The 60948-nt window shown below is 38.5% G+C and overlaps 1 protein-coding gene across 3 annotated transcripts; it reads left to right on the forward strand.

The window, feature by feature from the left end:
• The first annotated feature begins 17486 nt into the window (after positions 1-17486).
• On the forward strand, positions 17487-50088 carry LOC132128916 (uncharacterized). 3 transcript variants are annotated; one of them, XM_059540320.1, is made up of 9 exons: positions 17487-17737; positions 32226-32489; positions 32768-32869; positions 37328-37381; positions 37505-37558; positions 37745-37813; positions 40329-40397; positions 49167-49214; positions 49822-50088. In XM_059540320.1, the coding sequence occupies exons 1-9, from the start codon at positions 17566-17568 to the stop codon at positions 49827-49829; spliced, it is 840 nt and encodes a 279-aa protein (XP_059396303.1). In that variant the 5' UTR covers positions 17487-17565; the 3' UTR covers positions 49830-50088. The 3 variants fall into 3 exon arrangements, with proteins under 3 accessions (XP_059396303.1, XP_059396304.1, XP_059396305.1); XM_059540321.1 differs by lacking the exon at positions 37745-37813 and adding an exon at positions 39189-39257; XM_059540322.1 differs by lacking the exon at positions 37745-37813.
• The last annotated feature ends 10860 nt before the right edge of the window (positions 50089-60948 follow it).

The following is a 60948-nucleotide window of genomic DNA, read 5'->3' on the forward strand; positions in this document are numbered from 1 at the left end:
TCGTCGGCTGCACGATTGAGCCTGCCCGGAATGTGAATGGCACAAAGCGACCTCAGATGCTTGTGACTCCACAAGAGGAGATGGCAAGCGAGTTGCGACATGCGACCACCCTGACGGTTGATGTACGCTACGGTCGCAGTGTTGTCCGTGCGGACCAGAACGTGCTGGTCCTTCAGCAGGGCCCTGAAGCGGTGCAGAGCAAGACGTACTGCTAGCAACTCGAGGCAATTGACATGCCACTGAAGTCGGGGTCCTGTCCAGAAGCCCGACGCAGCATGCCCGTTGCACATGACACCCCAGCCCGTGGCAGAGGCATCTGTTGACACAACAACATGTCTGGACACCGGTTCTATGGGCACGTCGGCCTGTAGAAATGAGGGGTCCAACCACGGGGTGAAGTTTCGGCGGCAGGCCGGAGTGATGGTAACTCGGAGCGTGCCCTGTTGCCATGCCCATCTCGGGACTCGGTCGTGAAGCCAGTGCTGAAGCGGTCTCATATGGAGTAACCCGAGCGGTATGACCGCCGCTGCGGATGCCATATGCCCCAGGAGCCTCTGAAAGACTTCAGGCTTCAGTGGAACCGCTCTCTTGCCCTCGAATTGTCGATTCAGCAGTGACTGCGTGCGCTCATTCGTAAGCCGCGCGAACATGGCGACCGAGTCTATTTCCATACCGAGAAAAGAGATCTTCTGCACAGGGGAGAGCTTGCTCTTTTCCCAGTTGACCTGAAGACCCAGTCGGGCGAGGTGTCTGAGCACCAGATCCCTGTGCTTGCACAACCGCTCTCGAGAGTGAGCTAGGATCAGCCAGTCGTCGAGGTAGTTGAGGATACGGACACCTTGTTTCCTGAGAGGAGCCAGGGCTCCCTCCGTGACCTTCGTAAAGACGCGGGGAGACAGGGCCAACCCGAATGGGAGAACCTTGTACTGACATGCCTGCCCCTCGAAAGCAAACCGAAGAAACGGTCTGTGTCGAGGAAGAATGGAGACATGAAAGTACGCGTCTTTCAGGTAGATCGCTGCAAACCAATCCATCGGACGAATGCATTCAAAAATGCGCTTGGGCGTTAGCATCTTGAACGGGAGTCTGTGCAGAGCTCGGTTCAAGGCACGCAAGTCCAGGCCGTAACCCATCTGTCTTCTTGGGTACTTTGAAGTAAGGGCTGTTAAAGCCGGACTTCTTGTTGGCTGGAGGGACCGGTTCTATCGCGCCCTTTGCCAGCAGGGTCGCGACCTCCGCGCGCATGACAGGGGCATCTTTGCTCACCATCGTTGCGTGGACACCCCGAAACCTGGGGGGACGCCGGGCGAACTGAATCGCATAGCCGAGCTGGTGCGTCCGGATGAGCCAGCGGGAAGGCCTGGGGAACTCTAGCCAGGCTCCCAGGAACCGAACCAGCGGGGTCAAGGGGACTACAGGCGTACCCACAGTGGGGCAGCGTGGTGGAGCAGACAGCCCCGGCATGGGAGGCATAGCGTCCCTTAGCGGGGGCGGAGTGCGGGCACTCGTCTGACTCCAAGTAGCAAAGAGGACATGAGAAGGCGAAGCGTTCTTAAGCCGTCTTTGCATGGAAACTGGCAAGGGGAGAGGAGAACGAGAGCGGCGAGGAAGCACGTCGCCAACTGTCGTTCGTGGCCTCTTGGGACCCGGAGGTGGAGAAAACAGCTCTTTTAGTGAAGGTTTGGGTACCACCGGCCGCAGGGCCAGTGGCGGAACAAAAAGAAAACGAGAACAAAGGATTCTCCCCCGGCCCTCCTCCGAGGGAAGGAGTGGTCCTGCTACTATCTCCTGATGAGCTGACGTCTCCAACTCCGGGTCGCCCGTCTCATGAACGCTGCTTGGCCTGGGGTTTGGCAGGTTTAGGGGCAGAGATGGGTTGCGCCGCCCTTCTGCAGCCATCTCCTCGCTGCGGCCGGGGTGAAGGCTGCTGCTGTGGCCGAGCGGGAGGGGAGGAGGCCGCAGGGGGCGCCCTCGGCGACGAGCAGGCTGAGGCGGTTGCGCCGGCGGCGGGGTGGAAGCAGCAGTGGGTCCGCCGGGGCAGGACGTGTCTGATGGCCTCAGACTGCTTCTGGGCAACAGAGAACTGCTGGGCAAAGCTCTCTACCGCGTCGCCGAAGAGGCCATCCTGGGAGACCGGGGAGTTGAGGAGCTGAGCCCGATCAGACTCCCTCATGTCTGCCAGGTTCAGCCATAGGTGGCGCTCCTGGACCACCAAAGTGGACATCACCTGAACCAAGGAGCGCGCAGTGACCTTCATCGCCCGGAGAGCGAGGTCGGTAGCAGTGCGCGCCTCCTGCAAAACCCCTGGGTCAGCCCTGCCCTCGTGCAGCTTGGCCTGATGCTCTCCGCTGTCCGCTGCCCGGGAAAGCACTGCCGTCAGCTCGGGATCAGACTCGGACAACGCTGGCACTCCCGAGGGAGGCAACGCAGCCGAACCCTCATCTCCCGAGGACTCAAGCCCGCCTTGTGATGCGGCGATCATCGCGAGCCCCGAATGAGATGTCAGGAGCCTGAGAGGGTCCAGCAAACTCATCCGGGAACTCAACAGGCTGCGGCGTATGTGAGGGGGGTGTGGCCCGAGGAGGTTCGCTTGTAGTAGCCCTCTTACGAGAAGAAGAGCTAGAACGGGGTGTGGCAGAGGGGACTCTATACCTTTTAAGGTAATCGAGTCTCGATCTCAACGCCGAGATGGTCATGTCCCCGCAATGAGAACATGAGCCATCCACGAACGCAGCCTCAGCGTGCTGGAAGCCCAGACACGTGACACAGCGATCGTGACCGTCACGAGGAGCGATATATCGACCGCACCCAGAAAACACACTGGCGAAATGACATCTTTAAAAATACGCAAATCGGCCCGTATCTCTTTTGTGAGAGAAATTGCTCTTTTAGGGGTGTTGAAGCGCTCAGGGGAACGCGGGAGCTGTCGCTGGAAACCCAGACGAACCGCTGAATCGCGCCGTCACACCAACACCAGCTCTTGCTCGTAACACTATGGTGATTGCAGCAAGCGATGTGCTCGGCTCCGAAGCGAAAGCTTGAATGCGAGTTGCTCGCGCTGCTCCTTATATACCCGCTCTGCGGGGCAGAGCTCGCGATGCAAATTCCGCAGACCAAGGTACTTTGTGTACCATTGGCTCGTTTTGTACCACTCGAAGGTGATTGGGCTCTCGGGCGAGATCCCATTCGTAACGTCGAACGTGACCGACTGAAAGGGAACTAAAAATTCACTTGAATAAGACCATAAAACACATACAGAACATTGGTTCCCGGGACTTTTGAGAGCTGGATCTTGTCGCCTAGAATTTTTCTTTCTAAATTATGTGAAAATCATCTTGTTTCCTCACTCACAGAAAACAAGATATTAATTTAAATTTTCTAAGAAACCTTTTGTGTAGGAAGGGTCTAAGTGAGAGGGCGTGAACTATCGTGCATTATGTTGTGATTTACACCTGAGAAGACAAAGGCCCGCCTAATGAGCTGCATAATGAGCTGTTCAGTCAGGTTTCTGACTGAGAGGGAAGAGTTACAAGAAAAAAATTTGAGGACAAAATAAATGTATATATTTTTATGTTTGTAGTTTATTGAGAATATATTTAATTTTCCAACGAAATTATTTAATATTCACTTGCGAGTGCAGTTAAACAGTTTATCACGAACAATCAAAGCTGACTTTCAAAGCTGTTCAATGTTGAAAAGAGCTGAGAAAATCTTTTTCAGGTTTTTTTTTTTTTAAATTAAAAGAACAGCATTGTTTGTTACGTTTGTTACATTTCCATTTATTTGTTACATTTATATTATTTACATCAAGCTTTTGAATGATATAGTGTGCATTGTTATTGAAACTTGAATAAAAAAGTCTAACAAGTAAAATGTTTACACATTATGTGAAACCAAGTATATAAATAAATAAAAAGAGACTTACTAATGTTTATGATCTCTGCTGAATAAAGCACTTCATTCTTTTTTTCTGAGGAAATCCAAAACTCAAATCTTGAGGTAATCCTCATCACATCTTCTTGAGGTGAATTATGTCTTATTCCTCTCAGCACAAAGCAAACAGTGAAACAATAAAAAGAAAAACACGAAGAACAGTCTTGCTGCTTTGTTTTCTGTATGGGCATTTACAAGCTGTAAGCTTCACATGAAACATTATAATCTCAATAGCGTGTTCAGCGCGTGGGCGTGGTCACATTAGATATAATGAAGGGTGATGTGAAAGACGGACGTTGCGTTGTTTTCATATGGATTACTTTAGTTTCTGTATGATCTATCTGACCACATTCACCCTCCATGTTGTTCTCTTCTTTTAGAACCACCTGAACCACATATTCAGTCTGATTTCACAGAAGCGTTTCCTGGTGAAAAAGTGTCTTTGCAGTGTGTGATTCAAAATGTTTCTGAAAACTGGAATTATATGTGGTTCAATAACTCAAGCAAAATCGTCTCCAGTGCTGAAACAAACATAAAAGGGAACACTCTCACACTGTCAGTAATGTCCAGTCATCACGGGGCCTATGAGTGCCAAGCTGAGCTGCAGGGCAGAAAGGTGTCTACTGCAAGAAGCACACAACATTTGTTAACAGTCCATGGTAAGAATCTAATTTTGTTTAGCTTAAAGAACATGTCATGGTTAAATTATAATATGTTGCATTGTGAAATACAGCCATTTTTTAAGTTTCATATATTTTATAAGTTAATTGTGTTTTGCGTAAATCATTACCTTATGCTTATTTATTAACTCTATCAAAAAATTTTGTCAACATTGTATGTTTTGTAATTATTCAATTTTGAGTTTTGTGCTGTTTATAAACCTCAATTCAGGCAAAATTTCATTGAAATTTACATTTTAATAAATACATTAAAACAAATAAGTATTTTTTTTGTCTTTAAACTATTTTAAAATGATATGAAGGACCATTATAAAATATAACATACATCTTCAATACAAAACACTGTATGCATAAATGATCATATTTTATGTAATTATAAAGGATCACAGGATCTCTCTCTCTCTCTCTCTCTCTCTCTCTCTCTCTCGCCTTCTCACCCTCTTGCCTCCCTGGCTGAGCTGCCGCCCTAGGCAGCTGTCTAGTTCGCCTATAGGCACGCGCCGGCCCTGCCTCTATGCGAACACTCTTGACCGAAAAAGTGTGAATTTCCGTGATATTAAAAGTGGGGGGGACACGTCCCCCGTGTAATCTACGCCCCTGTGTATACGCGCATTGTCTGAAATGCGGTTCTCTCTGTGTTTTTAATGATTGCGCGCAAGCTCCGAATGCAATCAACTGTGATCAGTTTCACGCCTACAAGCGAGTGAACAACGCAAATCAAGTTAGGAATTTTACATCACTATTAAAAATAGCCCGTCGGGCAGGGGGGTGATACATTTTGGACCCCGGCTGGAAAACACAATAGCCCTAGGATGTCGGGCTTGCGATATTGCGAGCCCTGCACCTCAGATCTATCCAGTTTGTGAACCATTGGTTTCCACACTGGTTTTGTTAAACAAAATAAATAATTATTTTAAAAGATTGACTCAAAAGAATCAAATAGCTCTGATTCAGATATCTATTCACGAATTGGATCATGAGCTTGCATTACTAAGCCAAAGATGATCTATTATTGAACATTTCGAATAAATAAAGACTTAAAGTTCATCTGTAAAGCACATAAAGCTATCGTTTGAGTTTATACACTTATTTCATTTATGATTCATATGGATCTGTTAACTGAATGCAAAGTGTGAATTCTAGGAGAAAGTTTGTCGTGATGATGAGCATGTATTCACGCTCACAAGACTTGCTAAATTAACAGGATGCATGCAGTTTTTTTTTGTTTCAACAGAGAATCAGTTGCCGCATTGGTTAAAATCCCCAAACTGTTTACTCAAATATTAAATTAAGAAATGACATTAAAATTGAAAGTAATCACTTTGGTAATCTAAAATACTTTTAAGATGTAACTGTAATCTGATTGCCCCTTATTTAAAATGTAATTATAATGGAATACAGTTACTCATATTTTGTATTTTAAATACGTAACACTGTTACATGTATTTTGTTACTCCCAAGCCCTGATAATAAATAATAAAAAGCACATGCAATTCAAGAGAGTTTTTGTTTAAAGGTGGTTCACTGTTTCAAATTTTTAACATCTGTTGCTCCTAGACATCAAACCAAAACCAACCATCCCAAAACATGTGTGGTTTGAGTTGTTCTACACTGGGGAGCGAGTCCAGCTTAAATGTAATATGCCAGGAGTAGGTTGGGAATACCACTGGTATAAAGGCTCAACCCTTCGGATCACACATCCAGAATTGACCATAGATGCAGTATCTCTGACTGACAATGGTAATTATCACTGTAAAGCACAGAGAGGAAACTTCTCAGTGGACAGTGAGACTCTACAAGTGCAAGTTCAGAGTGAGTCCATAATTGACCTCTTTATAATTTTCAATTATGTAATGTTATTCCCATTGTGCATTAATTTAATTTACGATGCCTCAGTAAAATTCCCAGGAATTGCATGAACATCTTAGCATTAGTTTCTGTATGATCTATCTGACCACATTCACCCTCCATTTTGTTCTCTTCTTTTAGAACCACCTGAACCACATATTCAGTCTGATTGGACAGAAGCATTTCCTGGTGAAAAAGTGTCTTTGCAGTGTGTGATTCAAAATGTTTCTGAAAACTGGAATTATACGTGGTTCAAGAACTCAAGCAAAATCATCTCCAATGCTGAAAAAAACATAAAAGGGAACACTCTCACACTCTCAGTAAAGTCAAGTCATCACGGGGCCTATGAGTGCCAAGCTGAGCTGCAGGGCAGAAAGGTGTCGACTGCAAGAAGCAAACAACACTTGTTAACAGTCCATGGTAAGAATCTATTATTGTTTAGCTTAAAGAACAGGTCATAGTTAAATTATAATATGTTGCTTTGAGAAATGCAACCATTTTTAAAGTTTCAATATATTTTAGAAGACATTTAATTGGATTTTGCATAAATCATTACCTCATGCTTATTAAAAATAAGTAAATAAGTGACATGACATTCAGCCAAGTATGGTGACCCATACTCAGAATACATGCTCTGCATTTAACCCATCCAAAGTGCACACAAAGAGCAGTGAACACACACACACACTGTGAACACACACCCAGAGCAGTGGGCAGACATTTATGCAGCGGCACCCGGGGAGCAGTTGGGGGTTCGATGCCTTGCTCAAGGGCACCTCAGTCGTGGTATTGAGGGTGGAGAGAGAACTGTACATGCACTCCCCCCCACCTGCAATTCCTGCCGGCCCGAGACTCGAACTCACAACCCTTAGATTGCGAGTCCGACTCTCGACTAGTCTTTAAACTATTTTACATTTGTACATTGTCAAGATAAAACATTTTATAAATAACTGATCATATTTTATGTAATTATAAAGGATCACAGCCAACAATCCTTCTGCAGCAAGTTCCATCACACCCAGAGATCTACACTGGAGAACAAGTCAACCTCACTTGTAGCATTCAAGAGAAGACTTCAAAATGGCAATATTTTTGGCAAAAAGATTCACAGCAAGTGAACACTGTCAACAACCACATTTACATTATTCAAAATGCTACATTCTCTCAAAAAGGGAACTACATTTGCCAAGTAAGAAGGGGAGAGATGACATATGAAAACTCTACAATATTGACAATAAGAGGTAGGACACATATTTTGATGCAGTTTTATATATCCAGAAACATTTATTTTCTACAAAAAATCAGTGTTGTTATAATTATTAATGTAGAAAAGAGCTGAGAAAATCATTTTCATCGTTTTTTTTTTTTTTTGATAAATTGAAAGAACAGCATTGTTTGTTACATTTGTTACATATTTTGATGAAGTTTTAAATATCCAGAAACAATGTTAGAAGAATTTAATTTCTGTTATGCTGTTTATCTGTGCAGAGCCACCTAAACCAAATCTGTCAATAGAGTCTCAATGGAATATGTTTTACCCAACTGAGAAAGTAACTCTGAAGTGTTCAGTTGATGAAGAGTCAAATAAATGGGGCTATGAATGGTTTAAAAGTGGAGGTTCGCTTAAAAAGGTTGAGGACATTTCCTTTTCTAGAAACACACTCTCCATCAGCTCAGCAAAAGCGGGTCATTCAGGACAGTACACCTGCAGAGGAAAACATCTGACGAGAACATTGGTGACTACAAGAGAAACTGAAGCTGTGCAACTTCATATTAAAGGCAAGTAAAACTGCTTTTGACATGATATTCTATGATTGATACATATGAACAATGCCTAAAACTTGATATTACAAGCACTTCCTTTGTCTGTTTGCCTCTTTAAAGGAAAACGCCACAGTTTTTCCATATTCCACTATGTTCTTCCCTCAATGTAGACGAGTTGATACGTATCTCTCCCGTCTCAGTGTGTGCACTCATTCCGTAGCACGCGGCGCCAATATGATAGCGGTTTGCTTCGCACAATTTATTCCTTACGATCCAAACAGGGATGAATTTAGAAGCCACCAAACACTTCCAAGTTTTCCCTAATGCTGAGGTCAAAGTACCGGAAGTGCTCTTCCGCCAGACATTCTAGTTATAATTTTTTATCTACTTAGAAAATTGCCACGTTTTATTTTGTCACCATACTTACTCTTGTAACTCCTCATGTAAACTTATTTAAATGGGGAAAACATGGAAGTGTTTGGTGGCTTCTAAATTAATCCCTGTTTGGATCCTAAGGAATGAATAATGCTAAGCTAAACGCTAGCATAGTGGCACCACATGCTACAATGATTGAGTGCATGCACTGAGACGGGAGAGATACGTATCAACTCGTCTAAGATAAGGGAAGAACATAGTGGAATATGGAAAAACGGTGGCGTTTTTATTTAAGAAGAATCACTTTATGTATTCAATTTATTACATATAAACCATTCAATAAAGCATACATTTTAACTAATTAATCATGATATCAAAGCTATCCATATTCAAAACATCCTTGTACTATTGAGGGAACGAATTAGTAAATCATGCACACGATTTAGCCTACTATTTTTTTTTTTGCATGTTATGTGCAGGGCTCCATATATTTGTGTAATATTTAAAAGGAATTAAAATAAATAGATATTGAAAATACACTCACCTAAAGGATTATTAGGAACACCTGTTCAATTTCTCATTAATGCAATTATCTAATCAACCAATCACATAGCAGTTGCTTCAATGCATTTAGGGGTGTGGAGCTGGTCAAGAAAATCTCCTGAACTCCAAACTAAATGTCAGAATGGGAAAGAAAGGTGATTTAAGCAATTTTGAGCGTAGCATAGTTGTTGGTGCCAGACGGGCCGGTCTGAGTATTTTTCACAGTCTGCTCAGTTACTGGGATTTTCACGCACAACTATGTCTAGGGTTTACAAAAAATGGTATGAAAAGGGAAAACATCCAGTATGCGGCAGTCCTGTGGAAGAAAATGCCTTGTTGATGCTAGAGGTCAGAGGAGAATGGGCCGACTGATTCAAGCTGATAGACGAGCAACTTTGACTGAAATAACCACTCGTTACAACCGAGGTATGCAGCAAAGCATTTGTGAAGCCACAACATGCACAACCTCGAGATGGATGGGCTACAACAGCAGAAGACCCCACCGGGTACCACTCATCTCCACTACAAATAGGAAAAAGAGGCAACAATTTGCACGAGCCCACCAAAATTGGACAGTTGAAGACTGGCAAAATGTTGCCTGGTCTGATGAGTCTCGATTTCTGTTGAGACATTCAGATGGTAGAGTCAGAATTTGGCGTAAACAGAATGAGAACATGGATCCATCATGCCTTGTTACCACTGTGCAGGCTGGTGGTAGTGGTGTAATGGTGTGGAGGATGTTTTCTTGGCACACTTTAGGCCCCTTAGTGCCAATTGGGCATTGTTTAAATGTCAACCCCTTTATGACCGCCATGTAACCATCTTCTGATGGCTACTTACAGCAGGATAATGCACCATGTCACAAAGCTCAAATAATTTCAAACTGGTTTCTTGAACTTGACAATGAGTTCACTGTACTAAAATGGCCCCCACAGTCACCAGATCTCAACCCAATAGAGCATCTTTGGGATGTGGTGGAACAGAGCTTCGTGCCCTGGATGTGCATCCCACAAATCTCCATCAACTGCAACATGCTATCCTATCAATATTGGCCAACATTTCTAAAGAATGCTTTCAGCACCTTGTTGAATCAATGCCATGCTGAATTAAGGCAGTTCTGAAGGCGAAAGGGGGTCAAACACAGTATTAGTATGGTGTTCCTAATAATCCTTTAGGTGAGTGTATAACTATTAATAAAAATAGATGCAAATAGTTATGAACTATGTCATTATGTTCTTAAGTTTAGCTGGTTTAGCTTCTGTACTGTTGCACTGATATTTGTATTAGAAAGTGGAAAACTGTCAGTGTTTGCAGCTTTCTAGTTATGTTGAAAAGGATTTTCACTAAGCAAGTCAGGTCATTCAGTAGTAACAGATTACCTAGAACATCAAGCATCTTCAAATTAAGTATTTGTTTGAAGGTGGTCCACTTTTTCTAATTTTAACCTCTTTTGCTCCTAGATATCACATTAAAACCAATCATTAAAAAACATGAGTGGTTTGAGTTGTTCTACACTGAGGAGCGAGTCCAGCTTAAATGTAATATGCCAGGAGTAGGTTGGAAATACCACTGGTATAAAGGCTCAACCCTTCGGATCACACATTCAGAATTGACCATAGATGCAGTATCTCTGACTGACAATGGTAATTATCACTGTAAAGCACAGAGAGGAAACTTCTCAGTGGACAGTGAGACTTTACAAGTGCGAGTTCAGAGTGAGTCCATAATTTACCTCTTTATAATTTTCAATTATGTAATATTATTCCCATTGTGCATCAATTAAGTTGGCTTGAGAAAGCCAACTTACTGAAATTCTTCTTCTTCTTCTTCTTCTTCTTCTTCTTCTTCTTCTTCTTCTTCTTCTTCTTCTTATTTTTCTGGCCGCAAAATTTTTGGACACTAACTCCTCCTAGACCATTCAAGCTACATACTCCAAACTCGGGTCAGACCTTCATACTGTTCTGACTCGGTGTGCTATATCTTTTCAGACTGGTTTGAGTTAAGGTTTTCTTAAAAATTAATATTAAAAATCATAAAAATGCCCATAGACTTTTATTGACAGGATGTTCAGATGACCCAAGCTCCAAATCCCATTAGACTCAATCAAGCTTTGATGCTAATCAATTTAAACTCATTCAAACTCATCTAATCTATCTATCTATCTATCTATCTATCTATCTATCTATCTATCTATCTATCTATCTATCTATCTTCAAACCTTATTTATCTATCTATCTATCTATCTATCTATCTATCTATCTATCTATCTATCTATCTATCTATCTATCTATCTTCAAACCTTATCTATCTATCTATCTATCTATCTATCTATCTATCTATCTATCTATCTATCTATCTATCTTCAAACCTTATCTATCTATCTATCTATCTATCTATCTATCTATCTATCTATCTTCAAACCTTATCTATCTATCTATCTATCTATCTATCTATCTATCTATCTATCTATCTATCTATCTATCTATCTATCTATCTATCTATCCTAATAATATGCTAATCATGCTAAAATCATGCTAGCAACATGCTTGCCCCAATGCTAATCATGCTAAAAACATGATAGCAACATGCTATTCGCATGCTAGTCATGCTAGAAACATGCTAGCAACATGTTAGTCATATGTTAATCATGCTAGAAACATGCTGAAAAACGTGCTAGCAACATGCTAATCATGCTAAAATCATGCTAGCAAACATGTTAGAAACATGCTAGCAACATGCTAGTCGTATGCTAGTCATGCTAGAAACATGCTAACAACATGTTAATCATGCTAGAAACATGCTAGCAACATGCTAATCATACTAAAATCATGCTACCAACATGCTAGTCGCATGCTAGTCATGCTAAAAACATGTTAACAACATGTTAATCATGCTAAAATCATGCTAGCAACATGCTAACAACATGCTAGTCGCATGCTAGTCATGATAGAAACATGCTAGCAACATGCTAATCATGCTAGAAACATGCTAGTCGCATGCTAATCATGCTAGAAAAATGCTAGCAACATGCTAATCATGCTAAAATCATGCTAGCAATATGCTAGCAACATGCTAATCATGCTTAAATCATGCTAGCAACATGTTAGTCACATGCTAATCATGCTAGAAACATGCTAGCGACATGCTAGCAACATGCTAATCATGCTAGGGACATGCTAGTGACATGCTAATAACATGCTAATCATGCTAAAATCATGCTAGCAACATGCTAATCATGCTAGAAACATGCTAGCAACATGCTAGTCGCATGCTAATAACGCTAGAAAAATGCTAGAAACATGCTAGCATCATGCTTATCATGCTTAAATCATGCTAGCAACATGCTATTCACATGCTAGAAACATCCTAGCAACATGCTAATCATGTTAGCAACATGGTAGTTGCTTGTTAGTCATGCTAGAAACATGCTACCAACATGCTAATCATGCTAGAAACATGCTAGCAACATGCGAATCATACTAAAATCATGCTAGCAACATGCTAGTCGCGCGCTAGTCATGCTAGAAACATGCTAACAACATGTTAATCATGCTAAAATCATGCTAGCAACATGCTAATCAAACTAGCAACTTGCTAGTCGCATGCTATTCATGCTAGAAACAAGCTAACAACATGCTAGCAACATGCTAATCATGGTAAAATCATGCTAGCAACATGCTAGTCGCATGCTAATCATGCTAGAAAAATGCTAGCAACATGCTAATCATGGTAGAAACATGCTAGTCGCATGCTTATCATGCTAGAACGTGCTAGCTACATGCTAGTCATGCTAGAAACATGCTAGCAACATGCTTATCATGCTAGAAACATGCTAGCACATGCTAGCAACATGTTAATAATGCTAGAGACATGCTATTGACATGCTAATCATGTTAAAATCATGTTAACAACATGCTAGGTGCATGCTAATCATGTTAGAAACATGCTAATCATGCTAGAAACATGTTAGCAACGTGCTAGTCAAATGCTAATCATGCTAGAAATATACTAGCAACATGTTAGTCATGATAACAATATGCTAGCAACATGCTATTAACATGCTAATCATGCTAGCAACATGCTAGTCGCATGCTAGTCATGCTAGAAAAATGCTAGCAACATGCTAGTCATACTAACAACATGCTAGTATCTTGCTAATCATGCTAGAAACATGCTAGCAACATGCTAGCAGCATGTTAATCATGCTAGAAACATGGTAGCGACATGCTAGTCATGCTAACAACATGCTATTCGCATGTTAATCATGCTAGAAACATGTTAGCAACATGGTAGTCATGCTAGAAACATGGTAATGACATGCTAGTCATGCTAACAACATGCTAGTAACTAGCTAATCATGCTAGAAACATGTTTGTCGCATGCATTCTTTTCTGTCAAAGTAATCTATCTATCATTCTTTCTTTAGAACTAATCTATATCATTCTTTCTAACTAATCTATCTTTCATTCTTTCTAACTAATATATCTTTCTTTCAACTAATCCATCAATCTAACTTTAAACTATAAACTTCTAACTTCTTTAAACTTCTTCAAACTTTCTGGTCAGGCTTTCTCAAGCCAACTTAAAGTTTGTCTTGACAAACTTTTTTTCTAGTTTAATTTACAATGCCTCAGTAAAATTCCCAGGAATTGCATGAACATCTAAGCATTAGTTTCTGTATGATCTATCTGACCACATTCACCCTCCATTTTAATCTCTTCTTTTAGAACCACCTGAACCACATATTCAGTCTGATTGGACAGAAGCGTTTCCTGGTGAAAAAGTGTCTTTGCAGTGTGTGATTCAAAATGTTTCTGAAAACTGGAATTATACGTGGTTCAAGAACTCAAGCAAAATCATCTCTAATGCTGAAACAAACATAAAAGTGAACACTCTCACACTCTCAGTAAAGTCAAGTCATCACGGGGCCTATGAGTGCCAAGCTGAGCTGCAGGGCAGAAAGGTGTCGACTGCAAGAAGCAAACAACACTTGTTAACAGTCCATGGTAAGAATCTATTATTGTTTAGCTTAAAGAACATGTCATAGTTAAATTATAATATGTTGCTTTGAGAAATGCAACCATTTTTAAAGTTTCAATATATATTAGAAGACATTTAATTGGATTTTGCATAAATCATTACCTCATGCTTATTAAAAATAATAAGTGACATGAGATTCAGCCAAGTATGGTGACCCATACTCAGAATTCGTGCTCTGCATTTAACCCATCCAAAGTGCACACAAAGAGCAGTGATGACACACCCAGAGCAGTGGGCAGCCATTTATGCTGCGGCACCCGGGGAGCAGTTGGGGGTTCGATGCCTTGCTCAAGGGCACCCTTAGATTGCGAGTCCGACTCTCTAACCATTAGGCCACGACTTCCCCATTATTTATTAACTCTTTGTTATTTAATTTTTTGCAAACATTGCATGTTTTGTAACTATTCAATATTGAGTTTTGTGCTGTTTATAAACCTCAGGCAAATTTTTTTTGAAATTTACATTTTAATAAATGCATTAATATATATATATATAGTCTTTAAACTATTTTACATTTGTACATTGTCAAGATAAAACATTTTATAAATAACTGATCATATTTTATGTAATTATAAAGGATCACAGCCAACAATCCTTCTGCAGCAAGTTCCATCACACCCAGAGATCTACACTGGAGAACAAGTCAACCTCACTTGTAGCATTCAAGAGAAGACTTCAAAATGGCAATATTTTTGGCAAAAAGATTCACAGCAAGTGAACACTGTCAACAACCACATTTACATTATTCAAAATGCTACATTCTCTCAAAAAGGGAACTACATTTGCCAAGTAAGAAGGGGAGAGATGACATATGCAAACTCTACAATATTGACAATAAGAGGTAGGACACATATTTTGATGCAGTTTTATATATCCAGAAACATTTATTTTCTACAAAAAATCAGTGTTGTTATAATTATTAATGGAGAAAAGAGCTGAGAAAATCATTTTCATCGGTTTTTGGTTTTGATAAATTGAAAGAACAGCATTGTTTGTTACATTTGTTACATATTTTGATGCAGTTTTATATATCCAGAAACAATGTTAGAAGAATTGAATTTCTGTTATGCTGTTTATCTGTGCAGAGCCACCTAAACCAAATCTGTCAATAGAGTCTCAATGGAATATGTTTTACCCAACTGAGAAAGTAACTCTGAAGTGTTCAGTTGATGAAGAGTCAAATAAATGGGGCTATGAATGGTTTAAAAATGGAGGTTCGCTTAAAAAGGTTGAGGACATTTCCTTTTCTAGAAACACACTCTCCATCAGCTCAGCAAAAGCGGGTCATTCAGGACAGTACACCTGCAGAGGAAAACATCTGACGAGAACATTGGTGACTACAAGAGAAACTGAAGCTGTGCAACTTCATATTAAAGGCAAGTAAAACTGCTTTTGACATGATATTCTATGATTGATACATATGAACAATGCCTAAAACTTGATATTACAAGCACTTCCTTTGTCTGTTTGCCTCTTTAAAGGAAAACGCCACAGTTTTTCCATATTCCACTATGTTCTTCCCTCAATGTAGACGAGTTGATACGTATCTCTCCCATCTCAGTGTGTGCACTCATTCCGTAGCACGCGGCGCCAATATGATAGCGGTTTGCTTCGCACAATTTATTCCTTAGGATCCAAACAGGGATGAATTTAGAAGCCACCAAACACTTCAAAGTTTTCGAATTAGTAAATCATGCACACGATTTAGCCTACTATTTTTTTTTATGCATGTTATGTGCAGGGCTCCATATATTTGTGTTATATTTAAAAGGAATTAAAATAAATACATATTGAAAATACACTCACCTAAAGGATTATTAGGAACACCTGTTCAATTTCTCATTAATGCAATTATCTAATCAACCAATCACATGGCAGCTGCTTCAATGCATTTAGGGGTGTGGACCTGGTCAAGACAATCTCCTGAACTCCAAACTGAATGTCAGAATGGGAAAGAAAGGTGATTTAAGCAATTTTGAGCGTGGCATAGTTGTTGGTGCCAGACGGGCCGGTCTGAGTATTTTTCACAGTCTGCTCAGTTACTGGGATTTTCACGCACAACTATGTCTAGAGTTTACAAAGAATGGTGTGAAAAGGGCAAACATCCAGTATGCGGCAGTCCTGTGGAAGAAAATGCCTTGTTGATGCTAGAGGTCAGAGGAGAATGGGCCGACTGATTCAAGCTGATAGACGAGCAACTTTGACTGAAATAACCACTCGTTACAACCGAGGTATGCAGCAAAGCATTTATGAAGCCACAACACGCACAACCTCGAGATGGATGGTCTACAACAGCAGAAGACCCCACCTGGTACCACTCATCTACACTACAAATAGGAAAAAGAGGCTACAATTTGCACGAGCTCACCAAAATTGGACAGTTGAAGACTGGAAAAATGTTGCCTGGTCTGATGAGTCTGGATTTCTGTTGAGACATTCAGATGGTAGAGTCAGAATTTGGCGTAAACAGAATGAGAACATGGATCCATCATGCCTTGTTACCACTGTGCAGGCTGGTGGTGGTGGTGTAATGGTGTGGAGGATGTTTTCGTGGCACACTTTAGGCCCCTTAGTGCCAATTGGGCATTGTTTAAATGCCACGGCCTACCTGAGAATTGTTTCTGACCATGTCCACCCCTTTATGACCGCCATGTAACCATCTTCTGATGGCTAATTACAGCAGGATAATGCACCATGTCACAAAGCTCAAATCATTTCAAACTGGTTTCTTGAACATGACAATGAGTTCACTGTACTAAAATGGCCCCCAGAGTCACCAGATCTCAACCCAATAGAGCATCTTTGGGATGTGGTGGAATGGGACCTTTGTGCCCTGGATGTGCATCCCACAAATCTCCATCAACTGCAACATGCTATCCTATCAATATGGGCCAACATTTTTAAAGAATGCTTTCAGCACCTTGTTGAATCAATGCCATGTTGAATTAAGGCAGTTCTGAAGGCGAAAGGGGGTCAAACACAGTATTAGTATGGTGTTCCTAATAATCCTTTAGGTGAGTGTATAACTATTAATAAAAATAGATGCAAATAGTTATGAACTATGTCATTATGTTCTTGAGTTTAGCTGGTTTAGCTTCTGTACTGTTGCACTGATATTTGTATTATAAAGTGGAAAACTGTCAGTGCTTGCAGCTTTCTAGTTATGTTGAAAAGGATTTTCACTGAGCAAGTCAGGTCATTCAGTAGTAACAGATTACCTAGAACATCAAGCATCTTCAAATTAAGTATTTGTTTGAAGGTGTTCCACTTTTTCTAATTTTAACCTCTTTTGCTCCTAGATATCACATTAAAACCAATCATTAAAAAACATGAGTGGTTTGAGTTGTTCTACACTGAGGAGCGAGTCAAGTTTGATTGTAAAATGTCAGGAGTAGGTTGGGAATACCGTTGGCATAAAGACTCAAAGCCTCTGATCGCAAATTCAGAATTGACCATTGACGCAGTATCTCTGACTGACACTGGTGACTATCACTGCAAAGCACAGAGAGGAGACTTCTCAGTGGACAGTGAGACTCTACAAGTGCGAGTTCAAGGTGAGTTAGACTCTTCTGAACATATAAACTACCTCTGCGACATATATATATATATATATATATATATATATATATATATATATATATATATATATATATATATATTTCATATATAGGATATAACCAATCAACAATCAAAAATTTAAAATGAATAGTTAACATGATAAATGGAAGGTTTCACCCAAAATGACATGACAATTCTGTCATAATTTCACACTTTCCATGTTGTTTCCAACATGTATTACTTTCCACTTCTGTGGAACACTAAATATATATTGTGATAAAACTATTTTTTGTCCATTTTAAAGTCATTGGGGTCTTATGTGGTTTTGAACCCCATTGACTTTCATAATGTATTTATCGAAGGTAGGCGAGAGAGGGTAAAGTATGGCTTGTCTCAAATAATTTGATTGATGAGGGTCATAAAAGCCATCTGTTCTGGACACCTGTTTGTACACCCCCCTCCCCTTCCTGTACAGCCAGTGACCTAAATATGAACTTATGAACCCAAGGAGGAATTTCGGTGGGAGGGAGAAGTATTGGGAAGCTATGTGCTTTTTTTAAACTCTGAAAAGGGCGAAATCATGAAAATGGTGTAAGGGAAGATTTTATTAAGGTTTTAAATACACAGTGCATTTCAAGAAAAAGGTTATAAACGCATAGCAGCAATGGAAACAATGTAATGAACGTTTTTGTAGTTGGAAAAGTGTAACAACGTTGTTAAAGTTGTTACAAATGAAATAAAAATAAAACTAGGTTACTGGTTATTTATCTGAAACAACTAAACAAGTCAAAACTATCAGATATGTTTTCGTTAAGCAATACGTGAAAAAGATGTGAGAGCTTGTAGCATTACAATTTAAAAATGGTGTTTTGTTACCAGCTAGAAAATAAAGAAAACTAGGTAATAGAGTTTTAGCATTTGTACCTTACCTCAAACTGAAAAAAAGAAACGAATGTAAAGCTGCGATACAAACCAGAAAAGTAGGAGTTTTGTCACGATGTTAGAGAAAAGTTAAAACAAAAGAAAAAAGATGGTAGGCATTTACGCTGATCTCAAAGAAAATACATTGGACCCTGTCTTTAAAACACCAGCACAAGATACTTGTCAAAACTATGTTGTACTTTACCACTAACTAAAATTTTACTGAAAGAGTTAAACAAAAGAAAAAAAAAACGACGACGTCTCTGGTAACGTTAGCTCGACTCAAACTAAAAAAAAGAAGCTAACGTAAAGCAATGTTATAAACCAAGAAAGTAGGCGTTTGTCACGTCGGGTGAAAAGTTAAAACAAAAGAAAAAAAAAAGGTAACTTAGGCATTTACGCTGATCTCAAAGAAAATACATCGGACCCGTCTTTAAAACACCAGCACAAGATACTTGTCAAAACTATGCTGTACTTTACCACTAACTACAATTTTTAAAATCTAGACTGTTAAACAATAGAAAAAAACGATCCTCCGGCAGAGTTGCGAAGCGTCCGTAAAACAACCTCACAGCACGAAGACACACTCAGAATGAGGTTCGGGAATGCTCCGGAAATAAACCACGCCTCCAGCGCTAGAGAGGGCCAGGCTGTAGGTGTGATAGCAGCATCAAATAGATTTAAATGTTACAATAATTAAACTAAGTAGTTTTTAATAAATAGACATCAGTCCTTAATTAGTGAAAACTTTATATCCGTTTAAACATGTGGTCAATTTTTACTTTTTAAATGATGTAGGCCTATATGATTTTTATTTACTTTTAGGCTAGTCTTAAAAAATAAAAAATAAATAAAAAAAAACATGGTTGAAAAAGCGTTATTTGTTTTTAATGTGTTAAGTTAATTACTTTAATCTACGCCTAGTCTAAATCTAGACTATCTCCGTCGATAGATCTTTTATTTTTGTCAAGCTTAATTTCTCAAGCTATGTCAATTAACACACACACACACACACACACACTTTCCTTCTGTCAAGCTTGTGTCGCGTTATCTAGTAAATAAACCAGACGTCATCTCAAGCACCAAAACGCGAATGTGTCCGCTGTCTGTGTGATTCCTGGTGCGTGCATATCAGTTAGACATCAAGGGGTTGTAAAAACATCTAACGGGTTTTGAAATGCTTGTAACTGGCTTGTGAAACTAACTAATTTCAAAGGGGGTTTTATATATATATAGGATTTTTATTTTAATTACATTTATCATTTTTATTCACAAGGTGATTTTTTAAACACAAATGCACACAGGTCATACAAACAAGTGTAGTCTACGTTGTTTTTTTCAAGTCTCAATACACACACACACACACACACACACACACACATACTTTCCTTCTCCCATGCTTATTCTGTGAAACATTTCAATAGCCACATCTTTATTTTACAAAATCTAAAATGAGATCTGATTTATTGCTATATTAAATGCTTCTGTAAGTTGTAATCTTTCGTTGTCATATATTTTACATTTTATTAAAATAGGTTCAACTGTTTCACAATATCACATTCAACACAAAGTCCAGACACATGTATTTCATCTTATAAATAATGACTGATTAAGTGCAATGTGTCCAATTCTATGGCGAGATCTTCCCTTCTATTCCCAAAAATTCTCCTTTCATTTCCAACTGTTCTTTGAATATTATATAAATGCTGGCCTTTATTCTAACCAACCCATTTAATTTGACACGTATCTTTTTATTTTTATTTATTTTTTAATTAGACCTTTTCTTTCTAATTTACTCATTGGAGTATTAAATAAGATGTCTTACTTTCATTACCTTCATTACCTATATGTGTGGGTATCCATACAAAATAAATCTTTGTTTTTGCTTGTATTCTGAACAAACTCTGTAAAATGCCTGACAAAATGTCTTGTCTAGTAGAAGCTTCACCACTCTTTAAACTTGATAGTACTGAAAATGAGTCTGAACATATGACTACTTTAGGTATATTAATGTGTTCAACCCCACTGAAGAGCCAAAAATATGACAATAATTTCTGTAGTATAAACAGACGGATGATTAGATGTTCTTTCTGGTATTCTATGCTCTTTATTTTTAATCTAAACAAAAGACCTTGATGTTTTATTTTATTTTAATAAGCCACTCACACTTACTTTAGTAGCCTTTATCATTGAATATGTCTTTTATTTTGTTAATATTAACTTCTGGCACGAAATTCTACATTCATAAATGTATGTTTTTCAATATTCCCCCACGTTTAGTGGCGTTTAAAGAGGAATTTGTGATGTATTTGGTGACGTTAAAAGGAATGAAAAGTCCCAAAGCAAGATTTTTGTATTCTTCATTAGAGGATTTTGGTTTCTTAATGTGAAAATCTGTTACTCCCCCCCTACATTTTCTTTATCATTATATATATATTTTTTTTCTTAAGTGTTGTTTTATTATTTTACATTTATTTTGTTTTATGATGTACAGAGTGTGAACAAACATTTAGTGTAATCTCAGACCGTATTTGTAAATCTACCAGTAATGTACGTCTTTATGTTTTTAATGTTTAAAGCATCGAATAAAAAATAAAAAAAACACACACTAACACTCCCCCAACTCCCTAATAACGTTGGTCCCAAACGCGGTTTTCACACACATTCCTCACAAAACTGCCAACAAAGACCTTAAGTTTTTGTTTTAACGTTTAGCTCTAACTGAGACCTTGGGGGAATTATTTTACGCACAGTTTTGGGGAGGTTACTATGAACTTTGCAATAGGTTATAGATCACAAATGACCCCATTTAAAATCTAAAAGGTTGTGCAACTATATCAATTTCTTTAAAAAAGTAATGTAACTGATTACATTTGATTACATGTTTATGACTTGTAATGTTTTTAACCGTTAATCTTTTGAAACGTGTAAACAGGACGGGGTTAACAGTGCTCAACAACTAATGACCGTCAGACTTTTCAAAATCCTTCATCACTTAAATTAGGATTGTGATTGTGATTTCATTTTAAAGCATAACCACCACGAAATCAGATTTGCTTGGCGATTAAATACATAGAGTAGTTAGAGTAGTTAAGGTGGTTTATGAAATATATCAATTAAATCTGTACGTGTGTGAAAAAATATTCAGATGTAACATTTTCATAATTAACCGCAATTTAATTATTTTTTCTGTGACTGTAACTGATTACATTTTATTTTTGTAATCAAATGATATAATTTAGCTATATGTAACTAGTTGACCCCTAACACTGATTATGCATTCTGACAATAATAGATTGTGAAAGTGTTCATTATCCTCTTTAACTTTAAAAATGCGGACAGTGTCGCTTAACACTAGTTTGGCAAACAAGGGTTTGCTCTTAAAACAACCCCAAGACCCCCGACTTAAAAGCACCGTGACAAGTATAGCCATTGCAGAAATTTATTATAGAGATGCAGTAAGATAAACTCTGGAGGCACGATTGACCGACTTATGACATGTTTACCATATTATTACAAGGCCATGCTTACCTAGTTTTATGATGAAATGTGTCTGTAAAAATAAACAAACATACACACAATCTCCAGAACGGGGTCTGATGATGGGGGTTCATCATTTCCTACATTTCCCCGTCTGATGATGGGGGTTCAATTTAATACATTTAACTAATACCTCATTCAAGCTATGTAGATCTACAGGTCAGGGAACTACAATACCCATCATTCACCTTTGCAAAGATTTCTACACTATTTGTGAAGTATACGCTCCTTCCATGTTGTGATGTTACAAATCTCTTTTTTATGATCTGTTTTAGCGATGCAAAGTCCGATTCACTTCTGAAAAATGATTCATTTGGACAGTTTGGTTCAATGATCCGATTCATAGAGCCCTTAAGTCATTTTCGCAGTTATGTCAGTACACATTTTTCTCTTCTAACAACTCAAGAGTCATTTTATTTCCGTGAATCATCTAAATAAATTTATTGTGTGAACACATATTGGTGTTTATTATCATCTGTTCATTTAAGTTAATGCTGAATCATCTAAATAAAGTTAACTGTGTGAACACATATTGGTGGTTATTGTCTTTTGTTCATTTAAGTTAGTGATGTTTGTGTTCGCAGTTTTAGGCACAGTGCCTCTGTCGTTTGTTTAGCTTAAACATCAGTTTTTAGTCAGTTACAAAGGTGTCAGGCATTAAGTTTTTGTATTTTTAACTAACCTTATTATGACAGAGTTACAGGTTTTGGGTGTTTTTTGTGAGTGTAAGTGGTGAAAACCTAAATGTGACCGTCGAGTAACGTTAGCTACTCAAACGAAGACAAATTGTGTAAGTGTTCGTTAAGATGCCGAAATGAAAATAAGCATACAAATATCCATAATGACAATAAGTGCAATATACCCTAAAGACACAATAGCCCCTGCTAAGTACACCTAAAATTTGCTAGAGTGGTGAGATATTTACGTTTACATTTATTCATTTAGCAGACGCTTTTATCCAAAGCGACTTACAGATGAGGACGGTGGAAGCAATCAAAACAACAAAAAGAGCAATGATATATAAGTGATATAACAAGTCTCAGTTAGGTTAACACAGTACACGAAGCATGGGCTTTTAAATAATATAATAAATAAAAAGAAAACAGATTGAATAAAAAAGAATAGAGCAAGTTAGAGAACTTTACACACACACATATACATAGATATAAACCGCAATGTTTTTCATAGCGTTACACTTTGAAACCAGAACGATATGTTTCCATGATTTTGTTAGCTCTTTTTGTTTGAATCTGTTTACCGTAGTTTTCACCATCCTAATTGCAATGGTTTGGTCTTACGCTTAGGGCCTTATACGACTCGTTTTCCCAGTTTTTTGGTCTCGTGTAAGTGGGTCTCTTTGATTGTAAGTTACATGTTCATGTTTTCTGTATGTTTACATTTTTGTGTGTGTGTGTGTGTTTATGATTGTATGTTTGTGTGTGTGTGTGTGTGTACTTGTTTGCATTATCAGTACGTCTATGTTGAGGTTGAAAGGTCTAGGGGTTAATAAAAATTATAAATGTAACTAAAATAAACTAAATTAATTCGAATTAAACTACATTTTTCTATGGTCTGACTTGTTAAAAGATTTCACATCCTTTTGACCAGTAAATGAACTTTCAGCTAAAAAAAAGATCTAAGCCATAAAGTTGAAATTGTCACCCTTTGATCACTGAATACACAAACATTTTTTTTTGTTTTTTGTTTTTTACTTTAGCTGACCTGCAGAACACCATTTACAACACCAGAACCCCGGAAAACTAATTAGATTACAATTGAGTTGCAAACCCCCAAAAACCTTTAGATGTTTTACAGTCTTCGCTGACATGGTCGTAAAAGTAAACACAAAGACACCAGACGCTTTTCTACGCACTACTAGAGATGACATATTTAGCCTTTCCTGTAATGTTGTAAAAGTTTATTTGGCAAGAAAAGCCCATCTTGACATATCACATTCATTCCTGTTTAATATTTGTGTTTGCCTAAACGTATGTTTTAATTGATATAGCAATGATATAGCAATGATAGAAGTTAATATTGACAACATAAAAGACGTATTCAAGGGTTTAGACTACTAAAGTAAGTGACTTATTAAAATTAAATAAAACAACACTTTTTTCCAACAAGGAATTTTGTTGAGATGAAAAAATTAAATCGTATAGGTAAACCTAATTTTAAAGTAAAAACATCGGTCTAATATTAAAACCAGGTAGAATGTTTTCATCGAATGAGAACTGATGTGTTGTCATTAAAAACATTACTTTGTTTAATTCTTTTAACATACATTTAAACCTTTGGGACCAACGTTATTAGGGAGTTGGGGGAGTGTTAGTGTGTGTTTTTTTATTTTTTATTCGATGCTTTAAACATTAAAAACATAAAGACGTACATTACTGGTAGATTTACAAATACGGTCTGAGATTACACTAAATGTTTGTTCACACTCTGTACATCATAAAACAAAATAAATGTAAAATAATAAAACAACACTTAAGAAAAAAAATATATATAATGATAAAGAAAATGTAGGGGGGGAGTAACAGATTTTCACATTAAGAAACCAAAATCCTCTAATGAAGAATACAAAAATCTTGCTTTGGGACTTTTCATTCCTTTTAACGTCACCAAATACATCACAAATTCCTCTTTAAACGCCACTAAACGTGGGGGAATATTGAAAAACATACATTTATGAATGTAGAATTTCGTGCCAGAAGTTAATATTAACAAAATAAAAGACATATTCAATGATTAAGGCTACTAAAGTAAGTGTGAGTGGCTTATTAAAATAAAATAAAACATCAAGGTCTTTTGTTTAGATTAAAAATAAAGAGCATAGAATACCAGAAAGAACATCTAATCATCCGTCTGTTTATACTACAGAAATTATTGTCATATTTTTGGCTCTTCAGTGGGGTTGAACACATTAATATACCTAAAGTAGTCATATGTTCAGACTCATTTTCAGTACTATCAAGTTTAAAGAGTGGTGAAGCTTCTACTAGACAAGACATTTTGTCAGGCATTTTACAGAGTTTGTTCAGAATACAAGCAAAAACAAAGATTTATTTTGTATGGATACCCACACATATAGGTAATGAAGGTAATGAAAGTAAGACATCTTATTTAATACTCCAATGAGTAAATTAGAAAGAAAAGGTCTAATTAAAAAATAAGTAAAAATAAAAAGATACGTGTCAAATTAAATGTGTTGGTTAGAATAAAGGCCAGCATTTATATAATATTCAAAGAACAGTTGGAAATGAAAGGAGAATTTTTGGGAATAGAAGGGAAGATCTCGCCATAGAATTGGACACATTGCACTTAATCAGTCATTATTTATAAGATGAAATACATGTGTCTGGACTTTGTGTTGAATGTGATATTGTGAAACAGTTGAACCTATTTTAATAAAATGTAAAAGATATGACAACGGAAGATTACAACTTACAGAAGCATTTAATATAGCAATAAATCAGATCTCATTTTAGATTTTGTTAAATAAAAATGTGGCTATTGAAATGTTTCACAGAATAAGCATGGGAGAAGGAAAGTACGTGTGTGTGTGTGTGTGTGTGTGTGTGTGTATTGAGGCTTGAAAAAAACAACGTAGACTACACTTGTTTGTATGACCTGTGTGCATTTGTGTTTAAAAAATCACCTTGTGAATAAAAATGATAAATGTAATTAAAATAAAAATCCTATATATATATAAAACCCCCTTTGAAATTAGTTAGTTTCACAAGCCAGTTACAAGCATTTCAAAACCCGTTAGATGTTTTTACAACCCCTTGATGTCTAACTGATATGCACGCACCAGGAATCACACAGACAGCGGACACATTCGCGTTTTGGTGCTTGAGATGACGTCTGGTTTATTTACTAGATAACGCGACACAAGCTTGACAGAAGGAAATTGTGTGTGTGTGTGTGTGTGTGTGTGTGTGTGTGTTAATTGACATAGCTTGAGAAATTAAGCTTGACAAAAATAAAAGATTTATCGACGGAGATAGTCTAGATTTAGACTAGTCGTAGATTAAAGTAATTAACTTAACACATTAAAAACAAATAACGCTTTTTCAACCATGTTTTTTTTTTATTTATTTTTTATTTTTTAAGACTAGCCTAAAAGTAAATAAAAATCATATAGGCCTACATCATTTAAAAAGTAAAAATTGACCACATGTTTAAACGGATATAAAGTTTTCACTTATTAAGGACTGATGTCTATTTATTAAAAACTACTTAGTTTAATTATTGTAACATTTAAATCTATTTGATGCTGCTATCACACCTACAGCCTGGCCCTCTCTAGCGCTGGAGGCGTGGTTTATTTCCGGAGCATTCCCGAACCTCATTCTGAGTGTGTCTTCGTGCTGTGAGGTTGTTTTACGGACGCTTCGCAACTCTGCCGGAGGATCGTTTTTTTCTATTGTTTAACAGTCTAGATTTTAAAAATTGTAGTTAGTGGTAAAGTACAGCATAGTTTTGACAAGTATCTTGTGCTGGTGTTTTAAAGACGTGTCCGATGTATTTTCTTTGAGATCAGCCTAAATGCCTAAGTTACCTTTTTTTTTTCTTTTGTTTTAACTTTTCACCCGACGTGACAAACGCCTACTTTCTCGGTTTATAACATTGCTTTACGTTAGCTTCTTTTTTTTTGTTTGAGTCGAGCTAACGTTACCGGAGACGTCGTAACACTTTGCTGTGAGATCTTTTTTTTTTTTTTTTTTTTTTTCTTTTGTTTAACTCTTTCAGTAAAATTTTAGTTAGTGGTAAAGTACAACATAGTTTTGACAAGTATCTTGTGCTGGTGTTTTAAAGACAGGGTCCGATGTATTTTCTTTGAGATCAGCGTAAATGCCTACCATCTTTTTTCTTTTGTTTTAACTTTTCTCTAACATCGTGACAAAACTCCTACTTTTCTGGTTTGTATCGCAGCTTTACATTCGTTTCTTTTTTTCAGTTTGAGGTAAGGTACAAATGCTAAAACTATTACCTAGTTTTCTTTATTTTCTAGCTGGTAACAAAACACCATTTTTAAATTGTAATGCTACAAGCTCTCACATCTTTTTCACGTATTGCTTAACGAAAACATATCTGATAGTTTTGACTTGTTTAGTTGTTTCAGATAAATAACCAGTAACCTAGTTTTATTTTTATTTCATTTGTAACAACTTTAACAACGTTGTTACACTTTTCCAAATATGAAAACGATCATTACATTGTTTCCATTGCTGCTATGCGTTTATAACCTTTTTCTTGAAATGCACTGTGTATTTAAAACCTTAATAAAATCTTCCCTTACACCATTTTCATGATTTCGCCCTTTTCAGAGTTTAAAAAAAGCACATAGCTTCCCAACACTTCTCCCTCCCACCGAAATTCCTCCTTGGGTTCATAAGTTCATATTTAGGTCACTGGCTGTACAGGGAGGGGAGGGGGGTGTACAAACAGGTGTCCAGAACAGATGGCTTTTATGACCCTCATCAATCAAATTTTTTGAGACAAGCCATACTTTACCCTCTCTTAGGCGATTTCGGAAGGCTTGCAATAGCAAGCTAGTTTTGAAAGCATAAGATTCCACCCTGCCTGCAAATAACTCTACAAAGCCACACCTCCTTCAAAACACATGAATGCTCACAGGCAATGAATTGTGCACTGTCAGTTAACACCATGAAAAAGAAAAAGAAAAAGAAAATAAATAATAATACATGTTTGGAATGATATGAGGTTGAGAAAATGATGACAGTGTAAGGGAAACAGGTCAATTTAGATCAAAGGGAATCATTTAAGACTTTAAAGGGAATTTGAACAGAATCACTGTTTCACGGCTGATCACTGAGACGCCCTGTGATTCACTGAACGAGCCGTTTAAGATAAAATCTGCACTGGATATTAATATCCAAAGTATAGTGAAAACACTATAAATTAGCACAGTAACAAGATCGGCATCAATCAGATGTGTGTAGGATGCACCATATATAAACTATTAAGTTTGCTTATTAAAGCGTTTAAACTAAACTCTCAGAAGTTTGGAGACACGCGATCACGTGGACATTACGCTAATTACATGCAAGGGCCGGAGAACGGGGGCGTAGGCCCCGCCCAAGAGAATATCTGATTGGCTGTCGCACTAAGAAGAACGGGTCAGATGGACACGCTTATAACCCAATGACAGGCTTTTTGCCTCAGCTTTTTTTGCCTCACTTTTTGCCCTGCTTGCAGTGACTTGGGCTCTTGCCTATGGTTTGTGCTGACCTTTCCATCGTCCCGCGTGTACTCTTCAAACCATCAAGAGCTCACTCAAAACTCATCAACTCTTCCGTAAGATCCTTCGCTGAACTTCGTCAACCCTCTCAGAGTCGCTCCAGACTTAGTGGAAACTCCGTTGCATAGCAACACGCAATCCAAGAAGTCTCGCAAACGAAGCGCCACCCGGCAAAGCCAACCAACCAATCACCATCGATTGCTGTCCCTCAGAACGCATCATTGACAGACTGCCAGCCAATCAGCGCCAGAGAATTTCTCTCCAACAACTTCGTTACAAGTTACTGCCTTAAACTGTAGATTCTGTTACCTTGCTCATAATCAGTTATCAAATTTTATGATATTATTACCATAGGCCACAGGATGATATTTTGTCCAGAATTGATAAAATACACTAATCTCAATTTATCGGTGGACGAATAATTGATAAAGTGTTAAATATTAATTCTGAATAATTTGCATACTAATTTGGTTCTTATTCACTGTAATTCAATCCCCTTTGAGTTATATTGATCTTAATTCCCTTATTAATCTTACAAGACAATAACTTGTAAGCACAAAACACAAGATACTTCTCTTTTCAATATGAATAAGGATTTATTAGATAAATCTAAGACATATAAACTAATCTAACACATAAGCACACGCACTCAGACATTCATATAAGTTGCAGGAATATACAAAGGTAGGGAAGAATGAGTTTAAGAGAATGAAAATGTGAAGTCCCAAGTTTACAGCAATATGTGAAATTGCATAGACATGAACAGCCATCAATCACTTAATTAACCCTCGCATTGAGTTCCTCAATGAGGTTAAAATTATATTAGATACACCAGTACAAATGTCTGAAGGTACTACTTGCGTCTCCTGTGTAAAGGGGGTTCCATTTGTTGTCATTGAAAGGGGGTTTCCCGATGTCGCTGATTGGCTGGAAGTTCAGTAGTTGCTGAAGTGACGTCTTGGGAAGCCTGTGGTTGGGAGCTGGCTGAAGATGCGGAGTTGTGTGGGCTGGTTGAAGTTGAACGGGCACTCGAGGTCAGACTCGGGGACACGGCATTACAAAACTTATCTCAGAACACAAAACTCTCAACGGAAAAGAAAAGAAACGAAAGTAAAAGTACAGAAGTAAAGTTTAATGAGACTAGGTGGTTTCTTCTCATCGTGGCGAAGTAGCAGCAGGCGTGCAGGCCGAAGCACGCTGGAACCGCGCTCAAATAACAGTGATGACTAAAAGTATCGCTAGAAGCAAAATCTAGGAAGCAAAGCTACAAGCTAAAAGTATACTAAAAGCAGGCATGACTAATAGCAGAAGCAAAGCTGAAAGCTAAAAGAAATAATGTTATGGTGTCCTGAGTATTTAAACTGGCCTGTTGGCCACACCTCAAATGTTGTCTTGACCAATTAGATATCGTCTTTGCTCGAGGTATCATAAATCATATGTTATCTTATCAAGCATGTGTTCCGAATTTCCCTGCTCTTGCAGGGTCTAATTTTGGACATGATTCCTATAACAAGAATATGATACATTTGACAAATAACTGATGGTCAGGACTGTTTCAAGCTAAGAAATTCAAGCACAAACATACTAAACATGAATATGAATCCTTAAGCTATCCCATAGTTATTAAAAGACATACACAATAAGTGATTATAAACATGATAGTCAAATGTGTAGGTTACATATAAATGAATATGGAGTCAAGCGATGGACTGATATTCATTTCTTTTTGAGTTCATTAAAAGACAGTTTCTGTGCCATTCTCTGACATAAGGAATTTCAGTCTAGTTCTGCTAGGTGGGGGGAAGTCAATCCAAGGATCTTGTTTATTAGTCTCATGGGTTTACATGTCCTGGCCGGCGTTGCATCTTGATAACTTGCCCCAAATTTGACAATCTCTTCTCCAAATTGAAATTGTCAATAATTGTTTTAGTGGTGTTAATGTTGAAAGCTGTTCTGTGAAAGAGTTGGTTGGTTGGTTATCTTGCTTCTGACTCTGTGGCACGGAATGATTTACAACCTGTTGTTGCCTTTCTGAGGAATTCAGCTCGTGTTTCAACCATAGTCCTGATCGACTCTTTAATTTGTCTGATTCGGGTCAGATACGCTACAACAGAATCACTTTAAAAGTGTAGTTTACTGCATAATATGCTTTGAACATATGTGACCATGGATCCCAAAACCAGTCTCAAAGGGTTAGTTCACCCAAAAATCTAAATGATGTCATTAATAACTCACCCTCATGTCGTTCCAAACCCGTGAGACCTCCGTTCATCTTTGGAAAACAGTTTAAGATATTTAGTCCGAGAGCTCTCAGTCCCTCCATTGAAACTGTGTGTACGGTATACTGTCCATGTCCAGAAAGGTAAGAAAAACATCATCAAAGTAGTCCATGTGACATCAGACGGTCAGTTAGAATTTGTTGAAGCATCGAAAAATACATTTTGGTCCAAAAATAGCAAAAACTACGACTTTATTCAGCATTGTCTTCTCTTCCGGGTCTGTTGTAAGCATGTTATGAGCGCGGGTAAACCGAGGGCTTGAATGAAGGCCAATCATCACCAATGACGTCATTACAGTGCAAAAGAACCGGTGAACCGATTTCTTCAACCGGTTTATTGAATCGAACTGTCCGATAGAACTACTGGTGATCCGAAAACCGATGCAACCGGTTCTTGACTCGAGAACGGCTCGGTGTTCATCTTCAGTTCTCTCTTCACAGCAGTTCAGTCAGTGTACTGTTTGAGTAAATGAATTACTCCGGGATATTGGTTTATTTTAACTCAGAGGGAGTGTCAGCCACGTTAAAAAAGTTAACAGCTTAAGTCATTTGTGGATTAATGCTTATTGGAGACGCGAACCGTTTCAAACGATTCAGTTCGATTTGGTGAACTGGTTCAAAAAGATCCGGTTACATCGAGTGATTCTTTGTGAACTGGATATCACTACACTTCAGTGTTTTGAAATCTCACAACAGACACGGAAGAGAAGACAATGCTGAATAAAGTCGTAGTTTTTGTTATTTTTGGACCAAAATGTATTTTCGATGCTTCAACAAATTCTAACTGACCCTCTGATGTCACATGGACTACTTTGATGATGTTTTTCTTACCTTTCTGGACATGGACCGTATACCGTAAACACAGTTTCAATGAAGGGACTGAGACCTCTTGGACTAAATATAAAATATCTTAAACTGTGTTCCGAAGATAAACGGAGATCTCAAGGGTTTAGAACGACATGAGGGTAAGTCATTTATGACATAATTTAGATTTTTGGGTGAACTAACCCAAAGTGTCAATTTTGTGAAATGTATACATAATCTGAAAGCTGAATAAATAAGCTTCCCATTGATGTATGTAAATACTGAGAAAACTGCCTTTGAAGTTGTCCAAATGAATTCTTAGCAATGCATATTACTCATCAGAAATTAAGTTTTGATATATTTATGATAGGAAATTTACTAAATATCTTCATGGAACATGATCTTTAGTTAATATCCTAATGATTTTTGGCATAAAAGAAAAATAGGTAACTTTGACCCGTACAAGGTTTTTTTTTTTTTTTTTTTTTTTTTTTTTGCTATTGATAAATATATTCCCCAGCGATTTGGTGATTTCAAGTAAACATTTTGAATAGTTACTAAAACTGGTAAAAGGAAAAGCACTAAAGGCTATACTGATTAGATGGCTCACTGTGAATTATATTTTATTTTAAAAAAACGATAAAGTAACACAGTATTACTTTGCTCTAAGCTTGTCCACCAGCATTTCTGAGTCTGAAGACTGAACTGAGTGACATCATGACCGGGGATGTGACTCTCAGGTGTAACGTCTCAGACGGCAGACAGTGGAACTACACCTGGTTCATGAACGGACAGCAGCTCAATGGATCCTCAGATGTACTCAAAGTGACAGGAAATGAAGAAACTATCAAAAGTGAATTCAAGTGCAAGGGAATAAACACAGAGAGACCGCTGTACTCTGCTCTGAGTGACGGCTTCGTAGCCAATTATATTTGTGAGTAATGGGAATTATTAAACCTGTTTCATATAGTGTATAGATGTGAATAACTTGTGCATTAGAGTGCACTTGTGCGTCAGAATCCTTTAAAAAAAAAAAATAGTTTATAGATTTTATTTTCAATGAGATTATATATATTTTGTCAACATTACAGACAAAACAGACAAAAAAAAAAAAAGAAAACTCTTATAAATATATTATATAATGCAATGTTCGGAGGAAATGTTGATTTAACTCACTTTATCTAAATGTGTGCATTTCCCTCATTATTACAGTATTTAAAAGGAATATACTGCTGGCCATCTCAGGATGTCTTGTCTGTTGTATTGTTATCCTGATCATTGGATGCATCATTCTAAAAATCACCCATAAACCAGGTACAATCAGCCATTAATACATATACTTCTGAAATTAAGCTTCTTTATGCTGTTGGTCTTGCATGCAGTGTTATTCATACCAAGCACCAGTAACGAGCCTTGTGTAACCAATTGCTCAGACTACAAATACTGTAGAATCACTTCTGTTTACATTTAGTTTGAATCTCTCAATATATGCACATTAGTGTAAACAGGGTTTTATTTACTGATATTTACAGTTGGTCTATAATTTACACTCAGCGTAAACACCATTTACACTCTAGTACTGTCACGATCATTAGATGGAGTGCCCATGAACTTCAGTAGAGAGCACTCCAATCAGGACCATTTCACATCAACCACCAGATGTCACTCAGACTCTAGCACCTCTCATCTGTTGCACCACACCCGAACTACATTCCTCATGAGTCACTGCATCACAATCACCCTGCCACACCTGCACATCATTCATCAGCCAATTTCCTTGCCACACCTGCACCTCATTTACACACACATAAAAGCAGCACACGCACTCCCACTCTCTGCGAAGTCTTGTTTAGCCAGTCTGACATTTCTGAGCGTTTTCCCTGTGTTTGTTATTCCTGTGTTTTGACCTTTGGACTGTTTATTCCGACTCTGATTCTCCACTGCCTGTCCCGATCTCTGCTTGTTTCTGGTTACGATTCTGGTTATCCCTGACACACCTGACGCCATTCCTGATCTCTGGCTGTATGACCATTCTGTTTAATAAATGCTGCATATGGATCCGAACGCCTCCGACTCCTTGTTACAGAAGACTTCGCCAAACCAGGATCCAGCAGCTTTAAGGAGTAAATCCAGGTCAGCCATGAATCCAGTAAGCCAACTTATGCGTTTACGTCAGGGAATTAGGCCCATCGAGGACTATGTCCTATGGACCATTTATCTATCATGGACGAGATGTGCCTGATGATATTTTTTTGTGGTGGCCTATCTGAGCCGCTTGGCTCACTCATGCCTTTGCATGATCCTCACTGGACTCTGCAGTATTATATTGATCTGGCACTCCAACTGAGCAGCTCTGCATATACTGTGGGTGTTGTGGAGGAGGAACACAGCACTTTTGCAGTATCCACCACTCCTGAGCCTTGTCCTGTTATGGCCGCCAGCCCAGCTCCTCTGCACAAGATGGCCGCCAGCCCAGAGCCTCTGCACAAGATGGCCGCCAGCCCAGCGCTACTGCACAAGATGGCCGACAGCCCAGCGCCACTGCACAAGATGGCCGCCAGCCCAGCGACACTGCACAAGATGGCCGCCAGCCCAGCGACACTGCACAAGATGGCCGCCAGCCCAGCGACACTGCACAAGATGGCCGCCAGCCCAGCGACACTGCACAAGATGGCCACCAACCCAGCAACACTGCACAAGATGGCTCCAGCCCCGTCGACTTTCCAGAGTCAAGTCAGGTCCCCGTCGACTTTCCAGAGTCAGGTCAAGTCACTACTAACACCCAAAAGTCAAGTAAAACAACAGTTAAATTTCATGAGTCGAGTCAGGTTCCAGTGAGCTCTCCAGAGTCGAGTCAGGTTCCAGTGAGCTCTCCAGAGTCGAGTCAGGTTCCAGTGAGCTCTCCAGAGTCGAGTCAGGTTCCATTGAGCTCTCCAGAGTCGAGTCAGGTTCCAGTGAGCTCTCCAGAGTCGAGTCAGGTTCCAGTGAGCTCTCCAGAGTCGAGTCAGGTTCCAGTTGACCCTCCAGAGTCTAGTCAGGTTCCAGTTGACCCTCCAGAGTCTAGTCAGGTGCTCGTGGACCCTCCGGAGTCAGGGCTAGTCACCGTTGACCTTCCGGAGTCCGGGTTAGTCACCGTTGACCTTCCGGAGTCCGGGTTAGTCACCGTTGACCTTCCGGAATCAGGGCTAGTCAACGTTGACCTTCCAGAGTCAGGACTAGTCAACGTTGACCTTCCAGACTCAGGACTAGTTACCATGGACTTTCCAGAGCCAAGGCTAGTCACCGTTGACCTTTCAGAGTCAAGTCAAGTCACCGGTGGCCTTCAAGGACAGAGTCAAGTCACCGGTGGCCTTCAAGGACAGAGTCAAGTCACCGGTGGCCTTCAAGGACAGAGTCTAGTCACAGTCGTTCTTCATGAGCAAAGTCAAGTCATCAACGATCTTCATGAGCAAAGTCAAGTCATCAACGATCTTCATGAGCAAAGTCAAGTCATCAACGATCTTCATGAGCAAAGTCAAGTCATTAACGATCTTCATGAGCAAAGTCAAGTCATCAACGATCTTCATGAGCAAAGTCAAGTCATCAACGATCTTCATGAGCAAAGTCAAGTCACCAACGATCTTCATGAGCAAAGTCAAGTCACCATTAACCTCCGTGAACAAAGTCAAGTCACAGCTGATCCTCAGGAACCAAGTCAGATCACCAACGATCTTCATGAGCAAAGTCAAGTCACCAATGATCTTCATGAGCAAAGTCAAGTCACCATTGATCTTCATGAGCAAAGTCAAGTCACCATTAACCTCTGTGAACAAAGTCAAGTCACAGTTGATCTTCATGAGCACAGTCAAGTCACCAGTGATCTTCATGAGCACAGTCAAGTCACAGCTGATCTTCATGAACCCAATCAAATCACCACAGATCTACCAGAGCCTCGTCACATCTCAGCCGCACTTCCAGAGCTCTCGTCCTATTCTGTCACGGCCATGGAGGCCGTCTATGAGCTCTCATTCATTCTGGTCATGGTTACGGAGGTCCTCCATGAACTCACCGCCTGCCCTGTCACGGCCATGGAGGCCAGCTACCATCTCATCACGGCCACGGAGGCCGCTATTAACCTGTTATTGTTCCCTGTTTCAGTCCCACCTGACCATACTTGCTTTCCTGTGCCATCAACTCCACTGTGGTGGTCCTCTGCTCCGCCCTGGTGGGCCTCTGTCATGTCTGCTCAACTATGGTGGTCCTCTGCTCCACCCTGGTGGGCTTCTGTCCCCTCTTCTCAGCTGTGGTGGTCGTCTGCTCCGCCCTGGAGGGCTTTTGTCTCCTCTTCTCAGCTGTGGTGGTCGTCTGCCCCACCCTGGTGGGCTCCAACGCCACCTGCTCTGCCTTGGTGGACCCCTGTTCCCAAGTTAGGCCCATGGCGGGTTCCTGTTCCCGAATTAAGCCCATGGCGGGTCCCTGTTTCCCCTGTCAGGCCCAGGAAGGGCCCTTGTTTCCCATGTCAGGTCCAGGAGAGGCTCCTGATCTCCATGTTAGGCCTAGTTCTGCCTGCTCTGCCCCGGTCCTCGACCACTGCACTTCGTCATGGACCTGGCCCCTCCGTCCCTCCCCCTGTTCCGCCTCCGCTCCACCGCCCTCCTAGAGTGTTTTGAGCATCTGGAAGCCGCTCCTTTGGGGGGGGGGGCTATGTCACGATCATTAGATGGAGTGCCCATGAACTTCAGTAGAGAGCACTCCAATCAGGACCATTTCACATCAACCACCAGATGTCACTCGGACTCTAGCACCTCTCATCTGTTGCACCACACCCGAACTACATTCCCCATGAGTCACTGCATCACAATCACCCTGCCACACCTGCACATCATTCATCAGCCAATTTCCTTGCCACACGTGCACCTCATTTACACACACATAAAAGCAGCACACTCACTCCCACTCTCTGCGAAGTCTTGTTTAGCCAGTCTGACATTTCCGAGCGTTTTCCCTGTGTTTGTTATTCCTGTGTTTTGACCTTTGGACTGTTTATTCCGACTCTGATTCTCCACTGCCTGTCCCGATTTCTGCTTGTTTCTGGTTACGATTCTGGTTATCCCTGACACACCTGACGCCATTCCTGATCTCTGCCTGTATGACCATTCTGTTTAATAAATGCTGCATATGGATCCGAATGCCTACGACTCCTTGTTACAAGTACACTTAAATCGCTGCTTGAATTAAAATATAAAATTGCTTTTAAACACTTTGACACCCATTTGATGTAGATTCAGGCATCTTGAATTTGTTGTCATAGACTACCATTCAAAAGTCTCTTCTACTCACCAAGGCTGCATTTTTAAGGATTATTCAATAAATAGAAAGTTAAAAGAACAGCATTTATTTGAAATAGAAAACATTTTGTAACATTATAAAAGTCTTTACTGTCAATTTTGATAAATTTAGTGCAACACTTAGTGAACCCAATCTTTGAAACAGTAACTAGAAATGCAATAGCACATACAGTACAGTAAAGAGGACAATCAGTTATTATTGTTGCGATTGTCTAACATGGTCACATTTTACACTCAGCATTATCTTGAAGTGGGGGGAAGTCAATCCAAGGATCTTGTTTATAAGTCTCATGGGTTTACATGTCCTGGCCGGCGTTGCATCTTGATAACTTGCCCGAAATTTGACAATCTCTTCTCCGAATTGAAATTGTCAATAATTGTTTTAGTGGTGTGTTTTTAGTTACATTTTACATAATGTACAAATATTTTAATTTCTAATCATCAGAGGTAAAAGAAACTCCAGAGGATTTGTTTTTCTCAATGACAGACTCCAAGAACCGTAAGTGTTGCTGTATGTGTGTGTGTGTGTGTGTGTGTGTGTGTGTGTGTGTGTGTGTGTGTGTGTTTGTGTCTGTGTGAAGAATTTCTCTGTAATTTATATGGGTTTTTGATTACTTTTCAGAAATTATTTCACCCATGAAAGAGTACATGAACAACAGACAAACAGAGCTGGAGGGTATGTGCTTTTACTAACATTACAATAAAATGATTTACTAATATACTATTTCCCAAACATTATACTTCGTAAAAAATATTAAGTGATTCCAAGTGAACAAGTTTTGGCTCTTATTACAAGCCAAAAGTATGATTTTGTAAAAAGTACTGTAAAAGTAATTTCCACACTCTCTCTGTATTCATCCAGAATCTCAGGAAAAAGCAGAACTAATCTCTGACTGTGCGTCAGCTGTTCACGAGGACAGTGTGATTAAAGGTAAGAGACCTAACAAATGGGTCCCCTATCGATGCTTCACTTGTACTGCGTCTTGCTAGATGCTATGGGTCAAAAGTAATTTTATAATTACGCAGTGAAACTGTACACCAATTGGTTCTTGCAGTATGTTTTAAAAATGAACCAATGACTTGGCAGTGGTGCTGCACCAACCTATAGCCGCGAAGCCCGCCAGAATGAGCGGAGTCATCTGGCTATATAAGCAGCTGCTTCACCATAGGATTCAGATTTCTTCTCCTTTATCGACAACAACGTTTTATGCAATCTCCGCAGGGAGATTAAGACCTTCCCATGGTGGAATATGCACTCATTGAGACGAATTGCTCCCACTGAGATAGCATAAGTCTTGCCTCTCTGAGCTCGCAGATATTATTATTTGCTAATTAAACGACGTGGTGCTGGACGGGAAAATGCGAACGGCACCGGACTGAAACTAGCAAACACACTCACGCTGTGCCTTGCATCGCATTACGCCGGTTGTATGATAGGGCCCATTGCATGAAGCCATGGATGTGCAGTTTAGCTACATGACTGAAAAAGGCTTCAGTTGAGGAGAAAAATGACTTTTCCCCCAAAGCATCTAGCAAGATGCAGTACTCATTCCCGTATCTCAGGGAACCGGGTTACATTTGTAACCAAGTACGTTTCTACCAATCATAATATCATAACAGAATTCAGTCATTTTGCTCATGTACTGTACATTAATTACATGATTATGAATGTTTCTGAACTACTGTGTAAGTCTATTACACAATATAAAAAATAATTTATCACAAATGAGTCTCACAATTTTCTCTCTTCAAGATGAAGAGACATCCGCATCAGTAGCCAATGGCCTGACATCATTTAAAGGTAAAGTTAAATTCAGTCTTATTTTAGTATCAATGAGAGACTATTATAGTTTCTATTAATATATATATATATATATATATATATATATATATATATATATATATATATATATATATACATGTAGTTTTAGTAATTTTATCTGTCTTTTAATGTGTCCATATATATAATTTTTAGTTATTGTAGTGCATCAAGTTAAATTAAATGAAAATTAGATATGTTGCTTTGACAACTGGCTGAAATAAAATATAGATTTTTTAAAATATTTTATTTAATTTCAGTTAAATTTCATTGTATTCCAAGAAACTTTTTTTTTATGGTTTTAATTAACGTGAAATGACTGGTTAAATTTTGTCATAAAAGTCATCTTTTGGTGTTAAAAAGTACTTAAGTTTGAGATTACATCTTTTAACCCTGGGTTATAGGTGAACAGGTTTTTGTTCGTATTACAAGCCAAAAGTATGACTTTTTAAAAAGTAATTCCCACACTCTCTCTGTTATCATTCAGAATCTCAGGAAAAAGCAGAACTAATCTCTGACTGTGCGTCAGCTGTTCATGAGGACATTGTGATTAAAGGTAAGAGACCTAACAAATCCCTATCGATACTTCACTTGTACTGCGTGTTGCTAGATGCTATAGGGAAAAGGTCATTTTATAATCACACAGTGATTGGCAGTGGTGCTGCACAAACCTATAGCGGTGAAGCCCGCCAGAATGAGCGGAGTCATCTGGCTATATAAGCAGCTGCTTCACCATAGGATTCAGATTTCTTCTCCTTCATCAATGATATATATATATATATATATATATATATATATTCCTCAAAAGCCTATGATCACAAATAACAATGATTTTCGCAAAAATAATGATTAATTATCAATTTATAATTTGTTATTTTTTTGGTCTTGTGAAAATAATAATATGGGCTGAGAGAAAATAATGAATAAAAAGAGTACAGACAACATATTTCGACCCAGTAACATGACAACACACTGTTCCTCATGGCCAAAAAACAGTCCAAATTCAGTTCAGCAGGAGGGGGTTGGTGTTTGGGTAGTTCTGTATAGCTTATGGGGGTCGAAATAAAGGTATGAATCTCTTGCTCTTTCATATGGACAGTGTTTTATGAGGGTTTCAAACTTGCAGAGCAGGTTTTAGGACATATTCGTTTTAGAACAACTTTAAAGAAAGGTTTGATCCACTTCAAATGTTGACTACTGTATAACGCAATAAAGTTTATTAGTTATTATAACTTAATTTCAGAGGAAGTTGCCTTAACTAAAAAAATCCAAACTGAGATCCAAACTGCTGCATTAATTTTATTTTGTTGCATCCATACAATACCATATGTTGCTTTGACAACTGGCTGAAATAAAATATAGAATTTTTTTTTAATATTTTATTTAATTTCAGTTAAATTTCATTTTATTGCAAATAAAAAAAAATTTTTTTAATGGTTTTAATTAACGTGAAATGACTCTGGTTAAATTTTGTCATAAAAGACATCTTTTGGTGTTAAAAAATACTTAAGTTTGAGATTACATCTTTTAACCCTGGGTTATAGGTGAACAAGTTTTTGTTCGTATTACAAGCCAAAAGTATAACTTTGTAAAAAGTAATTCCCACACTCTCTCTGTTATCATTCAGAATCTCAGGAAAAAGCAGAACTAATCTCTGACTGTGCGTCAGCTGTTCATGAGGACAGTGTGATTAAAGGTAAGAGACCTAACAAATGGGTCCCCTATCGATACTTCACTTATACTGCGCCTTGCTAGATGCTTCTGGGGAAAAAGTCATTTTATAATTACGCAGTGAAACTGTACACCAATTGGTTCTTGCTGTATGCTTTAAAAATGAACCAATGACTTGGCAGTGGTGCTGCACAAACCTATAGCCGTGAAGCCCGCCAAAATGAGTGGAGTCATCTGGCTATATAAGCAGCTGCTTCACCATAGGATTCAGATTTCCTCTCCTTTATCGACAACAACTTTCTATGCGATCTCCACTGATTGAAGAGCCTGCATGCCATTGAAACACCTCGCAAGTTTTTGAAGAACAAATTTCAAGGCATTTTTACAAAAGCCGCCAATTACTGCAGTATGTGCAGGACTCCCCTGCACGCCGATGACAGCCATCATTAGTGCATTTCCTGCCTGGGGAAATCCCACACGGAATATGCACTCATTGAGATGAATTGCTTCCACTGTGATAGCATGAGTTTCGCCTCTCTGCTCTTGCAAATAGCATTCTTTTATATCTTTCATAAAATGATTCCTAAAAGTGTAAGCATGAAAGCTAGATTTTGCGTACGCAAAAAAGTTTTCAGATTTATAATAAATGCTTTATAATAATTTCATAAATGCATCTTCACGTCATCTCCTCCATGAAATAACCATATATGGAGCTTACAACGCCTTGTTTTACTATGCATAACCTCATCTGCATATAGTTTCCATGCATATTCCCATCCATGTGATACCATGTTTAACACTGACAAAGGTACAAGAGATTAAGGAGATACGGATTATAAATGCCATTTCTGCCATACATTTTACAATAGCTAAAAATCATCCAGTATCCTTGTTATATTTTAGAATATATATATATATATATATATATATATATATATATATATATATATATATATATATATATAATAAAAACTAAATTGTATAAAATACTTCTCAGAGAAACTTTTTAGAAAAGAGTTGATTCATTCTTTTACACTAACCAAATAGAAGGCTACTTTAATTGTTTTAAATAAAACAAGTTTTGTTGATAATGTACACATATGTTTTAGGGTATTTATATAGGCTAGTTTGACCTACTTATATTTTGCAGTAGAAAATTGACTTGGCGTGTCACTGACAGCATAAAAAAAATGAAAAGTGCAAATCTTACCATTTCCCTTAAGTTCTATCCTACAAATATGTGACTATCACAGGAGTCTGATTGCACACATCAAAATCTCAGTGCAGCAGTACAGTATTGTCATTGGACCTGTTCAAACTGGCCGACGGACCGTTCATCCACCGAATCCAGCAGTCTCCCATCGAATATCGAATATCGAAGTAATGACTTTATGTAATCTCAGTGCTCAACTCCATTAATGGGTGTAATTTTTAATCTAATTGACAATATCAAAATGAAAACAGAGTTTAAAATACTTCATTGTTTTGCTCACTGTAGTGTGCTTACACATGGGCAGTGTTGGGAATAACATATTACAAAAGCAATGCATTAAAGTAACATATTACTTTTTGCTGTAATGCAGTAGTGTAATTATACGAATCCATTTTCAGTAATATTTTACTCTGTACATGTTCAGTAACGCTTGCGTTACAACACACTTTTAGCCCAAAATGATAAAAAGAAAAAAAAAACAGATCAAACAAATCAAAGATGCAGCAAATAAGTTATTTTTCATGTTTGTGGTCAGTCAATAGCTGTGTGTGGTGTCCAAGTTTGGAAATAAAGACTAAACTACAGCTTCTGATATATTAGTTTAGTATCTCTCTCTCGCTGGTGGAATTTTGTATTGTGTGACATAGTCCAGTGAAGGCGTGTTTAGGGCGGGTTTTACAGTAGTGGCGCTTGGATCCTGGCATGACGCGGCATGATTTCGGCCTCTGTGCTCAATATTAGCTCCACAAATTTAGATATTCGTTTATCTAATTAATCTATATGCACAAAGACAATACAACCTTTTTGTCCCCTTTTTGTTATAAAGCTTGATGAAGCGAGTGCAAGTTGCTGCAGCTGCGAGAAGGACAGTGATACACGCGTACAGGAGTGATTGACAGTTCGCGGCACTGTGTACAAAAAAATAAGTTTAAGCTCATTAGTGTTAGCGTTACAGAAAGGTCTGATTTACGCACTGTTACAACAGTCATTGTTTTTTTTTTGTTGTTTTTTTACAATGACATTTGAGTTCATGATTTTTTTGTTGTTGTTTCTTGTGGCAGACTAAAGAGTAATGACAGACGGTTGATCTTTGAATAAAAATGTGTTTGGTTAAAGTTTGAAATTCATTATCTTTTATTATAGGCTACAAAGTATAATAGCATAAGCCCCCCATCCCGTCACCCAGGACCGCAGACACCCCCCTTACCCCCCACCCCCTCCCGAATTTAAGCCAATCTCATCTCGTCACCCTATTCTAAGGGTATTTTTTCAAAATCCTTTTGCACATTTTATTTATGTTCAGTAGCTCTTTCTAGCTCAAGCAAATCCACAAACTAATAAAAGGATTTATTATTTTTTATAAGGTTGTCTGTTGACTGCTGTATATAAAACCCCTTCAATATAGTTGTTGTTACCTCAGGGGATGAGGGGAGTCATCAAAAAAAAAAAAAAAAAAAAATAGATAAATATATATATATATACATATATATATATATATATATATATATATATATATATATATATATATATATATATATATATATATATATATATACACACATATATATATATATATATATATATATATATATATATATATATATATACACACATATATATATATATATACACACACATATATATATATATATATATATATATATATATATATATATATATATATATATATGCTATAATAGAGTACTGGCACCTCTTTTGGGACCATTTATGACAGATGGACTATTCTGACGATTCTTTTCATACTTTTCTGGACCATGACAATATAATTCACTTGGTTATCTATGGGACAGTCACAAGCCTCTCAGTTTTCATCCAAAATATCTTAACCCTCTGAGGTCTAAGGGGGTTTTGGGGCCTGAAGAAGTTTTGACATGCCCTGACTTTTGTGCTTTTTCAGTTGTTTATAAACATATACATGACTAAAGTCTGAAAACACTGTATGCAGTACAAACTGGGCTACAGTACTATGTAAATAGCATGTATGTAAATGATTGTGTTTTTGGAGTGAAGTAACTCTTTAAGACCTGGATTGATGTCGAATTACTGTACTCCATGTCCACTCAAATGCCGTCAAAGAGCTGGGTTTGGAGTGGTCTCCAAAAGGAAGAACTCTCCCGCAGCCGTCAGGATGAGTAGTTCCTGCCGGGGCGCCATCAAGCCAAGCTCCTCGCCAGCACAGATGAGTCAGGCCCAGACCTGACAACACACTCAAGGAGCTGAGGATCGTGACAGCCTTCTGGGCCCTTTGGGCTGTCCTTGGCTCCATGCACTTTCCTGAGATGCGACTCTTTCCCCTCTGAGGAAGACAGGAAACCATGTTCTCAACTACCTCAACGATTAGCTCATTCCGGCCAAGTGGGAGGGTTAGTCTCACAAAATCTCACAAAGCCCTTCTCCTCAGCCACTTGAAATGTCTGGGGGTCTGGGTGAACTTTGCCAAGAGCGGACTGTTTCACAGACAGCGAGTCTTATTCCTGTGAACAGTGTTCCACTCAGCTCAAATGAAAGTGAAGATCCCAACAGAGCACACTCTGATCATACAGCAGCTTGCAGCCTCCTTCAAACCTGGTTCCAGAGGTTTCAGAAAATACTAGGCGTCATAGCTCCAGCATCTCCAGTGCTACAGTTAGCTAGGTTCTATCCCCGCATTATCAGGGTAGATCAAGCCTGTGTAATGACCCTTACACAGTGGTTGAACATTGGTTGAAAGTGGAAAGCAGTCTGCATATCAAATGCCTCAAAATGCTACCGGTATGGCAGGCCTGTCGAACCTTCCTACCAGACCTCAGGGGACATCATGTCTTGATTCATACGGACAGCATGATGTCCTATATAAATCGCCAGGAGGCACTGTCCTCGAAGTGGCTTGTACATGTAGATCACCTCGCGGAATGGACCCGGCTCAACCTACATTCGCTGAGAGCAGCACAAGTTTCAGGCAAACTGAACCAAGGAGCAGACATGGTCGCGATGCAAGGTCCCCTCTGTCACAGTCTTCAGCTGGTGTGCCCGGGAGGGCCACCGTATGACACTGTCTTCTGTGAGTGTGGTGTTTGTTTGGTGCCATGTGCTCTCTCCTGTCTATTTTCTAACCCCGCCTATCTTGTTACCTCATTGTTTTAGTTGCTCCACCTTTGTTTCTCCCTTGCTCCCAGACTCATTTACCTTCACTCCGCACACCTGGTCACTCAATCACACACACTCACACACAAAGCTGTTGGCCATTGTCACGGACTATATATTCTTGTCTCACGCACCACTCTGTCTGGCTGTGTAAATGTTCCTTGCTAATCGTGTTTTGCATTCCAGCTGCTTCTGCTTCTGCTCTTGTCCTTGTTATCTGTTTCTGTTTTGTTTTTGCCTTGTTGGCCTTTTTGTTCATTAAAGAGATGTCTTTCCCTGAATTTGGACCCAGACCCTGTTTCTTCCACAGTGCCCTGTGTCCTTCATCCGCAGCCAGATTAGAGAATTTGGGAAATCTTTGGCAGGGCAGAAGTAGACCTCTTCGCTTCTTTTTTACTCTTTCTCACAATTGTCACAGCCCAATCTATTATTAAAAAAATGCTCTGCTACAAGCATTATTTTCAGTCAAGTGAGTGGGGGATTTGCAGGCAATTTCTATAAGCCCTAGTTGCCTGGAGTTTGGGCCTGGTGACTCCAAAGTTGTCCTGAAACCAAGCCATGGCTATATACCTAAGGTGCTCTCAGCTCCATTTAGAACACAGGTTTTCAAACTCTCAGCAATTCCTCCCCCAGAAAAGGATCTGGAGTTGAATTTACTCTTCCCCGTTATGGCTCTGAAAGCTAACATTGAGCATTGCGCCCAGTTTAGGCAGTCAGAACAGCTCTTTGTTTACTTCAGTGGCTGGGCTAATAATGGACATCCGGTCAAGAAGCAGAGATTTTCCAAGTGGATAATTGTCATAATTCTGCTTGCCTACTCTTCTTTGGGCCTACAATGCCCCATTGAAGTACAAGCACACTCAACTAGAGGCATCGCCTCTTTGTGGGCATGGACTGCCAGCATGTCCATTTTAGAAATTTGTGTGGTGCCCAGCTGGGCCTCACCATCCACTTTGCTAGGTTATATTACCTGGATGTCCCTGCCTTGCAGGCAAGGGAGTTTTTCTGCTTAACCCTTTAGAACCTAAAGCTAAAATTGGCCGTTTTCACTCATTTTGGTTTTTTGAGTATAAAATTATAACAGAATGTGGTATCTTCAAGTGCAAGGTGTCATTTTTTTCAGAAAATTATAGACTTTCAGGAAATTAAAGTTATTGTACATTATTTTGTGTGATAATTTAGTAAATAATTTAAATAGACAAAAAAAATAAAAACGGGAAGAAATTGTACTTGTTTTTATTTAGAAAAATCTGAAAACTCATGATTGAAAGAATCTAATGCCTCAATCTTGAAAAAGGAACTATAATACATATATACAAATCTTTTTGAGACACTGGATTGCACAGTTTTCACTCAGGTGCAATTGGTTTTACTCCAGTTCTCCAGGCGTTTTTGGATCCTTCAATCCAGTCATTTAAATGTGGTGCTCTCTGAAGCAGTTCCTGTCTAACTGCAAGCATAGTCCCACATCACATTCCTGGCACTTCCATTGGGTGCTCCTTTTGCATAGTATGCAACTCTGTGAAATGTCTTGAGTGTCACTCACAGGAACAGGCAGATGATCGCATCTCTCTCAAGCTGCCATCCAGGGGAACACCTGTGAGCTGAGATGCTAGCAGCTCCTGACAGTTTTGCCATGTCATGAGCTTATCATGGTGGATGGCACACAGCTCTTTGTGTAAAATGAAGCTGTTGGTCACTGCAATGTCAAGGAAGTGCTGGAAAATGGTCACATACCACTTGTTTTATGGGGCACCGACTTTGTTCTGAGCATCTTGTTAGAGGTGTCAAGTCCCCCCATGTACTTATTGTACAGCTACAGCTGCGACGACGGCCCCGGCCCCTCTGAGATGGTGTTGTGTTCGATGTGGATGGCCCATTTGCTTCTTCGTAGATAACTGGAAAAACCACACTGAAACAAAAAACAAAGCAGCATTTGTTACAAACTCACTGTATATGTACATAAAAATACTTTTCATTATGAAGCAATTTATTAGTAAGAATAATTTTGAAAAAATAAAATAAAATTATAATAATAATAACTATAACTATAATAACAATAAAATAATAAAAATAAAGCCTGCAGTTACTTACACACATTTGCATACACACAATCACACACACATACATGCACCTACACACACACACACACACACACACACAAATATACAGATATAGACATAAATGCATGCATGCACAGTCACGCATGAACGTACACACACACATTTGCATACACATCATAGACTGTATAAGATACACACATGCACACATACACAAACAGATACACATGCACACAGATACACACAAACAGATATAGACATACACACAAACACACAGATATACACATGCACACATTAGCAGTAGCACACACAAACACACACATAAACGTATGCACCCATGCATGCACTTACACACACATACACATACACGCACACATTCGCATACACACACATGCACCTTTAGTTACACACACACACACACACACACACACACCGAGAGAAAGAGAGAGATATGTCCATGCACTTACATACACACAGAAATTTATGTATGCATGCACACACACGCACACATACACATAACGCTAACGTTACATGAGCAAATATGAACACATGCATGCACATACGCGCTTACACGTGTGTGCAACGCACATATAAGTGTGTGAAACGGTGTTTTTTTTTTTTTAGAGAAACACGGAGTCTGACTATTTTATTCATTTCTCATCAATTCACCAGAAAGCAACAAATAAATAAGCTTCACTTACCAATCCACGACTGGATCAAAGCCAGCAGCATACGCCTCCTCAACAACGTCTGAATACAGACTCTGGGTCCGATGAATCATGTTCAGCCTCTTCCCAGGTGTCATCAGAGATCAAATCAATCGCCTCCTCTCGTGTAAAACCTTTTTTCGCCATGTTTTTGTTCGTTTTTTGTTTATATTTCACACTCTCAAACTTTCAAACCTGCTGCGGTCCGTATCTCCCGCTTCAAATCAGCCCTTCCCCCTCTCCCCGAAAGCTGCTCCGATTTGCTGCTGGAAAGCATGCAGTTACCATATTAAGCCGTATATTGTCTTAAAGCGCAAGCTGTCTTCTATCAAACGCAATTAGATTTTTTTTTATAGTGCAAACGGTTGCTGAGTTATGAAAACATTAACACCGCATGGTAAATTGTGTCGGCGCTGATACGTTCGGTTTTAAAGGGTTAAGTGGCATGCAGCTTGCTTTAATTGTGAAGTGTAGATGTAATATGCCATCCTATTAGACAACTTACTTGTGCACTCTCGGCCCCACAGGTGCTCAGGCAGTGCAAGTCTTCTGGAACGATCACTCGGCCGGGTGAGGCCTGTGTGAGGCTAAAGGCCCGTTCACACCAAGAACGATAACTATAAAGATAACTATAAAGATAACGATATTAGCGTCCACACCAGCAAACGATATTGTCTGTGTATTATAAGCGGACGCGCATCTGCTGCTTTAAATTCTCGAGCTCATTACAGCAGGATTGATTCTGATTGGTTGGAAATGTTTTTATCGTTCATCAGAAAAAAAAAAATAGTTCTTGAAAGTGATTCCAACGATATCGTTTCGCTTTGCCTTTATCGCTATAGTTGTGGTGTGGACTTGTGGTGTGGTGTTATAGGTGTGGACTCCACTATTCTTTAATATTGAGAACAATTTTTAGAACTGTATCTTTATCGTTATCTTTATAGTTATCGTGCTTGGTGTGAACGGGCCTTTAGCCTGTTAGCCTGGAGGGATTGATTGTTGTTCTCTTGGCCCTGAGGTGCCTAGGACAAGTTTTACCATTGTCGTTCCTCTGCCATGGCATGGCGTGATTGTACTGTTCCCATAGCAAGATGCATTATGAGTGAAGTATCGATAGGGAATGTACTCGGTTACAAACGTAACCTCGGTTCCTTAAGATGAGGTAATGGGTACTGCGTTGCTATTTGTGCCATGCAGCTGCACGACTTGTTGCTTCAGTCTAAGTAACCTGAGTCTTATAATGAAGCGGCTGATTATATAGCCAGATGACTCCACCCATTCTGGTGGGTTTTGGCAGGCTTTGCGACCATAGGTTTGTGCAGCACTGCTGCCGAGCCATTGTTAGTTTTTAAAACATATTGCACAAACCCATGGCTGTGCAGTTTCACTGCATGATTGAAAAAGGTTTCAGTTGAGGAGAAAAATGACTTTTCCCCCATAGCGTCTAGCAAGATGCAGTACTTGTTCCCGTATCTCGGGGAATCGGATTACATTTGTAACCAAGTACGTTTCTACCAGTCATAATATTGTAACAGAAATCAGTCATTTTGCTCATGTACAGTACATTACATACATGATTATGAATGTTTCTGAACTACTGTATAAGTCTATTACACAAATATAAAAAAATTATTTATCACAGTTGACTCTCACAATTTTCTCTCTTCAAGATGAAGAGACATCCGCATCAGTAGCCAATGGCCTGACATCATTCAAAGGTAAAGTTAAATTCAGTCTTATTTTAGTATCGTTAAGAGACCATTATAGTTTATATATATATATATATATATATATATATATATATATAGTTTTAGTAATTGTATCTCTTTTTTTATTTGTCTATATATATATATATATATATATATATATATATACTGTATATATATATATATATAATTTTTTAGTTATTGAAGTGCAATAAGTTAATTTAAATGATTCATAATAAATTTAATTAAATAATTTCAAATTTTATTTTATTTCAAGTAACAACAAAATTTTATGGTTTTAATTAACTTGAATGACTCTGGTTAAATTTTGTCTTAAAGGTCATCTTTTGGTGTTAAAAAGTACTTAAATCTGAGATGACATATTTTAACCCTGGGTTATTTTGAAGCCCTGTGCAATGGCAAGTGTTTTAGAAACAGACAGTCAAACGTAAACTGCCTAATTAAATTAATAATAATAAAAAAACTCCAATCTTGTGAAATCTCAAAACTGTACTATTAACTACTAATTACTTAAGTATGTGCTTAAAGTATGTATTTTGTTTTTAATGAATGCATGAAACCAGATTTTGAGCTTACTGTCATATTTCTGCCTCTCCAGGACTCTGAATCATTTCACCAGAAATCAACATGCACTGAGGCACAGCTAAATGATATATGATTATTTTAAAATGACAGCATTAGTACAGCACTTTGTCTAACAGGAGCGGCACTTTTGTATAATTTAGTTTTATAATCTGAAAACCAGCAAAAAAAAAAAAAAAAAAAAAAAATTAGAACTGAACTGCAGTGTTGTAGAGACCTACTGTTGTAAATGAAGACAGTGATTGTATGGGGAGATGAATAACGGACGGTAAGAAATTACAGTGTTCAGAAGTAATAATAATAATAAGTTATTTCTGGACATATCTGTACATACCCATAATATCTGTTTTAAAATGTAAATAATACAACACAACACAGAAAGCAAAAAAAAAAAAATAATAATAATAATTATGCACTCACTGGATTATTTTGCTACAGTCATTTATTTGCATATTGAAACAAAAGGTTTTTTTGTTGTTTGTTTTTTACTCTGTATGATTGCCATATGCTTAGATTTTTTTTTTTTACATTTAAATAAACAAGTTTGTTACAAATGTATAACTATGTTTATATTTATAACTATGTTCTTGATAATAATTTATCTCATACTGATCCTTTAACTTGTAATTATTATCATCAGAGTGTTATTTTTTTTTATTTGATACATCTGTTCATTTATATGTTACATTTTAATGCCTCTAAGCTCAGACTGTTTTATATATATATATATATATATATATATATATATATATATATATATATATATATATATATATATATATATAATATATATATATATATATATATATATATATATATATATATATATAATGTGTTCCAGGACTTGTATACTACTAGCTAGTAAGAAAACGTCTCAAGAATAGTATAATATTTAGCTATTATACAATTATAAAACTGTACCTGAGAGAAATAATACTAGCATATCTTATTTCATGTCTGCTAGGAGTAGTAGCCTAAGCACTGGTAGTCTTCTTTCTCATAAGAGCTGTCAGTCTAATCACATCCCACAACAACAAAATAGTAAACATCGCCATCTAGCGATCTTGCATAAAACAGTTGATAGAAAAGAACTGGGTGTTTTGGCTGATCAGTCAATCTTATACAAAGTCATGTCACAAGGATTTCAACAGAGTGAAAAAATCAGCCTGACAAATCAAAATGTTTTTTTTTTCATAACCCTGAAAATGAAATCATCTTAATTTATCATTTTGCAAGAGAAAAAGTAAATGTTTGCACATCACTGCAGCACATGTACATAACATAAAGTGATCAGTGTGTGACCTTGACTTTTGTTAGTACACCCCGAATTCCGGAAAAGTTGGGACGTTTTTTAAATTTTAATAAAATGAAAACTAAAGGAATTTCAAATCACATGAGCCAATATTTTATTCACAATAGAACATAGATAACGTAGCAAATGTTTAAACTGAGAAATTTTACACTTTTATCCACTTAATTAGCTCATTTAAAATTTAATGCCTGCTAAAGGTCTCAAAAAAGTTGGCACGGGGGCAACAAATGGATAAAAAAGCAAGCAGTTTTGAAAAGATTCAGCTGGGAGAACATCTAGTGATTAATTAAGTTAATTGATATCAGGTCTGTAACATGATTAGCTATAAAAGCTTTGTCTTAGAGAAGCAGAGTCTCTCAGAAGTAAAGATGGGCAGAGGCTCTCCAATCTGTGAAAGACTGCGTAAAAAAATTGTGGAAAACTTTAAAAACAATGTTCCTCAACGTCAAATTGCAAAGGCTTTGCAAATCTCATCATCTACAGTGCATAACATCATCAAAAGATTCAGAGAAACTGGAGAAATCTCTGTGCGTAAGGGACAAGACCGGAGACCTTCATTGGATGCCCGTGGTCTTCGGGCTCTCAGACGACACTGCATCACTCATCGGCATGATTGTGTCAATGACATTACTAAATGGGCCCAGGAATACTTTCAGAAACCACTGCCGGTAAACACAATCCGCCGTGCCATCAGCAGATGCCAACTAAAGCTCTATCATGCAAAAAGGAAGCCATATGTGAACATGGTCCAGAAGCGCCGTCGTGTCCTGTGGGCCAAGGCTCATTTAAAATGGACTATTTCAAAGTGGAATAGTGTTTTATGGTCAGACGAGTCCAAATTTGACATTCTTGTTGGAAATCACGGACGCCGTGTCCTCCGGGCTAAAGAGGAGGGAGACCTTCCAGCATGTTATCAGCGTTCAGTTCAAAAGCCAGCATCTCTGATGGTATGGGGGTGCATAAGTGCATACGGTATGGGCAGCTTGCATGTTTTGGAAGGCTCTGTGAATGCTGAAAGGTATATAAAGGTTTTAGAGCAACATATGCTTCCCTCCAAACAACGTCTATTTTAGGGAAGGCCTTGTTTATTTCAGCAGGACAATGCAAAACCACATACTGCAGCTATAACAACAGCATGGCTTCGTCGTAGAAGAGTCCGGGTGCTAACCTGGCCTGCCTGCAGTCCAGATCTTTCACCTATAGAGAACATTTGGCGCATCATTAAACGAAAAATACGTCAAAGACGACCACGAACTCTTCAGCAGCTGGAAATCTATATAAGGCAAGAATGGGACCAAATTCCAACAGCAAAACTCCAGCAACTCATAGCCTCAATGCCCAGACGTCTTCAAACTGTTTTGAAAAGAAAAGGAGATGCTACACCATGGTAAACATGCCCCGTCCCAACTATTTTGAGACCTGTAGCAGAAATCAAAATTGAAATGAGCTCATTTTGTGCATAAAATTGTAAACTTTCTCAGTTTAAACATTTGCTATGTTATCTATGTTCTATTGTGAATAAAATATTGGCTCATGTGATTTGAAAGTCTTTTAGTTTTCATTTTATTAAAATTTAAAAAACGTCCCAACTTTTCCGGAATTCGGGTTGTATATTAGGTTACAGATAAGGCCATAAACTGAAGCCCAAATCCAGACTAAAGGCTTGTTCACACCAAAGACAAAAACTATATAGATAATGATAAATATATAGTTCTAAAATAGAGGAATCACTTTCAGCATAATTTTTTTTCAGTTGATGAACGATAAACAAACATTGACAGCCAATCAGAATCCATCCTGCTACCACAAGCTCGAGAATTAAAACCAGCAGACGAGCGTGCTCTTAGAATAAACAAATTATATCGTTCGCAGGTGTGGAGTGTGGACGTTAATATTTTTTATCTTTATAGTTATCGTTCTTGGTGTGAATGGGGCTTAAGACAGAAGTGAAACACAACTAGACAAAGCTGCCATGTTGAAGAACAAGATGCTGCCTACATACACTTCTTAAAGGAATAGTTCACTGAATATACTCACCCTCATGCCATCAAAGATGTAAATTGAGTTTTTCATAACAACAGATTCAGAGAAATGTAAAATTGCATCATTTGTTCACTAATAAATCCTATGCAGTGAATGGATCACGTCTAAATGAGAGTCCTAACAGCTGATAAAAACATTACAAAAGTAACTCTAGTCCATCAATTAGTGTCTTGTGAAGTGATAAACTGTATGTTTGTAATAAACAGATCCATCATTATGGAGTTTTAACCATCGCTTCTGGCCAATTATCATTTCTGGATGAACTGTTCCTTAAGCAACATGGCAAGTAACTCCCATTTTTGTCCCATCACGGCATTACGAAATCTTTCCTGTATAATTGCTTGTGCTTTTCCTCATTTGTATGTTGCTCTCAATGAAAGCATCTACATCTACATCTACATCTGATATTGCAATGTTCAGCTATCCTCTGTGTATGTGTGTGTGTGTGTGTGTGTGTGTGTGTGAGAGAGAGAGAGAGAGAGAGAGAGAGAGAGAGAGAGAGAGAGAGAGAGAGAGAGAGAGAATGAGTAAGAGCGAACAGGAATAGTGTTGGACAGGCCTCATAAATAGCCTCCATCCAATTAAAGGAGAGATCATACATTGCTTTGCAGCAGCTCAGCCAATCAGGAGACACTGCTGGTGAGTACAGCAGTAAAATACTGAAGGGCTGAATGAGAAGAGGAAAGATCCTGCATGTTCTCTTCTTTTTGCATCAGCTGATCTTCAAGCTCTGTGTCAGTTTAGTTTGTACGACACCACACATCTGTTTTTCTGAGGCTTTTGGCTTGACACCACTATAAGTTTCGCTTTGGGACACTCGGCACATATGGTAAGTGGCCATTTTAAATATTTCTGCTTGCATCAATTATCCAGATTATTATTTACTTGTCAATATGTTATTTTGCCATTTACTAAGTACTCAGAAATCTATTCATAAGGTATATTACAAAATCTGCATGGGTGATTTGGTACTGGGACACTGTAGGTTAGATTATGGTGTAAACCCAAAATACAGCATTAGAACATACAGTATATTCCTTTAGTACTATACTGAAGGCAAACACAAAAATTTGATTTATTCAAATTCATATGTAATTCGATGGATAACTAGGCATAGTACAACTCTTAACTGACTGTAGCAATTTAGGTGATGTTAAAGTAAAGTTAAAGTGCAATATGTAATTAATAAATAAAACGTTTATTATTAAAACAATGACAAATAAAAAGTAATTTAAAATTGATTGTTAAAGTGATAGTTTGCCTTGAGTTGCTGGACACTTTTGTGCCCACTTGCGTGGTTTCCATCAGTAGAGGGCGCCACGTCCTCTCTCAACAATCAGCAAGTACCACTAACTCACAATGTTTCTCTCAGAATGATCTGAAACATTCTTTTAGGCCTTAGCTCTTAAATATCCTGTTTTGGTGACTTATGCCGTGTGTTTTAACTTTAATGTCATCTATATTAATCCTAGGAAAAACTATGGAGAAACATTCTTCTACCTATCTTTTTGCAAATCTCCAAAAACATACATGCACATACAATTCACTGCGGTTTTCAGCTAAAATGAACACCAGTGGCAGTACAACATTTATTCTTTTACATACAAATTGTGATTACAGTGGCAAATTATTGATTGACACATGGTTCCTTGCAAAATACTATGTTATGACCTCAAACCACTTTTAACATAGTGGATGTATTGTTAATTAATACATTTTGACATTTGCATCACATTGCCAGCTCCATATCTGTGGATTTCTGATATAGTAAACTTATGTGGCTTCAGCATATTAATTGTTAACCTTGCATTTGCTGTTGTTAATACTATCGATTTGGTTTAGGCTGGGGTTTAGTGTAGATAAACGCAATAGAGCAAAAATCTTTAGTACCATTCACTAGACATTTCATTTCAAATACATACTATGATCATCATAATAAAACACTTCCAGATTCATGTTCATCTGTTTTGAATTCAATGCACTTTTAGGTCACTGGAAATTTTACATTGAAACATTCAATAATCAACATAAACATAAATATTAACATAAGCAATATCAGCCTAATACATTATATAATATATATTATAATATTTTTTTCCAATTATTCTGGGTTGTCTATATGCTAGTGTACTCATAAAATTTATATTTAAAATAAAACAAACACTCATGGGCTTATAAAAAAAAGGATTTTGGAATTTGAATGCCTCTCCCTCTTAATTATAATTACCGTGTAAATCATGGGGGGCTTCATAATAGGCCACTGGATATATATATATATATATATATATATAATTATTATTATTTATTTAATTTAATTTATTATTATTTATTTAATTTATTTAATTACATGTCCTTCGAAATGTCCTGGCCCCATTGTCCTATTCCTACAGGAAACACACCAGAAAGAAATCTGCACTTTTCAATTTCATGGGTTATCTAATAGCCTTATGAACAATATGAATGAGCTATTGGGCATAAAGGCTAGAAGTATGAGCTCATTACAGATTTTAATTAAAACATTCAGGTAAATATCCTTGTGTGATGGGCAATTGATTCGTTACAGAACAAGTGCCACCGGTCTTCCTGCTGGGCTTTGTTGATTGATTAAGCTGATTAATCTTGGGGCAGCAGAGGTGTAAAGTGCGAGTTACTACATTAGGATGAGTGTAGTGTGTATGTATTTTTTGATTACAGTGTGTATGTGTGTGTTTATGTGAGTATGAGAAAGTGGTGTTGTGTTAGCAGTGTAAGGAGAGGAAAGAGTGAGATTATAATGTAGGACAGAAGAAAGAGGAAGTGTTTTGGAGGCAGAGAGAATGGTACAGAAACATAAAGACCGGGGGCCTCTGTGGGTAAGTACAAGAGAGAGGATATGATAGAGTGGTTGTGCTGAAAGCATTCAGCAATGCAGTATGTTGGAGAGCCCAGCCCCCATTGACAGGGCAGCATACACACTTCAAACATTACTCTTATTCCTATGTTTATCATGCTCATGTGTTGGGTGTGATATTCATGAAGCATGTAACCACATCAAAAATACTATTCCTGTCCTCTGAGAGCAAACTGATGCTTAAACTGATGCAGTGTCGCGGTCGGGCTTGGTGCACGTGATGACGTCCTCAGTCAAAAGTGGATGTTCTCATCTCTGATTGACCGTCTCATTCTTGATTTAAAATGGTGTTTTACATTAAGGTGCTAGCAATGTAAAGGTACCCAGGTTCGAATCCACCCATGTGGCAATTTATTTTTCTGACAAAAAAATATTTAAAATATATGCCTAATATTGTAATTAGTGAAGGTCACATAAATACACTCTCTTATGCTCATCGAGGCTGGATTTATTTGATAAAAAAAAAAAAAACAGAAATGTTTTTTTTATTATAAATATTATTAGAATTTTAATATACTTTAAAATGTAATTTATTTAATAAATATATATTTAGAAAAATATACAAAAAATTATTATTATTTCTAATAATAATAATATTTGAAAATATATATTTAAAAAAAAATTGCCACACAATCTGGCTAAACATATATATCTTGAAAACTATATTAGAAGTTGCATTAAAACTGTTGTCCAAATGCATAACCGTAAACATTTCTAAACCAGATTAGATCAGAAGGAAAATTAGGTTACAATTTCAATATTTTGTACATACAGGTGCTGGTCATATAATTAGAATATCATCAAAAAGTTGATTTCTTTCACATAATTCCATTCAAAAAGTGAAACTTGTATATTATATTCATTCATTACACACAGAGTGATATATCTAAACTGTTTATTTCTTTTAATTTTGATGTTTATAACTTACAACTAAGGAAAATCCCAAAATTAGTATCTCAAAAAATTAGAATATAACTTTAGACCAATACAAAGAAAGGATTTTTAGAAATCTTGGTCAACTAAAAAGTATGAACATGAAAAGTATGAGCATGTACAGCACTCAATACTTAGTTGGGGCTCCTTTTGCCTGAATAACTGCAGCAATGCGGTGTGGCATGGGGTCGATCAGTCTGTGGCACTGCTCAGGTGTTATGAGAGCCCAGGTTGCTCTGATAGTGGCCTTCAGCTCTTCTGCATTGTTGGGTCTGGCATATCGCATCTTCCTCTTCACAATACCCCATAGATTTTCTATGGTGTTAAAGTCAGGCGAGTTTGTTGGCCAATTAAGAACAGGGATACCATGGTCCTTAAACCAGGTACATGTAGCTTTGGCACTGTGTGCAGGTGCCAAGTCCTCTTGGAAAATGAAATCTGCATCTCCATAAAGTTGGTCAGCAGCAGGAAGCATGAAGTGCTCTAAAACTTCCTGGTATACGGCTGTGTTGACCTTGGACCTCAGAAAACACAGTGGACCAACACCAGCAAATGACATGGCACCCCAAACCATCACTGACAGTGGAAACTTTACACTGGACCTCAAGCAACGTGGATTGTGTGCCTCTCCTCTCTTCCTCCAGACTCTGGGACCCTGATTTCCAGAGGAAATGCAGAATTTACTTTCATCAGAGAACATAACTTTGGACCACTCAGCAGCAGTCCAGTCCTTTTTGAAGCGAGACACTTTTGATGCTGTCTGTTGTTCAAGAGTGGCTTGACACAAGGAATGCAACAGCTGAAACCCATGTCTTGCATGCATCTGTGCGTAGTGGTTCTTGAAGCACGGACTCCAGCTGCTGTCCACTCTTTTTAAATCTCCCCCACATATTTGAATGGGTTTTGTTTCACATCCTTTCTAGGGTGCAGTAATCCCTATTGTTTGTACATTTTTTTGCCCTCCTTGTGCAAGGTGTCAATGGTCGTCTTTTGGACAACTGTCAAGTCACCAGTCTTCCCCATGATTGTCTATCCTACAGAACTAGACTGAGAGACCATTTAAAGGCTTTGCATGTGTTTTAATTTAATTAGCTGATTAGAGTGTGGCACCAGGTGACTTCAATATTGAACCTCATTTGAAGCCATACACACAACACATGCACAACACAACACATCACAGATACGTCACTTCCTGTTTGTTGTTGGCGGCTGTACTGCGTTTGAGCTCCGTCACTATATTCTTTTCATTGACTATTTTTAACCCATAAATCAATTTTATACATCATCGTTTCCGTTTATATAACGTGTGAATATATCCTCTATTGTATTCTACAACAAAAACAATCAGAGCGCCTCGCTATCACTAGTTTTATTTTGATCTCCCGGGTCCGCTATTAGCTTTTAGCCCGTTAGCATCAGCGGCGTGGTTGCGCTAACATTGCTAATACTCTATTCACACACATTACCACTGCTGTACTCACTGTTACTTGCTTTAATGGCGGATGAATGTCTCCACTCTGTGCAGCTCGAGCTCGAGGCCGTGGGAAAGCAGATTCGCGACCTGGAGGTGAGGCAGGCCCAGCTGAGAGAGCGGAGAACAGCGCTGGAATCATCCCGGGCTGACGCTCACAAGTCCGGGGTAAGTACACAGCGATCTGCTAACAGTCCCACCACGTCTACTCCGTGTGTTTCTCTGCACAGGCCCGGTGCACCCAGGACGCGATCTTCCCAGATGTCCTTCACTGCGACGCCGGGACACCACGGACCCTGGGTGCATCCACAGCGGAAGACGCGAGCCGGGTCCCGGGCGACGACTTCTCCCCCTCCTGCCTTCGACATCTCCATCCGGAACCGCTTCGCTCCCCTCCGCGAGACAGGACGCGACGCTGTGATCATCGGAGACTCCATCGTCCGACACGTAAGTGCTACGTTAGCCGAAGGTAAAGTGCACACTCATTGTTTGCCTGGTGCTCGTGTTCTCGATGTTTCTGCGCAGATACCCGCGATCCTGAAGGTCGACGAGAGCCCCAGAGCGGTCGTGCTTCACGCCGGGGTTAACGACACCACGCTGCGGCAGACGGAGACGCTGAAGAGGGACTTCAGCAGCCTGATCGAGACGGTTCGCAGCACGACGCCCGCGGCGACGATCGTCGTGTCAGGACCACTGCCCACGTATCGACGAGGACACGAAAGGTTCAGTAGACTTTTTGCTTTAAATGAATGGCTGTTGTCATGGTGTAAAGAACAGAAACTGCTATTTGTTAATAACTGGAATCTTTTCTGGGAGCGTCCTAGGCTGTTTCGCGCTGATGGATTACACCCCAGCAGAATCGGAGCGGAGCTGCTCTCTGACAACATCTCCAGGACACTTCGCTCCATGTGACTAGTAAGACAATTCTCTAATAACTATTATGATGAGTTTTGTTCCACCCGCTTAAATGATAAAAGTACTTGTGCTGTAAAAACTATTAAGACTGTGTCTGTTCCCTGAATAGTGAGGTCAAAATATAATGTAGGATCTAGAAAAAATCTCATCTTAATTAAACCAGAAAAATGTAAAGTAAATGAACAAAAACAATTTTTAAAGTTTGGGCTCATAAATATTAGATCACTCACACCCAAAGCAGTTATTGTAAATGAAATGATCACAGAAAATAGTTTTGATGTACTCTGCTTGACTGAAACCTGGCTAAAACCAAATGATTATTTTGGTCTAAATGAGTCTACTCCACCAAACTACTGTTATAAGCATGAGCCCCGTCAGACTGGTCGTGGCGGAGGTGTTGCAACAATATATAGTGATATTCTCAATGTTACCCAGAAAACAGGATACAGGTTTAACTCTTTTGAAATACTTCTGCTAAATGTTACACTGTCAGACATGCAAAAGAAGTCTAATGTATCTCTTGCTCTGGCTACTGTGTATAGACCACCAGGGCCGTATACAGAATTCCTAAAAGAATTTGCAGAATTCCTCTCAGACCTTCTAGTTACAGTTGATAAGGCGCTAATCATGGGAGATTTTAATATTCACGTTGATAATGCAAATGATACATTAGGACTTGCGTTTACTGACCTAATAAACTCCTTTGGAGTCAAACAAAATGTCACCGGGCCCACTCATCGTTTTAATCATACACTAGATCTAATTATATCGCATGGAATCGATCTTACTGCTATAGATATTGTACCCCAATGTGATGATATTACAGACCATTTCCTTGTATCGTGCATGCTGCGTATAACTGATATTAACTATATGTCTCAGCGTTACCGTCTGGGCAGAACTATTGTTCCAGCCACCAAAGACAGATTCGCAAATAACCTGCCTGATCTATCTCAACTGCTATTTGTACCCAAAAATACACATGAATTAGACGAAATTACTGACAACATGGGCACTATTTTCTCTAATACATTAGAAGCTGTTGCCCCCATCAAATTGAAAAAGGTTAGAGAAAAACGTACTGTGCCATGGTATAACAGTAATACTCACTCTCTCAAGAAAGTAACTCGTAGTCTTGAACGCAAATGGAGAAAAACTAACTTGGAAGTTTTTAAAATTGCATGGAAAAACAGTATGTCCAGGTATAGACAGGCTCTAAAAACTGCTAGGGCAGAGCATATCCACAAACTCATTGAAAATAACCAAAACAATCCAAGGTTTTTATTTAGCACAGTGGCTAAATTAACAAATTACCAGACGCCACCTGATTCAAATATTCCACCAACGTTAAATAGTAATGACTTTATGAATTTCTTCACTGATAAAATAGATAACATTAGAAATACAATAGCAAATGTAGATTCTACAGCGTCTAACACTTCAGTTTCATCCATCGCACCCAAAGATAAACTGCAGTGCTTTTCAAATATAGGACAGGAAGAGCTAAATAAACTTATCACTGTATCTAAACCAACAACATGTTTATTAGATCCTGTACCCACTAAATTACTAAAAGAGC

This window comes from Carassius carassius, chromosome 46, assembly GCF_963082965.1.
Source record: "Carassius carassius chromosome 46, fCarCar2.1, whole genome shotgun sequence".
Taxonomy (NCBI): Eukaryota; Metazoa; Chordata; class Actinopteri; order Cypriniformes; family Cyprinidae; genus Carassius; species Carassius carassius.

Coding starts and splice junctions, on each gene's coding strand:
- LOC132128916 (XM_059540320.1), top strand. CDS start 17,566: ATGTCAGGAGTAGGTTGGGAATACCGTTGGCATAAAGACTCAAAGCCT. Junction 32,870..37,327: donor AAAAATCACCCATAAACCAG/GTACAATCAGCC, acceptor TCTAATCATCAG/AGGTAAAAGAAACTCCAGAG. Junction 37,814..40,328: donor CGAGGACAGTGTGATTAAAG/GTAAGAGACCTA, acceptor GTTATCATTCAG/AATCTCAGGAAAAAGCAGAA.